The sequence below is a fragment of the Entelurus aequoreus genome, linkage group LG16 (genome assembly GCF_033978785.1).
Source record: "Entelurus aequoreus isolate RoL-2023_Sb linkage group LG16, RoL_Eaeq_v1.1, whole genome shotgun sequence".
Lineage (NCBI taxonomy): Eukaryota > Metazoa > Chordata > Actinopteri > Syngnathiformes > Syngnathidae > Entelurus > Entelurus aequoreus.
In genome coordinates, this window is record NC_084746.1 from 1042762 (window position 1) to 1114850 (window position 72089).

General features: G+C 38.9%; 2 protein-coding genes across 7 annotated transcripts; one reads left to right on the forward strand and one right to left on the reverse strand.

Annotated features, from left to right (window-relative positions):
* Positions 1-4127: 4127 nt before the first annotated feature.
* LOC133631484 (FYVE and coiled-coil domain-containing protein 1-like) lies at positions 4128-51853 on the reverse strand. Of its 6 annotated transcripts, XR_009821471.1 has the most exons (20): positions 51624-51641; positions 51155-51413; positions 50969-51075; positions 45272-45397; positions 43235-43341; positions 42551-42694; positions 42088-42181; positions 39641-42010; positions 39467-39559; positions 36117-36232; positions 35799-35960; positions 35593-35733; positions 27825-28036; positions 27617-27746; positions 26023-26118; positions 19306-19516; positions 19138-19247; positions 18924-19058; positions 12653-12741; positions 4128-4489 (listed from the first exon to the last, which is right to left on the reverse strand). XR_009821471.1 is itself a non-coding variant. In XM_062023716.1 (18 exons), the coding sequence occupies exons 2-18, from the start codon at positions 51213-51215 to the stop codon at positions 18980-18982; spliced, it is 4359 nt and encodes a 1452-aa protein (XP_061879700.1). In that variant the 5' UTR covers positions 51216-51413; positions 51624-51641; the 3' UTR covers positions 17778-18979. The 6 variants fall into 6 exon arrangements, 1 of the variants encoding a protein (XP_061879700.1); XR_009821472.1 differs by lacking the exon at positions 4128-4489 and having other exon boundaries at positions 12272-12741; positions 35799-35957; XR_009821470.1 differs by lacking the exons at positions 4128-4489; positions 51624-51641 and adding an exon at positions 51748-51853 and having other exon boundaries at positions 12277-12741.
* A 2821-nt stretch (positions 51854-54674) lies between these two features.
* Positions 54675-55754, forward strand: LOC133631433 (chemokine XC receptor 1-like). The gene has a single exon (XM_062023635.1). It carries the CDS (start codon positions 54675-54677, stop codon positions 55752-55754), a length of 1080 nt encoding a protein of 359 aa, XP_061879619.1.
* The last annotated feature ends 16335 nt before the right edge of the window (positions 55755-72089 follow it).

Sequence of the window (72089 nt, forward strand, 5' to 3'; positions counted from 1 at the left end):
GGTGCATGTCTTTGGAGGTGGGAGGGGCCTATCAACCAGGTGCATGTCTTTGGAGGTGGGAGTGGCCTATCAACCAGGTGCATGTCTTTGGAGGTGGGAGGGGCCTATCCCCCGGTGCATGTCTTTGGAGGTGGGAGGGGCCTATCAACCAGGTGCATGTCTTTGGAGGTGGGAGGGGCCTATCAACCAGGTGCATGTCTTTGGAGGTGGGAGGAAGCCGACATACCTATTCAACGTCTAATTGACTCATTAATTATTAGCTGCACAAAACATTTTCTCATTTTCGATTTGTCATGTTTTGGTATGTTTTATCCTCCTTAACTTTTAGTAAAAGCCTAACTAAGTCAACTTAACGTTAATATGCTGCACTTTTTTTTTGATTAAAGAAGAAAATAAAAACGCATACATAAGTTTAAGTCCTGAACCTCTTCAATGCTGCCAGCAGCAGAGGTCACGTTGTGATGGTGTAGTGTTGTGATGGTGTAGTGTTGTGATGGTGTAGTGTTGTGATAGTGTAGTGTTGTGATGGTGTAGTGTTGTGATGGTGTAGTGTCGTGTTGTGATGGTGTAGTGTTGTGATGGTGTAGTGTTGTGATGGTGTAGTGTTGTGATGGTGTAGTGTTGTGATGGTGTAGTGTTGTGTTGTGAAAGTGTAGTGTTGTGATGGTGTAGTGTTGTGATGGTGTAGTGTTGTGATGGTGTAGTGCCGTGATGGTGTAGTGTTGTGATGGTGTAGTGTTGTGATGGTGTAGTGTTGTGATGGTGTAGTGTCGTGATGGTGTAGTGTTGTGATGGTGTAGTGTTGTGATGGTGTAGTGTTGTGATGGTGTAGTGTTGTGTTGTGATGGTGTAGTGTTGTGATAGTGTAGTGTTGTGATGGTGTAGTGTTGTGATGGTGTAGTGTTGTGTTGTGATGGTGTAGTGTTGTGTTGTGAAAGTGTAGTGTTGTGATGGTGTAGTGTTGTGGTGGTGTAGTGTTGTGATGGTGTAGTGTTGTGATGGTGTAGTGTTGTGTTGTGATGGTCTAGTGTTGTGATGGTGTAGTGTTGTGATGGTGTAGTGTTGTGAAAGTGTAGTGTCGTGATGGTGTAGTGTTGTGAAGGTGTAGTGTCGTGATGGTGTAGTGTTGTGAAGGTGTAGTGTTGTGATGGTGTAGTGTTGTGATGGTGTAGTGTCGTGATGGTGTAGTGTCGTGATGGTGTAGTGTTGTGATGGTGTAGTGTCGGGATGGTGTAGTGTCGTGATGGTGTAGTGTTGTGATGGTGTAGTGTCGGGATGGTGTAGTGTCGTGATGGTGTAGTGTTGGGATGGTGTAGTGTCGTGATGGTGTAGTGTTGGGATGGTGTAGTGTTGTGATGGTGTAGTGTCGGGATGGTGTAGTGTCGTGATGGTGTAGTGTCGTGATGGTGTAGTGTCGGGATGGTGTAGTGTCGTGATGGTGTAGTGTTGTGATGGTGTAGTGTTGTGATGGTGTAGTGTTGTGATGGTGTAGTGTTGTGATGGTGTAGTGTTGTCTTAACCATCTGCTTGGCTGGGAAAACTGCTGCTGTCAGCACTTTGTGACCCACACTCTCCTCCTAATGCGCACACACACACACACACACACACACACACACACACACACACACACACACACACACACACACACACACACACACACACACACACACACACACACACACACACACACACACACACACACACACACACACACACACACAGTTTTTCAGTTGTCACCTGAGCTGGTGTGTGTATAGAAGATCAACGTTCATTTTGTCTCACCAGTTTTCATTTTCATATATTTACTTATTTCAGGCAATGACATAAAAAGTACAAAGTTGACAACACATAATAATATAAATGAATATAGTGCAAAAGGTAATGTACAGTATGTAATGCATGATTGTCCAGTTTTGCCTGAAAGGGAGTGGGAAGAAGATCATTTATTTAATCCCACCCTCAGTTCTCCATTCAGAGATTATTCACATGACTTTCACTCTTACTTTGTTTAAGGATTATAATACAGATGTTGTATCATAGTGGCATTACCACAGGTAACTATAATTATTACACTGTAACAATCATTTGTATCAACAATGTAGGAAAAATGAATATACCAACAATGGTAATAGACAACATAGCAATAATGGTAATAGACAACATAGCAATAATGGTAATAGACAACATAGCAATAATGGTAATAGACAACATAGGAATAATGGTAATAGACAACATAGCACTAATGGTAATAGACAACATAGGAATAATGGTAATAGACAACATAGCACTAATGGTAATAGACAACATAGCAATAATGGTAATAGACAACATAGCAATAATGGCAATAGACAACATAGCAATAATGGTAATAGACAACATAGGAATAATGGTAATAGACAACATAGCAATAATGGTAATAGACAACATATCAATAATGGTAATAGACAACATAGCACTAATGGTAATAGACAACATACCAATAATGGTAATAGACAACATAACAATAATGGTAATAGACAACATAGCAATAATGGTAATAGACAACATAGCAACAATGGTAATAGACAACATAGCAACAATGGTAATAGACAACATAGCAACAATGGTAATAGACAACATAGCAATAATGGTAATAGACAACATAGCAACAATGGTAATAGACAACATAGCAACAATGGTAATAGACAACATAGCAATAATGGTAATAGACAACATAGCAACAATGGTAATAGACAACATAGCAATAATGGTAATAGACAACATAACAATAATGGCAATAGACAACATAGCAACAATGGTAATAGACAACATAGCAACAATGGTAATAGACAACATAGCAACAATGGTAATAGACAACATAGCAATAATGGTAATGGACAACATAGCATTATTGGTAATAGACAACATAGCAATAATGGTAATAGACAACATAGCAATAATGGTAATAGACAACATAGCAACAATGGTAATAGAGAACATAGCAATAATGGTAATAGACAACATAGCAATAATGGTAATAGACAACATAGCAACAATGGTAATAGACAACATAGCAATAATGGTAATAGACAACATAGCAACAATGGTAATAGACAACATAGCAATAATGGTAATAGACAACATAGCAATAATGGTAATAGACAACATAGCAACAATGGTAATAGAGAACATAGCAATAATGGTAATAGACAACATAGCAATAATGGTAATAGACAACATAGCAACAATGGTAATAGACAACATAGCAATAATGGTAATAGACAACATAGCAACAATGGTAATAGACAACATAGCAATAATGGTAATAGACAACATAGCAATAATGGTAATAGACAACATAGCAATAATGGTAATAGACAACATAGCAACAATGGTAATAGACAACATAGAAATAATGGTAATAGACAACATAGCAATAATGGTAATAGACAACATATCAAGGCAACCGTCAAAGCGCAAAAGTGGTAACATTTTTGGAGTTGACTCAGTTTTCTGTAAAAATATCTGCCTCAGAAGTCATCCTCACATGTCTCTCAGTGAGCAGCTAAAACTCCTCAAGTGGTTTTTCTTTGGATTTGTTGTGACGCATCACCTATGACCCTAAGCAGAAGTGCAACTTATAGGAGAAAGTCACAGCTGCTAAGTACAAAATACCATAAAACAGCAATAGTTGACAGCATTGCAGTTTGACAGAATGGGTTGTGTTTTTTATTAATGAAAATAAAATCAATGAATATCAAATTAGAATTTAGATGGACTTTATAGGGCAGCGGGGTACTGTTTGTCTATGCAATGTACTGTAAAACATAACGACCCACAGTTTATTTCCGCATGTGCGATTATCTCTGATTAAATGTTCTGCTATCTCTTCATTTACTTGTGTCTAATAAAATGAAACATATCAAAAAAGTCCCTCGCTGGCCTTCTAACATTCTCAGTGCAGAAGACATTTAAATGTAATGGATTGCAATTAACTGACACAGTCAGTTTGCTGTCATCCAGAGCAGAGCGGGAGATGATATCATGTTGGAAAATCTCAATCAAGTCTGCACAATCCCAGTTGAAACAAACAAAAACAGCTGCTCCACTTTGAAAATATTTATATATATTTTTCAAAGTTGATCATTATTTATTATTTGAGAATGTGGTGTTATAATGTGTGATAGTGTAGTGGATTGTCCGAAGCTTAAACAGCAACAAAAGTGAGTTTAGTACAAAAAGTTCATTTACCCATAGTCAAAAGTGCAAAGTCGGATTGAGCTGCCCACGCAGACAAACAAACGTCCTCCGGAGGACACAAAAATCAAGCAATCTTCCTCCGCCCTTGTCACTCGGCCATTTTATTTGTTTCCTCATGCCCCAAGGTCCCGTTGTTTTCGACATGTTTGTTTTGCAACATCCTTGAATCCCTTAGTCATGTTTAGACAATCAAAACATTTTGTAGAACGGTCAGAGCGACTCCATATTCAACTTTGTCCTACATCTGGTCCTTCAATGGTAGAGAATAGAAGAGACATGAAACAAGCAGACATTCTTGATAGACACGAAATATAGCTCAAAGGTCAGAAATTCTACTACAATAGCTTTAAAAAGCATAGAATAACAGATAGCCTAAGGTAATGTAGCATAAAAGGCATGACATGACACAACAACATCAAATATAATAGCGTTGCATGAAACAATTACAGTATTTTACGGACTAATAAGGCGCACTTTAAACCTTTTTTTTTTCTCAAAACTCGATAGTGCGCCTTATAACGGAATTATTCTGGTTTTGCTTACCGACCTCAAAGCTTTTTTATTTGGTACATGGTGTAATGATAAGTGTGATGGATTCAACTAGGGACGATACAGTTGAACATAGTTCCAAAACATGGATTGAACTAGGGACGATACAGTTGAACATAGTTCCAAAACATGGACTGAACTAGGGACGATACAGTTGAACATAGTTCCAAAACATGGATTCAACTAGGGACGATACAGTTGAACATAGTTCCAAAACATGGATTGAACTAGGGACGATACAGTTGAACATAGTTCCAAAACATGGACTGAACTAGGGACGATACAGTTGAACATAGTTCCAAAACATGAATTCAACTAGGGACGATACAGTTGAACATAGTTCCAAAACATGGATTGAACTAGGGACGATACAGTTGAACATAGTTCCAAAACATGGACTGAACTAGGGATGATACAGTTGAACATGGTTCCAAAACATGGATTCAACTAGGGACGATACAGTTGAACATAGTTCCAAAACATGGATTGAACTAGGGACGATACAGTTGAACATAGTTCCAAAACATGGATTGAACTAGGGACGATACAGTTGAACATAGTTCCAAAACACGGACTGAACTAGGGACGATACAGTTGAACATAGTTTCAAAACATGGATTCAACTAGGGACGATACAGTTGAACATAGTTCCAAAACATGGATTCAACTAGGGACGATACAGTTGAACATAGTTCCAAAACATGGATTCAACTAGGGACGATACAGTTGAACATAGTTCCAAAACATGGATTCAACTAGGGACGATACAGTTGGACATACTTCCAAAACATGGATTCAACTAGGGACGATACAGTTGGACATACTTCCAAAATATGGATTCAACTAGGAAGGTTACAGTTGAACATAGTTCCAAAACATGGATTGAACTAGGAAGGTTACAGTTGAACATAGTTCCCAAACATGGATTCAACTAGGAACGATACAGTTGAACATAGTTCCAAAACATGGATTGAACTAGGAAGGTTACAGTTGAACATAGTTCCAAAACATGGATTCAACTAGGGACGATACAGTTGAACATAGTTCCAAAACATGGATTGAACTAGGGACGATACAGTTGAACATAGTTCCAAAACATGGATTGAACTAGGGACAATACAGTTGAACATAGTTCCAAAACATGAATTGAACTAGGGACGATACAGTTGAACATAGTTCCAAAACATGGATTCAACTAGGGACGCTACAGTTGAACATAGTTCCAAAACATGGATTCAACTAGGGACGATACAGTTGAACATAGTTCCAAAACATGGATTCAACTAGGGACGATACAGTTGAACATAGTTCCAAAACATGGATTGAACTAGGGACGATACAGTTGAACATAGTTCCAAAACATGGATTCAACTAGGGACGATACAGTTGAACATAGTTCCAAAACTTGGACTCAACTAGGGACTATACAGTTGAACATAGTTCCAAAACATGGATTCAACTAAGGACGCTACAGTTGAACATAGTTCCAAAACATGGATTCAACTAGGGACTATACAGTTGAACATAGTTCCAAAATATGGATTGAACTAGGGACGATACAGTTGAACATAGTTCCAAAACATGGATTGAACTAGGGACGATACAGTTGAACATAGTTCCAAAACATGAATTGAACTAGGGACGATACAGTTGAACATAGTTCTAAAACATGGATTCAACTAGGGACGCTACAGTTGAGCATAGTTCCAAAACATGGACTGAACTAGGGACGATACAGTTGAACATAGTTCCATAAACAATGAATGCAACTGATGTGCGGTACAGAGAGTACATAGCAAAGTGTCTTTCATCGTACTTCTTTTAGTGCAAAGACAAATAAAAGCATCTCATAATAGCCTGATATAACGTAAAATAGCACACAGCATATCATGACAGAGGCCAGCCAGTGGGTCGCCTCATGGCGGTACGACCCAGGTTCGGGTCCCAGGTGGACCTGAACCAGGCGGCTCTCAGAAGCTTCCAGCATAACATAATACAACATGGCATAGCGTAGCATAACAAATGAGTCGTCACACCAAATCCCAAGCAATGAAAACAGCAGCCAGCCCACCTGCTCTCTCCTCAGACGGGAGCAAACAAGTCAATGTGTGCTTTGGTGATTGCCATGGCCCCGTAAGATCCACCATGGCCCCGTAAGATCCACCATGGCCCCGTGAGATCCACCATGGCCCCGTAGGATCCACCATGCTGCATCCCATCGCTCGAAGCTTCCCTGTTGCAATTAGCGAGGTTAATATCCTGGGCAGCATCTCTAAATGAAACCTGTGACTGCATGATGAGTGATGCACCTGTTTGCTGTAATTAGCCGTGCAGCCAGGGTTAAATCGCTTTCATCTCGCCACTTTGCCTGTAAACGCTCGTGATCGGCAAACACAGAGGGGGAAGGGGCTGGGGAGGTCTGGGAAACTGGGGACGGAAACTCTTGGCTCGATGCTTTTAAGACACTTTGGCTCTTAAAAGTCACCGATAAACTTTGATGGCTGCGGCCAGCATGGACGACAACACGTGTGATGGTAACCATAGAACAGGAAATGCAACATGATGGGATGCAGGAATAGGCGGGAAGGTTGCATCGTGCAAGAGGTGGAAGACTTTGAAGTCTGCAGGGGTTATGAAATAAGCAAACCTGATTGTGTCCCGATGCAACTTTACTACTTGCACTGATAGTGGAGCCATAGGTAATCATCCATCCATCCATCCATTTTCTACCGCTTGTCCCTTTCGGGGTGGGGGGGGGGGTGCTGGAGCCTATCTCAGCTGCTTACGGGCATAAGGCGGGGTACACCCTGGATAAGTCACAGCCTCATCACAGACAACATTCACACACTAGGGACCATTTAGTGTTGCCAATCAACCTATCCCCAGGTGCATGTCTTTAGAGGTGGGAGGGGCCTATCCCCAGGTGCATGTCTTTGGAGGTGGTAGAGGCCTATCCCCAGGTGCATGTCTTTGGAGGTGGGAGGGGCCTAGCCCCAGGTGGGAGGAAGCCGGAGTAGAACCCACGCAATCTCGGGGAGAACATGCAAACTTCCACACAGAAAAATCCCGAGCGCAGGATCGAACCCAGGACCTTCGTATTGTGAGGCAGACGCACTAACCCCTCTTCCACCGTGCGGCCCATAGGTAAAAATAAATACTTTTGTTATTTTGTAGTGTGGAATTTAGGAATGAAATGAATGACCTTGTGGTCACAATAATCTCCCAGAACCCTCCACATTGATATACCGTATTTTCTGGACCATAGGGCGCACCGGATTATAAGGCGCACCGCCGATGAGCGGGTCTATTTTCATACAAAAGGCGCACCGGATTATAAGGCGCATTAGTGAAGTGAATTATATTTATATAGCGCTTTTCTCTAGTGACTCAAAGCGCTCTTACATAGTGAAACCCAATACCTGAGTTACAATTAAACCAGTGTGGGTGGCACTGGGAGCAGGTGGGTAAAGTGTCTTGCCCAAGGACACAACGGCAGAAGTGGGGATCGAACCTGGAACCCTCAAGTTGCTGGCACGGCCACTTTAAAGGGGTTATATTATATATTATTTTCTAAATGTAAAAGACTTCCTTGTGGTCTACATAACATGTAATGGTGCTTCTTTGCTCAAAATGTTGCATAGATGATGTTTTACAGTTCATCTTCAAGCCGCTTTCTGACGGTCTCTTCAGGATGCACCAATACGGCCAGGTTAACTTATAAAGTGACATTTAAAATTTCCCGGGAAATATCCGGCTGAAACGTCGCGGTATGATGACGTATGCGCGTGACGAAGTCAGAGTAACGGAAGTTATGGTACCCCGTAGAATCCTATACAAAAAGCTCTGTTTTCATTTCATAATTCCACAGTATTCTGGACATCTTTTGCAATTTGTTTAATGAACAATGAAGGCTGCAAAGAAGACAGTTGTAGGTGGGATCGGTGTATTAGCAGCGGACTACAGCAACACAACCAGGAGGACTTTGTTGGAGAGCAGACGCGCTAGCCGCCGACCTCACCTTGACTTCCTACGTCTCCGGGCCGCCAAACGCATCGGGTGAAGTCCTTCGTCCTTCTGCCGATCGCTGGAACGCAGGTGAGCACGGGTGTTGATGAGCAGATGAGGGCTGGCTGGCGTAGGTGGAGAGCTAATGTTTTTAGCGTAGCACTGTGCGGTACGGTTGCTAAGTTAGCTTCAATGGCGTCGTTAGCACAGCATTGTTAAGCTTCGCCAGCCTGGAAAGCATTAACCGTGTATTTACATGTCCACCGTTTAATAGTATTGTTGATTTTCTATCTATCCTTCCAGTCAGGGATTTATTTCTTTTGTTTCTATATGCAGTTAAAGCCCGATGCTATCACGTTAGCTCGTAGCTAAAGCATTTCGCCGATGTATTGTTGTGGAGATAAAAGGCACTGAATGTCCATTTCGCGTTCTCGACTCTCATTTTCAAGAGGATATAGTATCCCAGGTGGTTTAAAATACAAATCTGTGATCTACAATAGAAAAAGGAGAGAGTGTGGAATCCAATGAGCCAGCTTGTACCTAAGTTACGGTCAGAGCGAAAAAAGATACACCCTGCACTGCCTCTCAAGTCATTCACTGTAACGTTCCTCATCCACGAATCTTTCATCCTCGCTCAAATTAATGGGGTAATCATCACTTTCTCGGTCCGAATCTCTCTCGCTCCATTGTAAACAACGGGGAATTGTGAGGAATACTAGCTCCTGTGACGTCACGCTACTTCCGCTACAGGCAAGGCTTTTTATTATCAGCGAGCAAAAGTTGCAAACTTTATCGTCGATTTTCTCTACTAAATTCTTCCAGCAAAAATATGGCAATATCGCGAAATGATCAAGTATGACACATAGAATGGATCTGCTATTCCCGTTTAAATTTTAAAAAATCATTTCAGTAGGCCTTTAAGGGTGTTCAAGCATGTGTGTGTCTCCTCCTCTTCATCCTGGGCACAGAAGAGCTTTAAGGGTGTTCAAGCATGTGTGTGTCTCCTCCTCTTCATCCTGGGCACAGAAGAGCTTTAAGGGTGTTCAAGCATGTGTGTGTCTCCTCCTCTTCATCCTGGGCACAGAAGAGCTTTAAGGGTGTTCAAGCATGTGTGTGTCTCCTCCTCTTCATCCTGGGCACAGAAGAGCTTTAAGGGTGTTCAAGCATGTGTGTGTCTCCTCCTCTTCATCCTGGGCACAGAAGAGCTTTAAGGGTGTTCAAGCATGTGTGTGTCTCCTCCTCTTCATCCTGGGCACAGAAGAGCTTTAAGGGTGTTCAAGCATGTGTGTGTCTCCTCCTCTTCATCCTGGGCACAGAAGAGCTTTAAGGGTGTTCAAACATGTGTGTGTCTCCTCCTCTCCTCGAGCCTTTGAGGGCTACGTAAATACAGGATGTGCTTCTGCTGCAAATATAGCCTTCTGCGCTAATTGCAGTCAATGACACAAGCCGCAGGGGTGGGCGAGCGAAGAGGGTTGCCATGGAAACGCAAGCTGTAAAAAGGAGCCTGCGTTGGAATTCTCGCCGCGGAGCGAGGAGGGGCGGGGTTAAAAGGCTGCGGTGATGACCTCAACACCATCTTGGCGCCAATCAAGCCAAACAGGTGGATCATTTGTATCTTTTTAATAGCTACGGTTCTTCAAGCAGTTCTTATTTTTGAGAGGCTGCGGGAAGATGATGCTGTGGCAGCGTTGCCATGGAAACAGTGGCCATTAAAAGCAGCCTTTTCACTATTTACAGGCTGTCATGAACTGTGACCCCCCCCACCCCCCACCCCGCCTCCCTGCCATTGTGCATACATAGACTCTATGAGAGTATCTATGGCATAGATAAAGTGAGGGGTTTGGGAAAAGAAGTACTACTTGACTGCATGATCAAATATTGCTGTCATGGGGCACCTTTTTTCTTGGATGCTACTATCAACCATCAGCTGTGAGAAATATGTAAAGCAACGCTAATGAAAAATAATTGGCATGGTAAGAAAAGTAAAATGTTGTAGCTTAAAGGCCTACTGAAATGAATTTTTCTTATTTAAACGGGGATAGCAGATCCATTCTATGTGTCATACTTGATCATTTCGCGATATTGCCATATTTTTGCTGAAAGGATTTAGTAGAGAACATCAACGATAAAGTTCGCAACTTTTGGTCTCTGATATAAAAAAGCCTTGCCTGTACCGGAAGTAGCGTGACATCACAGGTTGAAAGGCTCCTCACATTTTCCTATTGTTTACACCAGCAGCGAGAGCGATTCGGACCGAGAAAGCAACGATTACCCCATTAATTTGAGCCAGGATGAAAGATTCGTGGATGAGGAACGTGAGAGTGAAGGACTAGAGTGCAGTGCAGGACGTATCTTTTTTTGCTCTGACCGTAGCTTAGGTACAAGCTGGCTCATTGGATTCCACACTTTCTCCTTTTTCTATTGTGGATGACAGATTTGCATTTTAAACCACCTGGGATACTATATCCTCTTGAAAATGAGAGTCGAGAACGCGAAATGGACATTCACAGTGACTTTTATCTCCACGACAATACATCGGCGAAGCACTTTAGCTACGGAGCTAACGTGATAGCATCGTGCTTAAATGCAGATAGAAACAAAAGAAATAAACCCCTGACTGGAAGGATAGACAGAAGATCAACAATACTATTAAACCATGGACATGTAACTACACGGTTAATGCTTTCCAGCTTGGCGAAGATTAACAATGCTGTTGCTAACGACGCCATTGAAGCTAACTTATCAACGGGACCTCACAGAGCTATGATAAAAACATTAGCCCTCCACCTACGCCAGCCAGCCCTCATCTGCTCATCAACACCCGTGCTCACCTGCGTTCCAGCGATCGACGGTGCGACGAAGGACTTCACCCGATCATAGATGCGGTCGGCGGCTAGCGTCGGATAGTGCGTCTGCTATCCAAGTCAAAGTCCTCCTGGTTGTGTTGCTGTAGTCCGCCGCTAATACACCGATCCCACCTACAACTTTCTTCTTTGCAGTCTTCATTGTTCATTAAAAAAATTGCAAAAGATTCACCAATTTTGAGATGAAAACAGAGCTTTTTGTATTGGATACAAGGGTGTCCGAATACTTCTGTTTCAACGATTGACGTCACGCGCATACGTCATCATACAAAGACGTTTTCAACCGGAAGTTTAGCGGGAAATTTAAAATGTCACTTTATAAGTTAACCCGGCCGTATTGGCATGTGTTGCAATGTTAAGATGTCATCATTGATATATAAACTATCAGACTGCGTGGTCGCTAGTAGTGGCTTTCAGTAGGCCTTTAAGTTCTAAGTTCATGATTATTTGCAAAAAAAATTAGGTTTCTCGGTTTGAACATGAAATATATTGTCTTTGCAGTCTATTCAATTGAATATAAGTTGACATGGATTTGCAAATCATTGTATTCTCTTTTTATTTACCATTTACACAACATGACAACTTCACTGCTTTTGTAATGAACACATGGTTTCATATCATTTGACAAGGTTGTAAACTGGAAGTAAGTTAGATATAATTATCAAATCAAGAGTAAGACTGACCAGACTGACAAGAACTCATTCAGTGTTAATATTTGAGTAGGCCCTGGAACCCACTGTAGTGGAAAAGTTGGGCCCCGAGGTCCAAAATGTTAAGAGCTTATTTTCACTATGGAGCAACAAGTTTTGACTTTTCCCAGATAACCAGCGGAAGTAACAGTTATGGTACATGCCACGCGATGGCTGAGTGGTTAGCATGTTAGCTTCACAGTCAGGAGATCAAGCGTTGGAATCTCCACTTGGAGATAGTGGACTTTGTGTAGGTCATTTGTGGAGACTGACAATATGATGTGAGTGAGACTTTGTATCACTTACCCAATATCAGCTAGGGTAAGCTCCAGCTCACTTGTGACCTTTAGTGAGGACAAGTGCTCTAGAACATAGATGGGTTGATTGCTATATTTCTGTAATGATAAAAACATGCATAGCACACAAACTTGTTTTTATTGCGTTCAGTCTACTATAAATATTTAGTATGTAAACATTTTCAGTGCAACATTGTTGACAAACAATTTACAAGTGATTCCTATGGCCAGTGTAAGTAAAGAACATTACCAAGGACAGGGAAAAAACACCACCTGTGAGTACAAAAAAACATCTTACATTGAGAACAAAGCCCTACAAGACAAACATTTCGATATAGATATATATGTAGTGCGGATACTCACTACAATCTGCCTAGCAAATAATCATTCAGACATTTGAACGGTTCCAAAGTGTTTTGGATGGCAGGCATAGCTGCTTGTTGTACAAGCAAAGTGAAGGTATTTCTAGTGTCCGTCACCATTTAAGGCTAAAGCATAGGAATGCTCAATTAGTGTGTCATTATTTTTATAATGGGTGTAACGGTAAATCATAATCACGGTTCAGTCAGTACACGGGTTCTAAGGTCAAAGTTGGGTTCACTTGACAGTAAGAGAACATAAAACTGATCATGTTTTGTGTAAAGAGGTTTGTTTTGTTTTAAAGTTAAACAAACAAAACTGCAAAATGCAGTTCAATCAAATCAAAATGAAATCATACATTAAGTACAACGATGCCGAGAAACAGTGGGAATTATTCCTCATAGGTTTAGGTGCAGTATTAACAGTTTGAGTTTGTCGCTCTACTCAACAATGGAGGCATCCTGCTCTCTGTACAATTTCACCTTGGGAGGCCAAGTCTTCCAAAACAGGAGACTTTAACGGTGGAAGAAGGTTTTCAATCCCTGGCCTTTCCTTGGCACTGTCGCTAGCCACGATACCCACGCTATACTAGACGTGTGACTATATCACTGTGTTTTCGGTAGTCAAGTTTATGACTACAAGTACCGTTACACTGCAAATTTGTACTATACTTGGTGTGTCGCCACCGTCAATGACAATGCTTAAGAAGAGTCTCATCTTTTTCCTGGAAACTGACCTATTAGCTGCTATCTTGCCCACCTCGGGTTGATCAACAAGCTATCCGTACACTTGGGTAAAACGGAATCCATCCTGTTTGGGTCCCACATCAACCTTAAGAAAGTCAATGACTTCACTATAAAAGTAGGTGATATTGTTATCACCAGGAAAGATGAGGTCACCTACCTAGGTTCCATTCTAGAGGCTAATCTTTCCTGTGATAAAATGGCAACCAAGGTAATCAAAAAGGTTAACCAACGAACGAGATTTCTCGACAGAATCTCCTCTCTGGTCAACAAAATGACCATGAGGATTCTGGCGGGAACTCTCGTTCAACCCTTTTTCCATTACGCATGCACCTCCTGGTACCCTAGCACCTCCAAAACCCTCAAATCTAAACTCCAAACATCCCAGAACAAGCTAGTCAGGTTACTTCTAGACCTCCACCCCAGATCACACCTCACTCCTACCCACTTCTCCAAAGTGGGCTGGCTCAAGGTGGATGACAGAGTTAAACAACTTGCACTGAGCCTAGTCTATAAAATCCGCTACACCTCCCTGATACCGAAGTACATGTCAAACTACTTCCTTAACGTAAATGACCGCCATAACCACAACACCAGGGGGAGCTCCACTAACCACGTTAAACCCAGATTCCGATCTAACAAAGGTCTTAACTCATTCTCTTTCTATGCCACATCAATGTGGAATGCGCTCCCAACAGGTATAAAAGAAAGGGCATCTCTATCCTCCTTCAAAACCGCAATAAAAGTTCACCTCCAGGCAGCTACAACCCTAAACTAACACCCTCCCAGGATTGCTAATAATCAAATGTAAACAATCAAATGCAGATACTTTTTCTTATGCCTTCTGATCTCTCTCTCTCTCTCTCTCTCTCTCTCTCTCTCTCTCTCTCTCTCTCTTGCTGTCCAGATCCTACCCCCCCCCCCTCCACACCCCTGATTGTAAATAATGTAAATAATTCAATGTGATTATCTTGTGTGATGACTGTATTATGATGATAGTATATATGATAGTATATATCTGTATCATGAATCAATTTAAGTGGACCCCGACTTAAACAAGTTCAAAAACTTATTGGGGTGTTACCATTTAGTGGTCAATTGTACGGAATATGTACTTCACTGTGCAACCAACTAATAAAAGTCTCAATCAATCAATCCACCTGCACCCTGCTCAATGAAGTCTTTGGACAAAGACCAAGCGAGAATGTCTAAAGATCATTGTGGGTCTTCCATGTCTGCATTGACACACAATGTGTCTATTTGAACTCGCCACAAAATCGATAAATGCAAAGAGTGATACGGACAATATTCCATCAAGTTAAATGCTGCCATGCTTGCAATCCAAAACAGTCTAGCACTTGTCATAGTAATATATTGGTCATTGTCAACATGTGACTTGTTTGACATATTTGGATTCCTTGGTGTAGATTGTCCCCAATGTTTTCACAATTCATGCACCTCACATTTCTGTATATTCTCATAAGGACTTGTTCTTCAAAAGAGTTTAGCACATATAATTAAAGCACATTTTGATAAACCCTTCTTTGACTTCATAGCGCATTCTTAACGCTAACAAGCATAGAAATGATAAACATACGAACAAGTAGTCTTTACCCAATTTGACCAGAATATAAGGCCTACTTTTTCCCTACAAAAAAGTCTGAAAAAGACGAGCTGTCATTTATGGGTCCCGGAATTTGTACACTTCAAACTAACAGGTGACACGAAACAACTTTTGCCCAAGCGAGTAACAGCTTTTCTTCATGTCACAGAGATGCAAACACCGGCTTGAAAAAGTGCTTCAAAGGTTGTTAGCAAGTTAACAAATAGTCATCATTGTAATTTTAAGATATGAGTGATCAATAAAATGGTGTCTAAGACATTTGTATTTCAATCTACAACTTCTTCTTACTTAGATTGTCTTTGATTGTGGTCCAAAACAGTCTTCAGCTAGAGCAGTGCTTCTAAAATGGTTTTCAATGTAAAACAATTTAACTTGCAAAACAAAAATGATTAAAACAATTAGCGCTGATTATTTATTTTTTTCATCAAAATGAGGAAGTCAGGATTACCGGTAATGAGCACGTTTAGTAGCGCACAGCTTTTTGAAACATGATACTGATAAAGGTTCTCCAGGGTCACACACATCGCCCCACTATTTGAGAATAACTGAACTAGAGGAATCCTAGCAAAGTAGGTCTTATATTGGGGTCAATGTAGGGTTTCCAAAGAGACAGTTAAGCACATGCATTGTGTTACAGCAGCTTTGCAGAAGAACTGCTTCTTCAACTTCAACTTTTCTTGAACGTAATTGCAACATAACAAACTCATTTCCTGCCAGATTTTCCACAGTATAAAAGGCAACCATTGAGAAATATATGTTCACTGTATATATAAAATAAGACATTTTTGAATACAATTAGTAAGAATTTCTCCAACAGTAAAGGCTTTTTTTTTGATGCATCAATGTGATGAAGAGCGTTGATTTGACAGAATATTAAGTCGCTGAATTGTTACATTATCAGATTAATGGAACAATTAATATGATAATACAGAAATATACAGTATATGAACAAATGAATATTATCGATAGAACATAACCAAATTGCATTTACTGTAATGAGAGGTATCAGGACTTCTACTATCTCCATTGTAACAGCAGTAGCAAAGCCACCAGTCAAAACTTGACCTAATATTACAGTCGATCTTCGTTTTTCAAGTACAACTAAATGATCCAACCCCAGTGAATGGCAAAAACCTAGGTGCACTGATAAAAAGACCTAAAAACTAGGCCTGGGCCGATAACAAACTTTACCGGACGATATATTGTCCCGCAAATTATTGCCGATAAACAATATTATTGTCAGCATGATTTGAGATTAAATTAAGCACAAATATAATCATAGTTTATAATAATAATGTAAGTGGCTGCATTATTACGCTATAAACTTTTATTTCTCAATAATATACCTTTCATTGTAATTGGAAGGTCAATACATTTTATTATCCCAAAAAAGTTCACTCAATCTATGTTCACAAAAATTGCACTTCAAAAAATATCTTGAAGTGACATCTTGCCAGACGAAGAAAACAAATACACACAAACAATCGGACATGGCAATTTATCAATGCTGGCAAAGTTATCGAGTTCATTTTCATTTTTTGTTCGATTGTTTTATTATTGGCCCAGGCCAACTAAACATGCCCATCTTTGTACACCTGCAGTTAAAATACATTTAAATGAAGTTGTACAGATCAAGAAACATTTACAGGCATACAGTCTTCAGTATTGAACAGTTTCGCAACACTACGTCTTCTAGAAACATCTTTCTGCTGGAAAATATTGAGTGAATGTTGGAATCATAGCTACAGCACTATTTTCCCCCTGCAGATAGTGCCATCACACCTTCATGAGATTGACAGTAACATACTTGCCAACCTTGAGACCTCCGATTCCGGGAGGTGGGGGGTGGGGTGGGGCGTGGTCGGGGGTGTGGTTGGGGGCGGGGGGCGGGGGGCGTGGCTGGGGAGCGTGGTTAAGAGGGGAGGAGTATATTTACAGCTAGAATTCACCAACTCGAGTATTTCATATATATTTCATATATATACATATATATACATATATATATATATATATATATACATACACATATATATATATATATCTGTATATATATATATATATGTATGAAATACTTGACTTTCAGTGAATTCTACCTATATATATATATATATATATATATATATATATATATTATACATATAAATAGAGATGTCCGATAATATCGGTCTGCCGATATTATCGGCCGATAAATGCGTTAAAATGTAATATCGGAAATTATCGGTATCGTTTTTTTTTATTATCAGTATCGTTTTTTTTGTTGTTGTTTTTTTTTTAAATTAAATCCACATAAAAAACACAAGATACACTTACAATTAGTGCACCAAGCCAAAAAACCTCCCTCCCCCATTTACACTCATTCACACAAAAGGGTTGTTTCTTTCTGTTATTAATATTCTGCTTCCTACATTATATATCAATATATATCAATACAGTCTGCAAGGGATACAGTCCGTAAGCACACATGATTGTGCGTTCTGCTGGTCCACTAATAGTACTAACCTTTAACAGTTAATTTTACAAATTTTCATTAATTACTAGTTTCTATGTAACTGTTTTTATATTGTTTTACTTTCTTCTTTATTCAAGAAAATGTTTTTAATTTATTTATCTTATTTTATTTTATTCATTTTTTTAAAAAGTACCTTATCTTCACCATACCTGGTTGTCCAAATTAGGCATAATAATGTGTTAATTCCACGACTGTATATATCGGTTGATATCGGTATTGGTTGATATCGGTATCGGTAATTAAAGAGTTGGACAATATCGGCATATCGGATATCGGCAAAAAGCCATTATCGGACATCCCTACATATAAATAAAAGAAATACTTGAATTTCAGTGTTCCGGAGGCTATCCAGTAGATGGCAGTATTGTCCTGTTTAAGAGTGTCACAACATTGCTGTTTGCGGCAGACGAACTGCTTTACGGTAGACGAAAACGTGACGTGTGTTGTTGTGTGTTGTTACCGCGCTGGGAGGACGTTAATGAAACTGCCTAACAATAAACCCACATAAGAAACCAAGAACTCGCCCTCCATCATTCTACAGTTATAACGGGATTGGGCAGGCACGCTGTTTATATTGTGGGAAAGCGGACGTGAGAACAGGCTGTCCCCACTCAGGTCCGCATTGAGCTGGAGGGGGCGTGGCCTCCAGCTCCGGCTGAATTCCGGGAGTTTATCGGGGAGAACATTTCTTCCGGGAGGTTATCGGGAGAGGCGCTGAATTCCGGGAGTCTCCCGGTAGAACCGGGACGGTTGGCAAGTATGATAGTAATGACATGGCTATTTATTTTGTTCCTGATGAATAAACAAACATCTCATTATTTGTACTTATTTCTTTTGTGATTAGGTGTAAATGTGCTGAGATTAAGCATTTTTCAATACAAAATACGTTAAATTAAAACAATAAAAATCCTGGAACAACATTGTTGTGTAGTGATGTAGTAAAATTGGTAGTTTTATTTTCGTAGATGATCGATATCATGTTTGTTTGTTCCTAAAGTGCCCTCACCTGAGGTTGCCATACGTCAAGTTGACCGAGCTTCAGTACCTTAACATGTTGACAGCACTAACTGCTGTATCAACACTTCTTTGACAAGCTTCCTCTCACGGGAGGTTGCCACCGTCACACCACGCCGCCGGCTTGTCTACCGCCAAATGATACATCACTCTCTTGGAGATGAACCTATATGACAGAAAACATGAATAGATGTTACTCCATCTAGTGAAACTTCCTCTTTAGCTCTAAGTTGGGATTCCGGCACCTGGAAAAGGAGTTATCAAAGATGAGCGTGTACTCTCCAGCCTTTCTGACTTTCATTTCCCCTTTTATTGTCTCCTTGTGGGAATTACAGCGAGTCAGTGGGATCAAAACCTGACAAAGGAAGAGACTTGTTTAAAAGTGTACGAGCGACCGCAGAGGTTTGCATCACCTTGGCCTGCTCCAGTGGCGTCTCCGCGCTCTCCCGGAATACCACGCTGAAGGAGATGCCCTTGGGTTCCGAGGTGAACGTCCAGCTGACGGTGGCGCCGGGGCGGCCCGTGCTGATGGGGACGGTGCTGTAGCAGCTGGACTTGATGGAAAGCTCCCGGGGAGATTCGCCGAATGTTGAGATGTGATCCACCGTGAAGACAGACGCCAACCTGAAGCAGTTTGCATTGACACAGTGCACCTTGTCAATCACTGCATGGCTAAAAGTCTACAGCACAGCTGTCAAACTCAGGGCCGGGGGGCCAGATCATTTTCAATCATTGGTACTTTAATCTAATCTTTATGTAGCCCGCAACACCCTGGAAATAATGTCCATCAACATCATGCATAATCTTTCTGCCTAAAAACACATGTATGTATACTGCATGCAATTGCATATATTTCAAACGTTATTACTATGAGCATGCAACAATAAAAACCCTGTTTCCATATGAGTTGGGAAATGGTGCTAGATGTAAATATAAACGGAATACAATGATTTGCAAATCCTTTTCAAGCCATATTCAATTGAATATGCTACAAAGACAACATATTTCATGTTCAAACTGATAAAACATTTTTTTTTGCAAATTATCATTAACTTTATAATTTGATGGCAGCAACACGTGCCAAAGAAGTTGGGAAAGGTGGCAATAAATACTGATAAAGTTGAGGAATACTCATCAAACACTTATTTGGAACATCCCACAGGTGAACAGGCTAATTGGGAACAGGTGGGTGCCATGATTGGGTATAAAAGTAGATTCCATGAAATGCTCAGTCATTCACAAACAAGGATGGGGCGAGGGTCACCACTTTGTCAACAAATGCATGAGCAAATTGTTGAACGGTTTAAGAACAACCTTTCTCAAGCAGCTATTGCAAGGAATTTAGGGATTTCACCATCTACGCTCCGTAATATCATCAAAGGGTTCAGAGAATGTGGAGAAATCACTGCACGTAAGCAGCTAAGCCCGTGACCTTCCATCCCTCAGGCTGTACTGCATCAACGAGCGACAACAGTGTGTAAAGGATATCACCACATGGGCTCAGGAACACTTCAGAAACCCACTTTCAGTAACTACAGTTGGTCGCTACATCTGTAAGTGCAAGTTAAAACTCTCCTATGCAAGGCGAAAACCGTTTATCAACAACACCCAGAAACGCCGTCGGCTTCGCTGGGCCTGAGCTCATCTAAGATGGACTGATACAAAGTGGAAAAGTGTTCTGTGGTCTGACGAGTCCACATTTCAAATTGTTTTTGGAAACTGTGGACGTCGTGTCCTCCGGACCAAAGAGGAAAAGAACCATCCGGATTGTTCTAGGCGCAAAGTGTAAAAGGCAGCATGTGTGATGGTATGGGGGTGTATTAGTGGCCAAGACATGGGTAACTTACACATCTGTGAAGGCACCATTCATGCTGAAAGGTACATACAGCTTTTGGAGCAACATATGTTGCCATCCAAGCAACGTTACCATGGACGCCCCTGCTTATTTCAGCAAGACAATGCCAAGCCACGTGTTACATCAACGTGGCTTCATAGTAAAAGAGTGCGGGTACTAGACTGGCCTGCCTGTAGTCCAGACCTGTCTCCCATTGAAAATGTTTGGCACCTAAAATAGCAGAAGGGAGACCCCCGGACTGTTGAACAACTTAAGCTGTACATCAAGCAAGAATGGGAAAGAATTCCACTTAAAAAATGTGTCTCCTCACTTCCCAAACCTTTACTGAGTGTTGTTAAAAGGAAAGGCCATGTAACACAGTGGTGAACATGCCCTTTCCCAACTACTTTGGCACGTGTTGCAGCCATGAAATTCTAAGTTAATGATTATTTGGAAAAAAAAAAAAAAGTTTATGAGTTTGAACATGAAATATGTTGTCTTTGTAGTGCATTCAATTGAATATGGCTTGAAAAGGATTTGCAAATCATTGTATTCCGTTTATATTTACGTCTAACACCATTTCCCAACTCATATGGAAACAGGGTTTATATGTATACTGCATGCAATTGCATATATTTCAAACGTTATTACTATCTGAGCATGCAACTATTATTATACTATCATATATTCCAAACATATACTTGCTAGGGATGTAACAGTGATGTAAATATTGCAGTATTTTGGTTTCAAAATGCTAGCAATAAAACCACGGTATGTGATGATATCAAACGAGCACTTGAAGTACTTCCGTCAATGTAGACTTTTTCTGGAGCTAATACAAAAATACATCTCCCATGATCCCTTACGCAGTGCGAGGAACACAGCAGAGAACTTTCTGCTAAGTTTGAATCAGAAGTATGAACACATTTTGGCTTTACGAAGAACACAAAAACGATAGGGAAAACATGTTGGAGCCTCTCGCCGGTCTGACGAATGAGCAGACAAGCAGTTATTTTTGGGGGCGTAAATCCTCATGTGGGAACGCAGACATGCAAAAAAAACACGGCACACCGCGACGTCTACAACGAAAGATACAAGTAAAGTTAAGTTAAAGCAGCAATGATTGTCACACACACACTAGGTGTGGCGAAATTTGTCCTCTGCATTTGACCCATCACCCTTGATCACCCCCTGGGAGGTGAGGGGAGCAGTGGGCAGCAGTGGGCAGCAGTGAGCAGCAGCGGTGGCCGCGCCCGGGAATCATTTTTGGTGACTTAACCCCCAATTCCAACCCTTGATGCTGAGTGCCAAGCAGGGAGGTAATGGCTCCCATTTTTATAGTCTTTGGTATGACTCGGCCGGGGGTTTGAACTCACAACCTACCCATCTCAGGACGGACACTCTAACCACTAGGCCACTGACAACGTAATAGGCCACTTATTGAACCGTCACCCGGATAATATCCTTGATGTGAAACAAAGAAAGCCAAACATCAATTTATGAGTTATTTAAATTAATAGTAGGGCTGCAACTAACGATTAATTTGATAATCAATTAATCTGTCGATTATTACTTCGATTAATCGATTAATAATCGGATAAAAGAGACAAACTACACTTCTATCCTTTCCAGTATTTTATTGAAAAAAAACAGCATACTGGCACCATACTTATTTTGATTATTGTTTCTCAGCTGTTTGTACATGTTGCAGTTTATAAATAAAGGTTTATAAAAAATAAAAAATAAAAATAAATTAAGTTGCCTCTGCGCATGCACATAGCATAGATCCAACGAATCGATGACTAAATTAATCTCCAACTATTTTAATAATTGATTTTAATCGATTAGTTGTTGCAGCCCTAATTAACAGCATAACAAATTGTCAGCTAACCTCCAGAGAATCAGCTGAATACAAAATGTCCACTGCAAAGACCGATGCAACTCAGGAAGTTAAAAGTTAAAAGACAATAAACTGAACCTTATTGTTTTACACTGGATATTCATATTGGCAGTTTTAAAGACACTCAACTAAATTTACTTGAAATATTTAATGTTCCTGCACTATTCTTTGCACTTCAAAATCTTCACAGTAATACTGCGACGGTATCTAACAAAAACTTGGTTTTAGGGGTGTAACGGTACGTGTATTTGTATTGAACCGTTTCGGTACGGGGGTTCCGGTTCGGTTCGGAGGTGTACTGAACGAGTTTCCACACGGACATATTAAGTAGCGTAACGCACATTGTGTAAACAATGCACACCGAGGCACAACACACGGCATGCTAGCAGCTAACGGGCTAGGATAGACTGACCATACGTCCTCTTTTCACCGGACATGTCCTCTTTTGCCGAGCTGTCAATGTTGTTATGAATTATTGACCTATCCAAGGTTCCCATTACTTCACATCAAATATTACACTAAGAAAAATATTTTTGGTCGAAGATTTTGCAAATTTGGTAAATAAATAACCCAAAAATTTATATTTTGTTGTTTTCTTACTGTACCGAAAATGAACCGAACCGTGACCTCGAAACCGAGGTACGTACCCAACCCACATTTTTGTGTACCGTTACACCCCTACTTGGTATGTATTTTTTTCTGGCACTTTAGCGTTGGCCGGGTCCGAACATAAACTACATCTCCCAAAATCCTCTGCGCAGCGCAGGACCGGCAAGGTGAGGGCGTGGAACGTCGCAAGCAGGAAGTGGAGTCTGTTCGTAGTAGGTGAGAAGAATTGTTGTTTTCGGACATTCCATCAAAATCTGTCCAGGGTCTAAGACTGTGTAAGAATTTTTGAAGACAATAAAGAATACAATTTAAGACTCCCTCTCACTAGGTGAGAGGCATTACTTTTTTCTCGCTCGTCACGGCTGGCAAGAAAGTACTGATAAGAAAGTCTGCGTTCTGCAAAGCGCACCACTTTCACCTCGAGCGACTCCAAGATGGCACAGCCAGCCCGTCACGTCGCAGAGAAATCTGTACATCGCAGGAAATACAAGTACAATGAAAAACTTTTTGATGAGTCCTCAATCCATCCAACCATTTCCCACCGCTTTTCTCTCTGGTTGTCACAGGAGGCTGGAGCCTATCAAGCTGTGGTCGGGCAGAAGGCAGGATACATCCTGGACAAGTTGCCACCTCATAAACCATCACCCAGAAAATATATTTGAAGCCAGCTGAGTCAAACATTATTTATATTAAAAGTAAAATTGTTTGTATTTTCCCAATGAAGCCTTAGCTTGACGCTCCTCTACTTTCTCCTGCTCCGCTTGCTGCAGCAACAACAAACTAAACTCCAGATGCTCCTCTTCCTTTTGTATCTTTTACTCATCAACTTAATCCTTCAAAAACTTAAAACAATAACGATATGGGAACAAATGAATGGCAAAATAAAGCTAGTTTGTTACTCTTACTTTTTCTAACTCTTTGTTACTGTAAGGTCAAAAAAGTGTGTGGCTCGATTCCACCATACCTGACTGCCATTACCCATAATACATTGTGTCCAAACCATATTACCACACAGATCCTTCCGCCATACATGCAATTAAACAGTTACGTAATCTTCACTGTATTAAAGCAGTATAAAATAGTACGTCATCAAATTATTCAGACAAATGTAATAATTACAAATAAAGTGTATCTTATAATTATTCTAAGCATGCAATATATACATTTTCGTATTATTTAAATAAAGTAAATAGTCCCTTTTTGGCTGAATAAACATAAAGCACCTTCCATAAAAAGTAAATGAACTTAAATAGCATTTAGGCTCCTACATTGTTAGTTAACTTTTCTGAGGAACATCATTTTGCAAACTGATATAAACATGTCTACTGTGGAGGACACTGCTTCTTAAAAAGTAAAAGTTGAAAGACACTAAAGTGAACATTATTGTTTTATACTTGATGTTTACATTGTCACTTTAAAGACACTCAAATGTACGTTTTTTTTTTAATATTTGCTTAAAATAGACGTTCCTGCAAAATTCTTTGCACTTGAAAATACATGTTTGTAGTACGATTAGAACATTTTATTTATTATGTTTGTGTTCAATTACAGTAACTGTGTTTACCCTAAACATTCCTCCCATTTCACTTTACACACTATAACATGTTTAAGTCTTTTTTTATTGACATATACCACAACAACATCGTACCGTGGCCTTAACACAGCGATATTGTCCCATGACATTTTAATTTCCGTTACATCCCTAATAAATATGATTAGAACATTTGAGCATTAGGTTTAGGTTTATTTACAATAAGAGTGTTTGTCCTTAACATTCTAGTTTTTATTTTTTTAATTTACAATACCACAATAATATCATATTGTGACCTTAATACTGTGACAATATCATACTGTAAGATTTTAATACAGTATCACTACATCTAGGGCTGCAACAACTAATCGATTAAATTGATTATAAAAAATAGTTAGCGATTAATTTAGTCATTGATTCGTTGGATCTATGCTATGCGCAGAGGCTACTTTTTTTCTTTTTTTTTTTTAAAAATAAACCTTTATTTATAAACTGCAACATTTACAAACAGCTGAGAAACAATAATCAAAATAAGAATGGTGCCAGTTTTTTTCAATAAAATACTGGAAAGGATAGAAATGTAGTTGTCTCTTTTATCTGATTATTAATAATCGACAGATTAATCGATGATCAAATGAGTTAGTTGCAGCCCTAATTACATCCCTTATATTTAAGGTTATAAGCGGCCCTCTAAGATGTGGCACTACAGTATTTATTTAGCATTCTTATTTTTTCTAAATAAATACAAATGAATAAATGTACTACATTGTTTTAACCCCTTTCTTTTTTTTAAATAAAATACAGAAACATATAAATTAAATATATCAATGTATGCTATTTATAGTCAGATGATAAAATAGAATGTATATAAATATTTTAAATAAAAAGTTGTCTCTAAATTTGCGTGATAGGTGATAGTTTATTTACAGTTATGTGCTGTGTTTGGTTATTTTTATTTTTTTCTTAATACATTTAATTGATTTTAAAAAGTGAATACAAATATATTGTTATATTTAGTAAAATAACAAAGGATTAGTGTGGTTTATCAAGGCATGTGATGCATTCAATGCATAAAACCCAAAAGTGCATATCACTATTTGGGCTTGGTTTCACTTCACTTCTGATGTCTCTATTAAAGTCGCACTTCCTATTTCGACATCAACTATCATCAAAAACTTCCTGTCCAAGTCCAACCATGTGACACAGACCATGTGAACGGGACGCTGCCATGTGAACAAGAAAAGTGTAATATTTACGTGAGTTCTCCAGACTTGAGCAGGCAGATCTCAGCATCCTGCACAGCACCACCTCTGTGGTTGTCTTCTGATGCGACCGTCCTTGTGCTGCTGCTTCTGTATGGGATGAGATGACAAATGATAATACTTGTGTCCATGTCGGGCATTTGTAAGGGCCTTTAAATTGCAATTGCAATGGCTTTAAAGGCCTACTGAAAGCCACTACTAGCGACCACGCAGTCTGATAGTTTATATATCAATGATGAAATCTTAACATTGCAACACATGCCAATACGGCCGGGTTAACTTATAAAGTGACATTTAAAACTTCCCGGGAAATATCCGGCTGAAACGTCGTGGTATGATGACGTATGCGCGTGACGAAGTCAGAGTAACGGAAGTTATGGTACCCTTAGAATCCTATACAAAAAGCTCTGTTTTCATTTCATAATTCCACAGTATTCTGGACATCTTTTGCAATTTGTTTAATGAACAATGAAGGCTGCAAAGAAGACAGTTGTAGGTGGGATCGGTGTATTAGCAGCGGACTACAGCAACACAACCAGGAGGACTTTGTTGGAGCGCTAGCCGCGCTAACCGCGCTAGCCGCCGACCTCACCTTGACTTCCTACGTCTCCGGGCCGCTAAACGCATCGGGTGAAGTCCTTCGTCCTTCTGCCGATCGCTGGAACGCAGGTGAGCACGGGTGTTGATGAGCAGATGAGGGCTGGCTGGCGTAGGTGGAGAGCTAATGTTTTTAGCATAGCTCTGTGAGGTCCCGTTGCTAAGTTGCTAAGCTAGCTTCAATGGCGTCGTTAGCACAGCATTGTTAACCTTCGCCAGCCTGGAAAGCATTAACCGTGTATATACATGTCCACGGTTTAATAGTATTGTTGATTTTCTATCTATCCTTCCAGTCAGAGGTTTATTTTTTTGTTTTTATATGCAGTTAAAGCCCGATGCTATCACGTTAGCTCGTAGCTAAAGCATTTCGCCGATGTATTGTCGTGGAGATAAAAGGCACTGAATGTCCATTTCGCGTTCTCGACTCTCATTTTCAAGAGGATATAGTATCCCAGGTGGTTTAAAATACAAATCTGTGATCTACAATAGAAAAAGGAGAGAGTGTGGAATCCAATGAGCCAGCTTGTACCTAAGTTACGGTCAGAGCGAAAAAAGATACGTCCATCGCTGCCTCTCAAGTCCTTCACTGTAACGTTCCTCATCTACGAATCTTTCATCCTCGCTCAAATTAATGGGGTAATCGTCACTTTCTCGCTCCGAATCTCTCTCGCTCCATTGTAAACAACGGGCAATTGTGAGGAATACTAGCTCCTGTGACGTCACGCTACTTCCGCTACAGGCAAGGCTTTTTTTTATCAGCGAGCAAAAGTTGCGAACTTTATCATCGATTTTCTCTACTAAATCCTTTCAGCAAAAATATGGCAATATCGCGAAATGATCAAGTATGACACATAGAATGGATCTGCTATTCCCGTTTAAATTTAAAAAAATCATTTCAGTAGGCCTTTAATGTTGTTTCAGGGACAAGTGTAAGGTTCTCAAGTTGGTATTTAGCAGAAATATTGGAAATCAATTGAAGTGGGATACTTACAGTTGTGCTGCCTCCAGCTGTCCATGCCCAGCAGTGCAGGCTCTAGCAAAACCACCACAATCATAGACTCCACTAACTTCCTCTTCTGTGATGATGTCAAACACACCATCCTCAAGATTGTCGTCCGCTCCTGGAGATTACACGCCGATCTCGTAATATGAATAACGATGTTCTCCTGTTTGCTGTTTCTATGGCAATGCAAACACACCTTCAGAACGGCTGGTCACAACTCTCAGGGGCTGCAACAGTCGGCTCAAGGCTGAGGCCGGCGTGCTAGTGATGATGTCCTCCTGTAGGGGGCGCTCAGCCTCCATGCTGTGCTGATTGCAGCAGTCCCTGCAGCAGCGTTCTGTGACGCCGCTCTGCTGGTGTCCCCCTGCACTGGCTAGGCAATAGTGGCAGAAGGGGCGGCCACATAATCTGGAAGTAGGAATTTATTGATTGCAATGTCAAGCATCAAACACATTTGTCAGCTAGTTTACCTTATTTTACTGTAGACAGGAAAGGCGTTGTATTTTGTCAGATGAATTCAGGAGGTAGCACTAAAAAATATGTGTAATGTTTTGACAGCACCCTACATCTGTGGTGATATATTAGAACATATATTATAAGAAATGTCTGCATATGTTATATTATTCTTTTATTTTTCCACATTTAACATATTGTGTTGAAGTTTGGGGAAATGTTTATAGAACAAACAGAGCCAATAATTCAACTTCAAAAAAGGGTCATTAGAATAATACACAAAGCGTGCTACTATGAACATACCAATCCATTATTTAGAAAGTTCTAATGTGTTAAAATGTTCAGATATTGTGTTTTTAAAAACAATGGAAATTATGTTTGGAGTAAAGAACAACAGCCTTCCAGCTTGTATTCTTAATCTATTTAAATTAAGAGGAGAAAACTATCATTTACGGGGATAAATGATTTTTGAAATAGGTAAAGTAAGAAGGAATATAAAATACAAATGTTTTTCAGTTTTAGGAGTTAAATGGTGGAACAAGCTCAGTGATGACTTGAAGACATGTAGTTCTTAAGGTTTAAGAAACCTTGAAAGGTGAAATAATTGAAAATTATAAAATATAGTAACAATTACTTTCAGCCCATTGTTGTTGTTTTTTAACGTTGATGTTCCAGGCAAGCTTATTTTCAGTAGAGGTATAGAATAGACTGACCATACGTCCTCTTTTCCCCGGACATGTCCTCTTTTGCGGGGCTGTCCGGGCGGGGTTTCTTAAATGCCTCAAATGTATTGCATTATGAGTCAGGGTTGCGTGTATTTTCAATGTACGTCCAGGGTTGAGAAGGGGTTAAAAACAAAACAAGGTGTGCGCACGCAGCAGCATTCGTGAGGGAGGGGCAGAGACAGAGAGAGCGAGGGGGTGGATTGATTGATTGACATACCTGTCAACCCTCGCGATTTTCCCAGGATACTCCCAAATTTCAGTGCCCTTACCGAAAATCTCCCGGGGCAACCATTCTCCCGAATTTTTCCCGATTTCCATCCAGACAACAATATTGGGGGCGTGCCTTAAAGGCATTGCGTTTGCGTGCCGGCCCAATCATATAATATATACGGCTTTTCACATACACAAGTGAATGCAAGCTATACTTCATCAACAGCCATACAGGTCACACTGAGGGTGACTGTATAAACAACCTTAACACTGTTACAAATATGCGCCACACTGTGAACCCACACCAAACAAGAATGACAAACACATTTCGGGAGAACATCCGCACCGTAACACAACATAAACACAACAGAACAAATACCCAGAACCCCTTGCAGCACTAACTCTTCCGGGACGCTACAATATACACCCTCAATGTCCCGGCCTTGGCGCGCTGCCCGCATATATGTGTCCTCTTTTTGGGATTTCAGAATATGGTCAGCCTAGTATAGAATAGGCAAATATAAGCTTTGGCTTCAGCCTATTCCTTTTTTGGTCATTCTTTTTATTTTATTTTATTTTTGTGTGTAAATGTGTATGATTGTTAAATATGTATAATCTGTACTGTTAAACTGCTCACACAAAATGGTTGATGGTTGATTATATGACCGAAATAAACTTATTTCATTCATTCATATACATTCAAAGTGGTTATTTAACTTAGTCTTAAGCTAAAAGAAAACATGCTTAAAAAAAACAGATATTTGCAATAATTGTTAGATAGGATATTTTGTATTTATGTGCTGTCACAATGTGCTCATTTGATATCTAGGTTTTTGAATCAACAAATAACTTCAATTTGAATGATTTTATTACCGTATTTTCCGAACTATAAGTGGCAGTTTTTTTCATAGTGCGACTTATACTCAGGAGCGACTTATGTGTGAAATGATGAACACATTAGCGTAAAATATTGTATAATATTATTGATGTCATTGACGTAAGAGACTAGACGTATAAGATTTCATGGGATTTAGCGATTAGGAGTGACAGATTGTTTGGTAAACGTATAGCATGTTCTATATGTTATAGTTATTTGAATGACTCTTACCATAATATGTTACGTTAACATAGCAGTTGGTTATTTATGCCTCATATAACGTACACTTATTCAGCCTGTTGTTCACTATTCTTGATTTATTTTAAATTGCCTTTCAAATGTCTATTCTTGCTGTTGGCTTTTATCAAATACATTTCCCCAAAAAATGCGACTTATACTCCAGTGCGACTTATATATGTTTTTTCCTTCTTTATTATGCATTTTCGGCTGGTGCGACTTATAGTCCGAAAAATACGGTATATATAGGGAATAAAAAAATATCTTGGAGGCCGGCAGACATTATGTTAAGGGGATATCGTTTGGATTGTCATTTCAAGAAAACTATGGCATCAGTATCATAGGTGGCGACTTGTCCAGGGTGTACACCGCCTTCCGCCCAAATGCAGCTGAGATAGGCTCCAGCATCCCCCATGACCCCAAAAGGGACAAGCGGTAGAAAATGGATGGATGGATATGGCATCAGTTGTAGGGATTGTACCTTTCACATTTGAAAAGATATGGTAACAATACCAGGTATCAAAACTGGTACTCAACAGTAGCATTTTCTGTGTTCATGAAGCAATAAATATTTGTTTGTTAAATAATACAATTAAACATGTTTATTGTAACATTTAACAGTAAGCTTAAAATGATAACTGTGCTGCCCAGCTGTTAGATTTTGTTTTCTTACCCCTTTGAGTAACTGCGGTAAAACTCCAAACTGTTAGTATTAGTATTATATAACATTATTTTTAAATAAAAACGTGACTAATTAATGCACTTTGATGAACTCACAGACCAGTAACACTGCTATTTACGAAGAAGCAAGCTCCTGCGCTAATGGCTGGCTAACTAGCTAAATGCTAAAATGAATACGAGAGGCATTAAGGTCTTTCTCCATTAAGAAACAACATACATCTACCGTAATTTCCGGACTATAAGCCGCACCTGACTATAAGCCGCACCAGCTAAATTTAGGGGAAAATACATATTGCTCCACATATAAGCCGCACCCGACTATAAGCAGCAGGGTTTTGATGTGTAATTAGCGTAGTATATAGGGGTTCCTGCTACCACGGAGGGGATTGTCGGGACAGAGATGACTGTTTGGGAACGCAAAGCGTCCCATTTATTAACAATAAATCTTTCAATCATATTTATAAAATAAAGAAAGATGAACATTTTTCAAGACTCAAAGAGAAAAATGACGGCTCTTAAGAATTAAGTTCAATATTTAATGCTCCTTTTGTGTATTGAGAGTGTATTGTGTCAATGTATCCTGTTAATTTTTTTAACTTGGTTGAACATTTATAGTAGGTGTATAAGTACTTTTTGAACATATTAAACAACACCATGATAATAATAGTAATCATTTTGCTCACTATAACCGTGATATGAAATTTTAATATGGTTACATCCCTACTATTGAGTATCAGGTATTCATTTCAGTTTGTCGTAGGTGTGTTGCCATAGTCAAGAAATAGTCTTTTCCATTAAGTTGGATGTGCCAGTCTTGTCTTTTGTTGAGTCCTAAAAAGTGTTTACAGTTTCGGTCAGTGCTTCTGAAATATTTTCTGAAGAAGAAAATATTTCGCCCCCCCCCACTCTCCACCATGACTAAAAATAGTATATTTTGTCGATAAATTTGTTATGACAATACCTCTGCATGACATTGTAAGCTTATCAAAAATAAAGGAAACAACACACACTTTCCTCGTCCCCCACCGTGGCTACAGTGAAGCCACGTTGGACATACGCTCATCATATTCTGCTACAGCAAAAAAAGCATGTTCCCCGAGGTTACGCGTCCCCCTACATTGCACCGTGACCCCCCAGGGGGGCCCGCTCCACTGTTTGAGAAAGACTGGTTTAGGTATTGTACTTATAACAAACCAGCTGTTTGATTCTAATGTGCGTTTTAGTTGTAGATTTCATTAACAAATAAAAAATCAACATGTAAAACTGCTGTTGCTATTCAGTAGCATGTACAGTATATGGCATATCCAATGTAAATTAGCATTGAACTAGAGAATTTTGAAAAGTGGAGGCTACTTTTGACTGCTTTTTTTTTTTTTTTACCATGAATTGATTAACGTGGACCCCGACTTAAACCAGTTGAAAAACGTATTGGGGTGTTACCATTTAGTTGTCCATTGTATGGAATATGTACTGTACTGTGCAATCTACTAATAAAAGTTTCAATCAAGTTTTAATTCTATCAGGCATGCTTGTAGTGGTGGCATGGAAAATAACAACATTACTTAAAGACAGCCTGCTACGAATATGCCTGTTTACCCGCCAAGTGCTGTCCCAAATTGATGACTGTCCTTGCGCTCTTACCGGAAATGACTATAGCAGTTTGCTTTCTCCTCTACTATCGTTTTTAATTGTGAATTGCAACTCTTGGAATAATGCTAAGGTCGGAGCTGGGAATTACGTCACTACAGAGTGGAGAGCGTTCCAGTTACAAAGTCTGAAATTAAGATGGCCACATTCAGGAAAGCTATTTTTGCGCTTGCCTTGTCTGAATATAATCAACTTATGGGAAAATATGCTCTGCAAACCTTCAAACACGGTGGATGAAGAGAAAACACAGACGCTATTGCTAGCGATGAGGAACATATATATAAATGTGGTGTGACATCACCATATATAAACATACAACTATACATTGTTTATGGCTGATTAACTGCGACAGAAACTAATCAGAAGTGCTAACAACGTAAATTATACAAACCCCGTTTCCATATGAGTTGGGAAAAGGTGTTAGATGTAAATATAAACGGAATACAATGATTTGCAAATCCTTTTCAAGCCATATTCAGTTGAATATGCTACAAAGACAACATATTTGATGTTCAAACTGATAAAACATTTTTTTTTTTTCAAATAATCCTTAACTTTAGAATTTCATGGCAGCAACACGTGACAAAGAAGTTGGGAACGGTGGCAATAAATACTGATAAAGTTGAGGAATGCTCATCAAACACTTATTTGGAACATCCCACAGGTGTGCAGGCTAATTGGGAACAGGTGGGTGCCATGATTGGGTATAAAAGTAGATTCCATGAAATGCTCAGTCATTCACAAACAAGGATGGGGCGAGGGTCACCACTTTGTCAACAAATGCCTGAGCAAATTGTTGAACAGTTTAAGAAAAAACTTTCTCAAGCAGCTATTGCAAGGAATTTAGGGATTTCACCATCTACGCTCCATAATATCATCAAAAGGTTCTGAGAATCTGGAGAAATCACTGCACGTAAGCAGCATGGCCGGAAACCAACATTGAATGAGCGTGACCTTCCATCCCTCAGACGGCACTGTATCAAAAAGCGACATCAATCTCTAAAGGATATCACCACATGGGCTCAGGAACACTTCAGAAAACCACTGTCAGTAACTACAGTTGGTCGCTACATCTGTAAGTGCAAGTTAAAGCTCTACTATGCAAAGCCAAAGCCATTTATCAACAACACCCAGAAACGCAGCCGGCTTCTCTGGGCCTGAAATCATCTAAGATGGACTCATGCAAAGTGGAAAATTGAGTCCACATTTCAAATTGTTTTTGGAAATATTCGACATCGTGTCATCCGGACCAAAGGGGAAGCGAACCATCCAGACTGTTATCGACGGAAAGTGTAAAAGCCAGCATGTGTGATGGTATGGGGGTGTATTAGTGGTCAAGACATGGGTAACTTACACATCTGTGAAGGCACCATTAATGCTGAAAGGTACATACAGCTTTTGGAACAACATATGCTGCCATCTAAGCGCGGTCTTTTTCATGGACGCCCCTGCTTATTTCAGCAAGACAATGCCAAGCCACATTCAGCACGTGTTACAACAGCGTGGCTTCGTAAAAAAAGAGTGCGGGTACTTTCCTGGCCCGCCTGCAGTCCAGACCTGTCTCCCATGGAAAATGTGTGGCGCATTATGAAGCGTAAAATACGACAGCGGAGACCTCGGACTGTTGAACGACTGAAGCTCTACATAAAACAAGAATGGGAAAGAATTCCACTTTCAAAGCTTCAACATTTAGTTTCCCAATCGTTTATTGAGTGTTTTTTTTAAAAAAAAGGCCATGTAACACAGTGGTGAACATGCCCTTTCCCAACTATTTTGGCACGTGTTGCAGCCATGAAATTCTAAGTTAATTATTATTTGCAAAAAAAAAAAAAATGTTTATGAGTTTGAACATCAAATATGTTGTCTTTGTAGTGCATTTATTGAATATGGCTTGAAAAGGATTTGCAAATCATTGTATTCCGTTTATATTTACATCTAACACAATTTCCCAACTCATATGGAAACGGGGTTTGTAGAAGCGGATATAACTGTTTACATCCAGACAGCTTTGAAAACGAACTCGAGGTTGGTGAGAATATTCCGACTTTCCAAGTCGTAAATCCAACCTCGTGGCGCATTCCAATTGAAATTTCGACTTGGAACTGGGTTCCTAGTACAAATGGAACGCACCATAGGTCTCTCCTCTTTTGCTGTGTAGCCAAGATAGCGATTATTGAGGGTCGATCGCTGTAAACCATACTTGCCAACCCTCCCGGTTTTACCGGGAGACTCCCGGAATTCAGCGCCTCTCCCGATAGCCTCCCGGAAGAAATGTTCTCCCGATAAACTCCCGGAATTCAGCCGGAGCTGGAGGCCACGCCCCCTCCAGCTCCATGCGGACCTGAGTGGGGACAGCGGCGACAGTCTGTTTTAACGTCCGCTTTCCCACGATATAAACAGCGTGCCTGCCCAATCACGTTATAACTGTAGAATGATGGAGGGCGAGTTCTTGGTTTCTTATGTGGGTTTACTGTTAGGCAGTTTCATTAACGTCCTCCCAGCGCGGTAACAACACACAACAACAGCAGTCACGTTTTCGTCTACCGTAAACAGCAATGTTGTGACACTCTTAAACAGGACATTACTGCCATCTACTGGATAGCCTCCGGGACACTGAAATTCAAGTATTTCTTTTATTTATATGTATAATAAAATAAATATATATATATATATATATATATATAGCTAGAATTCACTGAAAGTCAAGTATTTCATACATATATATATATATATATATATATATATATATATATATATATATACATATATGAAATATTTATGAAATACTTGAGTTGGTGAATTCTAGCTGTAAATATACTCCTCCCCTCTTAACCACGCCCCCAACCACGCCCCACGCTCCGCCCCGCCCCCGGCCACGCCCCACCCCACCTCCAGGAATCGGAGGTCTCAAGGTTGGCAAGTATGCTGTAAGCACACCATTGTTGAGTGCAACATCCGGGTAGTGACAGCACATTGCCTTTTGATGTATTTCTAAGTGTGGTCAAAATACAAAGTGTAGTCATGGAAGTGCATCAATTGAGACACAGCCAAGCACTTTTAACGACCGTGAAATGAGCCATTGAATGTCAGAAGTAATGTGGGGGAGTGGAACATGAATGTGGTGTCCGTCCGACCTGCAGTAGTATTTGCGGAGCCACCATCCGAAGGGAGTGTGACAGCTCAGGCAGTAGTTGAAGTCCCGCGCCGTCTCCTCGTCGCGCAGCTTTTTCTCAAACTCCAGGGCGTCCATCTTCTGCCACAGTTCGTCCTTCTCCCTACAAGTTAAGTTAAGTGTTAAGTTAAGTGCGATGTTAACGGTGAATTTACAGCATTTGTATACCTGATGAGCTTCACAATCCTCTCCTCCACCATTGTGCGGTACAGGTCGTCAACTCCGACGGCCGTCCTCAGGTCAAAGTTCTCTTTGTCCAATGTGAGCCTTTTCAAAGTGTCCCTGAGCTCCAGACAGTCCCGCCGAGCCCTCTCCAGGTCTTCCTCACTTCTGAACATAAACATAGGATGATTAGTGACAAGAAAAACAATCAAATGGTAGGAAAAAACTCCATGCTGGAATTAAACACGCCGATGAACATAAACAAGCATTTCCAAATGCTACACACGGTTTTAAAGCTTACGGATGATTATACAAACATCTCACCTTGATAAATTATTTTTCAGAAGGATTAACTCTTTTTGCTGCTGGGTGAGATTTTCCGACTGGGTCATCTGGATGTCTTTCTCCACTCGGTGTTGGCGGGAACTCTGCGCCTCAGCCTAACAACGGCACCGTCACAATGAGACATCGTTTGTATGCAAAGATCTACTGTATGACGACCACATTACAGTATGTAAACTTGTATCTAAAGAGATGATTTGTTTTAGTTGAACTGTCATCCACCCTAACAATTACACCAACGTGACTTTTTAATGACCGGTTTTGCAACACAGCCCAAACAAAGCTCAATAAATAACTTTAATTATCAAATGTAAAAATAATAATAATAATGTTCATCTAACAGTATTTCTTATGAGCAATATTCATTACATACCAGTAGTGATATCTCACATCTCCTTTAAAGTGTATTTAGTTCCCTTCTAACTATACAACTGCCTTCTTTCCATATGAGGATTATTTATGAGTTACGAAAGATGTGTAATAGTAACATCATTATCATCAGGAGCATCATATTAGTGCTCAGTGTTTCCCATAAACTGCCAAGATACCTGTGGCGGTGGGGGCGTGGCTATGGGCGTGGTCACCATGACATCATCGAGTAATTTGCATAATTTACTACAATGATATGATTTTCTCTAAAAATGCTAAAAAAAATGTATACTTACTAATTAATAATAACAGTTTTGTTTTAAACGTCCATCCATCCATTCATCCATCCATCCATTTTACAATATAATTACAACACTTTATGTACATATTTATATACAGATTTGAACAATAAGTTATTCACTGAAATATATTTATTAATTGTGGTTCTTACAAAAAATATATATCTTATAAAATATAAAAGCTAAAATGTCTCTTAAAGCTCTGCCCCTTTAATTAGTGCATACTAAATAATTTAACTTTAGCCTACTACTACAACCATATTATTTACCAGCAACATAAAGTGAAACAGAGGCAGAGGTGTCCTGCCACAGTCAGTAACAAATAAACAGAAAACAGTAGTGGTCAAATACAAATAAGGCAACAAGAGAAGTATCCTACACTTCTCTTTTGTAAAGTAAATCTGAACAGCCTATATGGGCATCTACATCAACTATATGATTTGCCTGAGAAGCTGGACAGGAATAAAAAATAAAAAATAAAAAAATAAAAAGGTTTATTTTTATTTTTATTTTTTTTATTTGTGGCGGACGTAATTCTTTCGTGGCGGGCTGCCACAAAGAAATGAATGTGTGGGAATCACTGATGCTGTATCAATCAATCAATCAATCAATGTTTATTTATATAGCCCTAAATCACAAGTGTCTCAAAGGGCTGTACAAGCCACAACGACATCCTCGGTACAGAGCCCACATACGGGCAAGGAAAAACTCACCCCAGTGGGACGTCGGTGAATGACTATGAGAAACCTTGGAGAGGACCGCATATGTGGGTAACCCCCCCCCCCCCCTCTAGGGGAGACCGAAAGCAATGGATGTCGATGTAATGTGGTGTTTAACATTCAACAGTGTATTTTCAAAGAAGTACGCCAAAGTAGAGAAAAACCTATCATCTCCCTCACGTGTTTGCTTCAATTCTTTGTTTTTGAAGTTGAAGAATGGACAACTCTGACCTCCTGTCCACAGCTTAATGAGCCCACCTTGTGTATATGCCGCCACGTCACGGACGACGGTTTTGGAAAAAACTATGCATCTCAAAATAAAGCCGGGGGCTCTGCCAACTGTCAGCTACAGACATGGGAGTTGTGAGACTACTTAGTTTGTTTTTTTTCTTGTTATAGGCTAACCTAGAAACCTATCATGGACCCCGACTTAAAGAAGTGTAAAAACTTATTGGGGTGTTACCATTGAGTGGTCAATTGTACGGAATATGTACTGAACTGTGCAATCTACTAATACAAGTTTCAATCAATCAATCAATCAATCATGTTAAAATGTGAGCATAATGTTTAGCATGCAGCTAACATATAGGGGTAATCAAATAACATGAATTCACATCTGAATCACGTGTGCATACGTCTGTAGACAAGAGGAACCTGTAACTTGCTTCGAAAGAACTTAGTAATATTTTTTATACCATATATTTTGAGAAAGGTGTTGAATTAAGAATCAATTCTAAATCAAATTGTCACTCAATGAATCAGAATTGAATCTGAGTTGTTGTAAGATTCACCTCCCTACAAACATAGCTACGCTAGTGTTGCTAATGTTTGTGTCCTCCTGTCCCACTTCTTAAAGTTGCATTTTCCATTGTTGGACAAGTGCAAAGTTACTAGGGGTGTGGGAAAAAATCTATTCGAATTCGAATCGCGATTCTCACGTTGTGCGATTAAGAATCGATTCTCATTTTTAAAAAAACTATTTTTTAAAATGTATTTGTATTTAATCAATTCAACAAAACAATACACAGCAATACCATAACAATGCAATCCAATTCCAAAAGCAAAGCCGAGCCAGCAACACTCAGAACTGCAATAAACAGAGCAATTGAGAGGAGACACAAACACCACACAGAACAAAACAAAAGTAGTGAAACAAAAATGAATATTATCAACAACAGTATCAATATTAGTTACAATTTCAACATAGCAGTGATTAAAAATCCCTCATTTACATTATCATTAGACATTTATAAAAAATTAAAAAAGAACAATAGTGTGACAGTGGCTTAAACTTGCATCGCATCTCATAAGCTTGACAACACACTGTGTCCAATATTTTCACAAAGATAAAACAAGTCATATTTTTGGTTCATTTAATAGTTAAAACAAATTTAACATTATTGCAATCAGTTGATAAAACATTGTCCTTTACAATTATAAAAGCTTTTTACAAAAATCTACTACTCTGCTTGCATGTCAGCAGACTGGGGTAGATCCTGCTGAAATCTATGTATTGAATCGTTTTGAATCGGGAAAAAAAATCGTTTTTGAATCGAGAATCGTGTCGAATTGAAAAAAAAAAATCGATTTTGAATCGAATCGTGACCCCAAGAATCGATATTGAATCGAATCGTGGGACACCCAAAGATTCACAGCCCTAACAGTTACAGTGTATTTGTCAAAAGTACACGATAGTGCTTCTTGGACACACTTTGTATTTCTTAGCATTAAAGCTACAGACACAGTTAATTAGCATTAAAGCAATAGACACACAAACTGGTGTGTTCCCAGTAGGGCTTACTAAAAGCCCCATTAAACTGTCCGCAATACAGCATGAAGGCCAGATTTAAGACAAAGCACTTCCAATGCACTATTGTTGCACCTCTGACACCTAGTTCCAATTGTTGACTAATACTATAACATGGGACTTTTAAGATATTCTCACCTCTAATCGCTTTAGTTTGTTCTCCATCTCGACTGCTTTCTCCTGCTCGGACATCAGTTGTAACCTCACATCCAACAACTCTTCATTCATACTCTAAATGACGACAACACAAATGATGATGTAGCTTGTCTGTAAGCTTTTTCACCCAAAACTATTTGAAGGTGTCTGTCTGACCTGCAGTTGGCCGCTGTGGCTGAAGGCCTGGTTGCTCAACTCCACACGGAAAGCCTCCACCTCCTCACGGCTTCTGTCCTGCAGCGTCTCTATGTCCTTCCGGGCCTTGTAAAGTTCTTCCTGCAGCTTCTGCGTCAGGCCCTTCTCTTGGTGGAGCTTGCTGAGGAGCTGCTGGTTTTCCAGGCGGAGCTGCTCAGTGCGAGCGTTCAACCTTGTGTCCTCCTTTGAGGCTTCATCTTCCAGCTCACGCAACCTCTTGGAGAGGCTGTCCCAGCGCAGGTCGGCCTCCTCCTTTTCGGCCGTGAGCATGCACACGCGAACTCCCAGCTCGGCGGTTTCAGTGTTGGCCCGGTGCAATGCCTCCCTGGAGTCACTGTTCTCCAGGCACATGGCGTCATAGCGCTGCTTGAGCTTGTGCAGCTCCTCTCCAGAAGCCGTTACCTCTGCAGCGAGGCCGGTCCGAGCCTGAGCCTCACCATCTCGCTCGCGGATCAGCACATCCTCACGCTCACGAGAACGCAGAATTTCATCTACGTGCCGCCTGTTAAGCTCCTCCACTTGAGCCTTGAGTTGTTCTGTCAAGACTCTAAGATCCTCCCTGGAGAACTCTGTCACTTCCTGAAGGGCCTGAGCTTTCATTCTCTCCTCGTTGCCGGACAGCAGCTGAGCCCTGAGCTCCACCACTTCCTCCCTGAGCCGGTGCACCTCCCTCAGGTTGAGCTCCAGCTGAGCTTCAGCGATCACCAGCCTGAAAGGACCTTCTTTGTTCTCAGATGTCAGATGTTCCTGGTGAACCTTTGGCATTTTCTCATTGCTTTCAGACGCCCCCTTTTCATCGTGCACCTCTGAGGCCCTGCTCTCAAGCTCCTCAGCTCGAGCCTGCAGAAGACCACATTGAGCCGTCTGCTCTTGGAGCTGTGCCTCCCGTTCCTGGATTTTTACCAGCAGCTCGGCGTGTTTTTTTTGGGACTCTGTGAGGTTTTCGTCCAAATTGGACACTTTGACGCTAAGCAAGTCTAGCTCCTCTTGAGCCTCGGCCAGTTGAATCTTCAACGAGGACTGAAACTCTCGGAGCTCTCCATTTTCCTGCTGTATGTTCTTCAGTTGAGTGTCAGATTGCTCCTTCTCGAGAAAAGCCTTCTCTACAAGCTCTTCCAAATGGCAGTTTTTATCTAGAAGCTTCTTCTCACGCTCTTTCAAGCACAGCTCTGCAGCCTCCAACCTTACCTTGAGATGCTTCTCAGAAGCCCTCAAAGCAGCGAGCTGGTCTAACAAGGCTTCACTGCTGCGAGTTAGCTCAACGACGCTCTCTTCGCTCTTTTTAAAGGCTTGCAGTATCGTGAAATTCAGCTCGCAGTGCTGGGCTTTGTAGTTCTCGAGGTTCCCAGTTTGTTCGAATGTGTCATCTTCAGCCGCTTTAGAAATCGGAGTCCCTGCCTCGACATTCAGCTTCTCCAAACGTTCTTCCAAGTGCTTGATCCTCTCTGAGCTGACAGTAAGCTCTCGCTCTCTGTTTTTAAGGCTTTTTTGCAGATCCAGCACTTGAACCGCCAGAGTTTCATTCTGGCTATCTCGGACGCTGCATCTCCGCTCAATCTCGTCACGCTCCTCCTGCAGCCTCCTCCGCAGGTCCTCCGCTTGTCGTTCTCTGCACTCTAGCGAGGCCTGCAGGTGCTGAAGTTGCGCTCTCAAGTTTCCGCTCTCTTTCTCTTTCAGCGACAAGGCTCCCTGAATGCGACTGACGGCACACTGGAGCTCCTCCAGACGCTTGAGGGTGTCCTCGCGCTCATCCTGGGCCATGGATTTGACATTGGCCAGCTTCTCTGTGCTGGTCCTAAACTCTTCTTCCTTTATTTTCAGCTCCTGAGACATACGCTCTAAATGCCTGGCTCTGTCATCTGCCTCCCTCTTGGCCTCCAACTTCTCTTCCTCCACCATCTTCAGTTTCTCCACAAGTTCCTGGATCTTCCAGGCAGAGTCGCAATAGCTTTTCTTTTCTTTAAGAGCCTCATCCAGCTTTGACCGAAGCTCCATGTTTTTGTTCTCAGTGGCTGTCAGTCTATTCTGAAGCTCATTGTTTTTACCTTCCCAACATGTCTGATAGTGATTACTGACATCCATTTTTGTAGTAGGCAGGGGGCCCGTGGTCTTCTGAGCTTCTACCAACTGACCCTGAAGGTTCTTCACGACATCTTTCAGCTGTGCCGCCTCTTTGTTAAGTTCCTCCACCCGTGCCAGATGCTTGTGCTGCCTTAGGTCGGATTGAGCGAGGTCAAAGGGGAGATTCTCTGCAATGCCGTAGGGTGAGGCTTCTCCCTGGCCTCCAAGATCAGTTAGGTGACTCAAGTCTGGGATTGGGACCTCCTTATCCTGGATGGCAGATGGAACATAGGACCTTTTGCATCTCATCTTCAAACAAAAACTTCATTTGTTTTTATATGTTATACCTGGATCTGGGAATAGCTGCTGACCAGACTGTTGACACTGGAGCAACGACTAGGAGGCCTCCACAGGAATGATGAGCCAGCCCCTAATGTCCGTCTTCCATATGAAGAAAAGCAAGAAATGAAGTTGATTCATGTCAGTCGAATAAATCTTCTAACTTTTACCAAAAAAAAAGGACAAGAGTAAAGAGACACATTTTATCCAGGAGGAAACTGTGGACCGCAAAAAAACAGGACGCTGCAGCAAAGTTGAGACTGCGGAGTATTAATAACACTGCAGCATCCACACTTAGAAGAACAGGGTAAGCTAATTCTAGTGTGTATATTTAGTTTGTAGTTTCTATTCATGCTTGGGACTCGGTTGACCATGTAGTAGAAATGGCTATCAGTCTCAGTCGAGGTTAGGCTTTTCAAAAACAATACAAGTCTTCATCAGCTGATGTCAACACAAGTCAGCGACAGTTACCTGGCAAAGGCCGGCCAGTCAACGTCGAGACCGTAATCTTGGGCTGCCAAATCAAATTGGATCTGGTTGAGCTCGTACAGGTGGTTTATGATGTCCGAGGTGATGCGGGGGTCCAGGAATGGACTCCGAGCATAATACCAGTTGCTGAGGAATATGGAGGTACACTTAGACTTGGACTTAGACTTCCTTATTATTGTCATTCAAATTTGAACTTTACAGTAAAGATAAGAACGAAATGTTGTTGCATTAGCTCATGGTAGTGCAGGATAAAAAATCAATAAAGTGCAGATATAAATAAATAGATTACTGTACAGATAAATATATTGCACTTTTGCATATGCATCCACGTTTACGGATGTATGATATATTGTCTTTATATTCCAGCGAATTAATCCATTTTGGGGGGATTTTACAAACTCTACAATAGTTGTTGTATGTCATTTACAATATGTTTACTATTGTGGATTACACATTGCATAGAAGCATAGTCTGTCTCCAATTAAGGTGGAGTTTTTGTTTTTGAGAAGTGAGTAGGTAGTGCGGAAGGAGAACTAAGACAAACAAATAAGGAAGAGGGAGTCACACTTCCTGGGAAAAAACACTGCAATACAGGCACGTTACATAAAACATGGCTGACAACAAATGTAGTTGTATTTGTATTTGTGTGTATGCTTTCTTACTGACCTTGTGACTTTCTGATTAATGAGACACTGCTGCAACGTGTCCGCAAGACGCTGGTGAACAAGCGAGTAGCGGATAAAGGCCCTTCCTTTACCTAGAGAGGTTTTTAACTGAGGACACACACACACAACAACAAAATTGATAACAGATCATGGACTGGATATTTAAATACTGTGTCTTTACAGTTGGTAAAATGGCGAATTGTCCATAATCCAAACAGACTAATAGTATGAGCAGTATTCTTAACTTTATGCTTTTGGAAAATAGATCCCTTCCGTTTATTAAAAAAAGAAAGGCCTCCTCAGCGTTGCACCAGTGTCCCTCTGCAAGTCTAACGTCTTAGCTACATTAGCAGATGGAGAGATTTGCGTAAGACAGCCTCCTTCCAGGACACCAGCTGGAGGGACCTTCATATTTGTGCCTGATGGAACACAACACAAGACTACTGAAAGAGAAATTAAAACCCTGTGATGTATGGTGTATATATAATGTCTGTAAGTGGGTTTTGGATGTATTTAGGCTGAGTTCAGAATCAAGTGTATACATGGCAAGGTAACTCTAATAGGCCAAATAAAGCTCAACTGATACAGTATATTTTTACTTGAATTACAAATCTATTATAATAATTAGAGATGTCCGATAATATCGGCCTGCCAATATTATCGGCCGATATATGCGTTAAAATGTAATATCGGAAATTATCGGTATCGTTTTTTTTATTATCGGTATCGTTTTTGTTTTTTTGGGGGGGTTTTTTTTGGGTTTTTTTATTAAATAAACATAAAAAACACAAGATACACTTACAATTAGTGCACCAACCCAAAAAACCTCCCTCCCCCATTTACACTCATTCACACAAAAGGGTTGTTTCTTTCTGTTATTAATATTCTGCTTCCTACATTATATATCAATATATATCAATACAGTCTGCAAGGGATACAGTCCGTAAGCACACATGATTGTGCGTGCTGCTGCTCCACTAATAGTACTAACCTTTAACAGTTAATTTGACTCATTTTCATTCATTACTAGTTTCTATGTAACTGTTTTTATATTGTTGTACTTTCTTTTTTATTCAAGAAAATGTTTTTAATTTATTTATCTTATTTTACAATTTTTAAAAAAAAGTACCTTATCTTCACCATACCTGGTTGTCCAAATTAGGCATAATAATGTGTTAATTCCACAACTGCATATATCGGTTGATATCGGTATCGGTTGATATCGGTATCGGTAATTAAAGAGTTGGACAATATCGGAATATCGGATATCGGCAAAAAGCCATTATCGGACATCCCTAATAATAATAGTTGTATATTTTTTACTTATGAACTACATTCATTACAATCATATTACAGTGTGACCTACTGTAACACAAATGAAAACAGAATGAAATTATTTGTTTTTTTTCATGAAAAATATGAGCATTAAATTGCATAAACTTGATCTGCATTTATTGAGCAAAACTAACATTAGCGATGTGAGTGAGTGCTATTTGGGAATTCATATAGATAGTTGTAAATTCTAAGTTTTAACCGCAGAAAATGAATGAATGTTTTTTTTCTTTTTTACTTTTTGAATCCCTATCATTTGTGAGGGTTTTGGTACCACTGTCATCCTCTGCGGGTCAATAGACGTGACAAGAACATACAGTAGCTGCTACCAATTCTTCACTGTTCAAGAACAAAAATAAATATAATTTTTAAAAAGTGAGTTAAGACTAAACTGTGCATTAACTCGGGAAGTTTGTTGTCAGAGGAAAAAGCTCACCACTTCAGATTCCTGTGAAAACGCAGAGGAAAGAAGAGTTGTCCCAGGTGGAAGAAGCCCAATGAATTGGTGTGTGAGTGGCGCCGAGCGACTGACCAAAGGATTATTTAGACGATTAAACGCTCAGTATATTTGTGTCCGTGCTTGTGTTGCACGGCAATGCCGCATCTCAGGTGTGTGTGTGTGTGTGTGTGTGTGTGTGTGTGTGTGTGTGTGTGTGCGTGTGTGTGTGTGTGCGCGCGTCAGTGGTGGTGTGCACGGTGGGATTACCTCGGGGATGGACTTTACAAAACGGATGCCATCATTAGCACCCTTGATCTTAATCAGGCAGTCGCAGAAGTAATCCCAGTAGTCTTTTCTCTGTCCGAGAAAGGTTGTCTTCTCCTTCAGGTCAAACTGGAAGACACGTGCATCCATTGTACAAACCCCGTTTCCATATGAGTTGGGAAATGGTGTTAGATGTAAATATAAACGGAATACAATGATTTGCAAATCCTTTTCAAGCCATATTCAGTTGAATATGCTACAAAGACAACATATTTCATGTCCAAACTGATAAACTTTTTTTTTTGTGCAAATAATCATTAACTTTATAATTTGATGGCAGCAACACGTGACAAAGAAGTTGGGAAAGGTGGCAATAAATACTGATAAAGTTGAGGAATGCTCATCAAACACTTATTTGGAACATCCCACAGGTGTGCAGGCTAATTGGGAACAGGTGGGTGCCATGATTGGGTATAAAAGTAGATTCCATGAAATGCTCAGTCATTCACAAACAAGGATGGGGCGAGGGTCACCACTTTGTCAACAAATGCCTGAGCAAATTGTTGAACAGTTTAAGAACAACCTTTCTCAAGCAGCTATTGCAAGGAATTTAGGGATTTCACCATCTACGCTCCGTAATATCATCAAAGGGTTCAGAGAATGTGGAGAAATCACTGCACGTAAGCAGCTAAGCCCGTGACCTTCCATCCCTCAGGCTGTACTGCATCAACAAGCGACATCAGTGTGTAAAGGATATCACCACATGGGCTCAGGAACACTTCAGAAAACCACTGTCAGTAACTACAGTTGGTCGCTACATCTGTAAGTGCAAGTTAAAACTCTCCCATGCAAGGCGAAAACCGTTCATCAACAACACCCAGAAACGCCGTCGGCTTCGCTGGGCCTGAGCTCATCTAAGATGGACTGATACAAAGTGGAAAAGTGTTCTGTGGTCTGACGAGTCCACATTTCAAATTGTTTTTGGAATCTGTGGACGTCGTGTCCTCCGGACCAAAGAGGAAAAGAACCATCCGGATTGTTCTAGGTGCAAAGTGTAAAAGGCAGCATGTGTGATGGTATGGGGGTGTATTAGTGGCCAAGACATGGGTAACTTACATATCTGTGAAGGCACCATTAATGCTGAAAGGTACATACAGCTTTTGGAGCAACATATGTTGCCATCCAAGCAACGTTACCATGGACGCCCCTGCTTATTCCAGCAAGACAATGCCAAGCCACGTGTTACATCAACGTGGCTTCATAGTAAAAGAGTGTGGGTACTAGACTGGCCTGCCTGTAGTCCAGACCTGTCTCCCATTGAAAATGTGTGGCACCTGCAATAGCAGAAGGGAGACCCCCGGACTGTTGAACAACTTAAGCTGTACATCAAGCAAGAATGGGAAAGAATTCCACTTCAAAAATGTGTCTCCTCACTTCCCAAACCTATTGTTCAATGTGACCCCAAGGCATTTTGAGAGTCTCTAAAAAGATGGTTGTCATTAGTTTTTCTTCCTAATATTTCATGACTTTTCCTAATCCATCAGGGAGACACAGAAAAATATAAAATCAACTGCATGATTGTTTCTCATTTCTCTGTACACATTTTGACCACGCCATCGTTCCTCAGGGGTCATATAGACCCCAGGATTGGAAAGCACTATAAGTCTTTGTGTGTTAGAGTGAGACACATGATCCAATTGACTTTTTTGTGCTCCCAAGTGATCTGAACACAGAGAATTCAATTGTGAGTTGATCTGACCATCATACACTGAATTATTGTTGGTTTAATATCGTTTGGCAGCCATTTTGACAGTTTTCCATAGATATTTCGGCACATTGCACCCCCCCCCCACCAAATACCCCCCAGTGGGAAATTACTTATGTGTGCTCCTAAGTCCCCTGAACACAAAGAAACAAATAGTGAGTCAATCCAACCATCATAGACCGAGTTATTGCAGTTTGAATACTGTTAGGCTTGGTCTTGAATGTGACCAAAAGTGATTTTCGTAATTTCTGAACGTACAAATACATATAAACTCAGTTTTCCATATAAGTGTCACACAAGAAATGAAATGGAACAATCACTGTGAGTTTATCTGACTATTACATGCTGAACTAGTGTGGTTTGAGTAGCGTTTGGTGGCCATTTTAGCGTTTTTCTACCTCGAACATCCCAGTAGGAAACCATTTATTTGTGCTCCTAAGTCCCCTGAACACAGAAAAAAGCAGTGAGTAGATCTTTATTAGTAATTGATGCAGAAACCACTGAGATAAATGGTCTTGAAAATAAATTTATAATTTATACTCTGTCGGAATGGCGGGATGTCGGAACAGTTCAAACATTCCGTTCCCGCGCCGTGTGAGAACAGGAGGAGGGGAGGGGGGAGGAGCAAACATATAAAAGCACTCGCATAGCAGCCTTCTAAACCATTTCTCTGCTGCTGTCTCTGCTGCTGTTTGTGATATACTCTCTCTCTCTCTCTCTTGTTTCGAGTTTGCCTTCTAAACCATTTCTCTGCTGCTGTTTGTGATATACTCTCTCTCTCTCTCTTGTTTCGAGTTTGCCTTCTAAACCATTTCTCTGCTGCTGTTTGTGATATACTCTCTCTCTCTCTCTCTCTTGTTTTGAGTTTGATGATGCCAAACCACAAGACGTTCTCTGTCCAGGAGGTTTTGGATCAGGTTTTTAGTGAAGAGGTAGACATAGAGGAAAATGTGTCTGAAATCGAAGACAATGTTGTGGAAGACCCTGATTATGGGGCATCGTCCTCTGATGAGGATGAGACCCTTGATGCTGAAGTTCCTGTCAACACTGGAACACCAGCAGACATTTTCCTGTCCAAAAATGGAAAGTTGTCGTGGTCCCCTGCCCCACGTCAACGGCAGGGTAGACTTAGCGCTGGTAATGTCATCAAAATGGTTCCAGGCCCAACCCGATATGCGATTAGCCGTGTCCAAGACATAAAATCTGCATTTGAGCTCCTCATGACACCATCAATTGAGAACCATGTACTCTTGATGACCAATTTAGAGGGGAGTCGTGTGTTTGGGGACAGTTGGAAGCCGATCGATGCAATTGACTTGCAGGCATACATCGGGTTGCTCATTTTGGGGGGCGTGTACAAGTCCAAAGGCGAGGCAGCAGAAAGCCTGTGGAATAAAGAGACTGGAAGGGCCATCTTCCCAGCCACCATGTCTCTGAAGAAATTCCATATTATGTCTCGTGTCCTACGGTTCGATGACAGAGAGAAAAGACAGGGCCGGAGAGAACATGACAAGCTGGCAGCTATCCGGGATGTATGGGACAAGTGGGTTCAGCAACTGCCATTGCTTTACAACCCAGGCCCCCATGTGACTGTGGATGAATGTCTGGTGGCGTTTCGTGGCCGCTGTCCATTTAGACAGTACATCCCGAGTAAACCAGCCAAATACGGCATTAAAATATGGGCAGCATGTGATGCCCAGTCGAGCTATGCCTGGAATATGCAGGTCTACACCGGCAAAGCCCCTGGGGAAGCACCTGAAAAAAATCAGGGCATGAGGGTTGTCCTGGACATGGCTGAGGGACTGGAGGGGCACAATATAACGTGCGACAACTTCTTCACCTCCTATGCCCTTGGTGAAGAACTCGCAAAGCGGAAAGTCACCATGCTGGGGACAGTCCGCAAGAACAAGCCAGAGCTTCCCTCTGAGCTTGTTGCAATCAAGAACAGACAGGCTACATCCTCAGTGTTTGCCTTCACTGAGAACGCCACAGCTGTTTCGTATTGCCCCAAGAAAGGGAAGAACGTTGTGCTCATGAGTACGATGCACAAGGATGCCCAGCTCAGCACCAGGGAGGACAAGAAGCCACAAATGGTGTTGGACTACAATGCCACAAAGGGTGGTGTTGACAACCTGGATAAAGTCACAGGCACGTACAGCTGCCGACGCATGACTGCACGATGGCCCCTTGTTGTATTCTTCAACATCATCGATGTGAGTGCCTACAACGCTTTTGTGCTTTGGAGGGAGATCAGTGAAGGCTGGAACAGCGAAAAGCTGTACCGGAGGAGGCTGTTCCTGGAACAGCTGGGGTACGCGCTGGTGCAACCCCAAATTGCACGAAGAGTTGTCCTACCAAGAGCCTCAGCGGCTGCTGTGGTGATAGTGGAGGATGTTCAGAGGGAGGCACACACCTCCAATCCTCCAGTGGCCAGAGGGCAAAAACGAGGCAGGTGCCAGATCTGTTCCACTAGGAACGATAACAAGACAACTAATACATGTGGGGGATGTGGCAAATACATCTGCAAGGAGCACATCCGTTGTGGATCATGTGCCCAGTAGTGCTTTACCCGTTCTTGGAGAGTGGGGGATGAATATTGCCATTTTTCATTTGTTTTACATTTCTTGAGAGAGGTAGACTCTAGGCTACTTTTTGCAGTCTGTGAAAAAATAGGAGTGGCAGACTTTTACAGTATTTTAGTTTTTTTGAAATAAGACAATATTTTTGGTAAATAGCCTACTGTCTTGTTATTTTTTTCTTCAAATATGGACACTCCAAATGGCCGGCCAATGGTCAGATATTTGTTGTTGTTGAAAAAAAACAAAACAAAACAAAAAAAAATACAAAATATAAAGAGTAATAAAAAAACTTCCCCCATTGAGGATTGCCACCTTATCCTGGTCAGAGGGTTTGTGCTTGACCCTTTCTTGGAGAGTGAGACGAATATTGTTATTTTCAAATGGACACTCCAAATGGCCAACGGTCAGATATTTGTTGTTGTTGAAAAAAAAAAAAAAGAAAAAAAAAAAGAAAAAAAAAAAAAGTTATAAAAAACTTCCCCCTGGAGGATTGCCACCTTATCGTGGTCAGGGGGTTTGCGTGCTTCCATGACCCTAAGAGCTATAGCTGGTCTTAGGGTAGAAGCCTGACTAAGTGCAATCTAAATGGCAAAAAACAACAACAACAACAACACCATACAATTAATACAATTCGGTCACATTCAATGATGGCCGCCTAACAGTATTCAAACTGCGATAACTCGGTCTAAGATGGTTGGATTGACTCACAATTTGTTTCTTTGTGTTCAGGGGACCTAGGAGCACAAATAAGTGGTTTACCACTGGGAGGTTATCCGGGGGGGGGGGGCGTAGTGTGCCAAAAAATCAATAAAAAATGGTCAAATTTGACACCAAACGGTATTCAAACAACAATAATTCAGTGTATGATGGTCAGATCGACTCAGAGTTGACTTCTCTGTGTTCAGAAGACTTGGGAGCACAAAAAAGTCAATTGGATCATGTGTCTTACTCCCACACACAACAACTTATAGAGCTTTACATCTCTGGGGTCTATGTGACCCCTGAGGAACGATGGTGTAGGCAAAAATCGAGGTCAATAGGAGGGTTAAAAGGAAAGGCCATGTAACACAGTGGTGAACATGCCCTTTCCCAACTACTTTGGCACGTGTTGCAGCCATGAAATTCTAAAGTTAATTATTATTTGCAAAAAAAAAAATGTTTATGAGTTTGAACATGAAATATGTTGTCTTTGTAGCATATTCAACTGAATATGGCTTGAAAATGATTTGCAAATCATTGTATTCCGTTTATATTTACATCTAACACAATTTCCCAACTCATATGGAAACGGGGTTTGTATTAAATGGAAAAATGTGGGAACTGATGTGCGTGGTCACTTCACCGCACTGAACCTACCTGCAGCAGGTACTCGAGCTTGCAGAAGAACTTGCGCAGGTTGGCGCTGTTGTCGGTTACAGGTTCCGAATACTCATCGTGTTCTTGACTCAACTGTAGCACGGCATCTAAGACACAAACGTAAGAAAACGTTAGAAACAGCTCACTCGCAGTGTGATGGAGTAAACCAGTGCGTCTTTTATTTACCATGTAAATCTCTGATGATCCTCTGCAGCTGACTCTGGCCAACTGATGTGCAGGAGGCCATCGTGGACAACTTCTGGATTCCAGAAAATAATTTCCAAAGGTTAGGAGGCCACAGGGAAGACCCAGGACACGTTGGGAAGACTATGTCTCCCGGATGGCCTGGGGACGCCTCGGGATCCCCCGGGAAGAGCTGGACGAAGTGGCCGGGGAGAGGGAAGTCTGGGCTTCTCTGCTTAGGCTGCTGCCCCCGCGACCCGACCTCGGATAAGCGGAAGAAGATGGATGGATGTTGTTTCAAATGAATGAGCCAACTTAAAGACACATCACAGCAGGTCACACTGAGGAATGTTGCTATAATTACAGACAACAGATGGCATATTTCACATTAGTAAATGCGTCATTGACAAACAATGTACATTTAATCCATGCAGTGACTCCCAGCTAACACACGTCACTATAGCACAGCCACCTGCTATTAGCCCCTACTTCCGGGTCCTGGAACGTTGTTTGAACACAAACATCGACTCGGGCTGATAGTAAAATAAGAGACAACCATGTATCAGCGCATAATAAATGCCAAAAATGACACTTACTTGGCGTATACTGCCTAGAATGACCAAAACAAATGCGTTCTTTGGTGGAAACCCGCGGCAGTGACTGGGGGTGGGGCTAAATCCATGATTGACAGGCGTGCTGACCAACCGGCTAGGCGCAGTTTGATTAAATTCAAGTTCGGTTGAGATACAGCGAGTAGATAAACAAGAGGAGCTATTTTTCATTTTTATTCATGAATTTTAAATTCTGCTGTTGGTGGGTAAATTATATTTTATACAATATAGAAGATACAAAATATATGTGCAATGTAACATTCTAACATAGACTGAGACAAACTTTGACAAAATGGTTCCACACAGTAGCAATCAGTTTCAAAGGATGGAAAGGATAATGCAGGTATTAAGTAGACTAAAAATGTATCATAGTAGCAATATAAAATATTACATATACATATATATATATATATATATATATATATATATATATATATATATATATATATATATATATATATATATATATATATATATATATATATATATATATATATATATATATATATATATATACATATACATATATCTACATAGGTGTATAGAGGCCCATTTCCAGCAACTATATCACTCCAGTGTTCTAATGGTACAATGTGTTTGCTCATTGGCTCAGAAGGCTAATTGATGATTAGAAAACCCTTGTGCAATCATGTTCACACATCTGAAAACACTTTAGCTCGTTACAGAAGCTACAAAACTGACCTTCCTTTGAGCAGATTGAGTTTCTGGAGCATCACATTTGTGGGGTCAATTAAACGCTCAAAATGGCCAGAAAAAGAGAACTTTCATCTGAAACTCCACAGTCTATTCTTGTTCTTAAAAATGAAGGCTATATATATATATATATATATATATATATATATATATATATATATATATATATATATATATATATATATATATATATATATATATATATATATATATATATATATATATATATATATATATATATATATATATATATATATATATATATATATATATATATATATATATATATTTTATATGGGGGTGCTGGAGCCTATCTCAGCTGCATTCGGGCGGAAGGCGATGTACACCTTGGACAAGTTGCTACCTCATAATATTATATTATATATATTATATAAACAGTATATAATATACTCATATATCATATTATTATATTGTATTATATTTGTACATACTATATACAATATATAACAAATCCCATTGACTTAGACTTAGACTTCCTTTTTATTGTCATTCAAATTTGAACTTTACAGCACAGATAAGAATGAAATTTCATTACATTAGCTCATGGTAGGGCAGGATAAAAAAAAGCAATAAGGTGCATATATAAATAAATAAATATATATAAATAATATGTATATAATATATATATATATAAAATAAATAAATATATATAAATATATATAAATAAATGAATAGATTATTGTACAGATAAATATATTGCACTTTTTCACATACGTCCACGTTTATGGATGTATGTTATATTGTCTTTTTTATTCCAGCGAGTTAATCCAACCAACCATGTACAATATTACAGTAGATGTAACGGCTGCAAAGGGAAAAAAAAGGGCAGCATGAAATAGCGAGTAGATCCAGCAGAAAATAGACATTATAAACAAAGAGAGGTAGCTAACATGTCAGGTGTCAGGTAATAGACATGCACCTCACATATATTTTTTCATGATATACCCTAAATAGGGATGTCCGATAATGGCTTTTTGCCGATATCCGATATGCCGATATTGTCCAACTCTTTAATTACCGATACCGATATCAACCGATACCGATATATACAGTCGTGGAATTAACACATTATTATGCCTAATTTGGACAACCAGGTATGGTGAAGATAAGGTACTTTTTAAAAAAATGAATCAAATAAAATAAGATAAATAAATTAAAAACATTTTCTTGAATAAAAAAGAAAGTAAAACAATATAAAAACAGTTACGTAGAAACTAGTAATTAATGAAAATGAGTAAAATGAAGTGTTAAAGGTTAGTACTATTAGTGGAGCAGCAGCACGCACAATCATGTGTGCTTACGGACTGTATCCCTTGCAGACTGTATTGATATATATTGATATATAATGTAGGAAGCAGAATATTAATAACAGAAAGAAACAACCCTTTTGTGTGAATGAGTGTGAATGGGGTGGGTTGGTGCACTAATTGTAAGTGTATCTTGTGTTTTTTATGTGAATAAAAAAATTTAAAAAAATTAAAAAATTAAAAAACCGATACTGATAATAAAAAAACGATACCGATAATTTCCGATATTACATTTTAACGCATTTATCGGCCGATAATATCGGCAGACCGATATTATCGGACATCTCTAACCCTAAATATATGTAAAAGCATGCATTGAATATGCAGGATATAACTGCTTTAGTTTTACTCCAGTGTTTGCTCAAAAATGCCAGAGGTGAAACTAGTGTGGGTGTGGAGCCTGAAAATGATGTTGACAGCTACAGCTCATAATAAAGGAACAGTGGCTTTCACTTATCTCTAACTGAAGGACTATCTGGTGTGTGTGGACTATAGCTTTTGTGCAGGTACAGTATTTTCTCTACATTATTCAGTCTTATAAATGAGGACCTTGACTGACAATATTTCATTATTGTCCTTTTAAAATACGCAAGTATTGCTGATAAGCTCATTTCTATTGATTGTCTAATTGATTGAGGAAAATGACAATTAGTATTGACATCTGTAAAAGCTCGGGCGTTGTGTTGTAGTTTTTGAACACGGTTTACAAAAGAAATAGCTTGAGAGTATTTACCTTGCTGAGCAGCTAAACCAACAACACAATGTACTCCACTAGCGGCTGCATGAAGATGCAAAGTGTGATGATAACCACAGAAGCAACTAAAATGAAGTGGTCTTTTTTTTCCATGTGTGTGTGATTTCTTCCTAGACATGCCTGCAACAGAGGAGTTGAGCAGCTTCCCAGCAACTACCTGGACATATGAGGATGATTACAAATATGACGATTATGAGTATGACAACTTCTACATGGATGAAAAGTGTAACGCCACAGGCCTGGTGCACTTTGGAGAGATCAGCAGTCCCATCTTCTTCTCGGCCACGCTGGTCCTGAGTCTGCTGGGCAACATCCTGGTCACGGTGATCCTGCTCAAGTACGAGAACATCAAAACCCTCACCAACGCCTTTATCTTCAACCTGGCCGTGTCGGACCTCCTCTTCGCCGCGGCGTTGCCCTTCTGGGCCTACTACCACGTGTTCGGCTGGACTTTAGGGGAGACGGCGTGCAAGGTGGTGAGCTTTGTGTTCGACGTGGGCTTCTACAGCAGCGGCCTGCTCCTCATCGCCATGACGGTCCAGCGTTACGCGGCCGTGTTGAACCCTCTCTCGGGATTGGTGTCTGCCGCAGGTGCCTGCAGTCTGCGAGCCTCCGCGCTCATTTGGATTCTTAGCATCCTGGTTGCCACCCCTGCCTTCATTTTCTCCAAAGTCGTAATCCAAGACGGACTGGGCGAATGCGTGTACGGGGATTCCTACGGCAGCCTGTGGAGAATCTACCAGCAAAACCTTCTTTTTCTCCTCATCTCGGCCGTGTTCATCTTTTGCTATTCTCAAATCTTGTGCCGACTGCTGCGTCCTTCCTCCCAAAGACGCAGAAGCAAAACCTTGAAGCTCATTTTCGCGCTCTTGCTGGTCTTCTTCGTAGGATGGGCTCCTTACAACGTCACGCTCTTCCTTAAATCTTTGCACTTTTGGCCAGAAACGGCCGTCAACTTCACCACTTTAGCGGAAAGATGCCCGGGACGCAATCTGCTGGGTTACGCCTTCCACGTCAGCAGACTTTTGGCCTTCTCGCACTGCTGCCTCAACCCCGTCTTCTACGTTTTGGTGGGCTCCAAGTACAAAAGCCACCTGAAGAGAATGATGGGGGGCCATCGCCACGGCAACGTAAGCAGTCGACAGAGCCGCTATACGATCACGTCGCTGTCGAGCGGGGAGGAGCTGGTTCTGTAAGACTTGGTGTGTCCAAAGTGCGTGACCGGCCCCAAACTCAGGGTTTTTTTTGCCAAATTTATTATAAAACTTTTTTTTATTTTTTTAAAAATTATTTTAAACAACATTAAAAAAAGACACAAGATACACTTACCATTAGTGCATCAACCCAAGAAAACCCTCCCTCCCCCATTCACACCCATCCACACTCATTTACACAAAATGGGCTGTCTCTTTCTGTTATTAAAAAAAACAAAACTTCTGTGGCCGTACTTATCAAACTTCTTAGAATTACTCCTAAGAAGTCTGCTAAGAGTTGACTTAAGAGTAAATAAATTCTTGGCTGAAAGCTGCACTTAAAAGTTAGTTATCAAGCGTCTTACTCACACTTTCAGCGAAGTGTAGGACTGAATCTTAAGTGTCACACTCAGAGCTGAATTACGACATTACTATGTGCCGTAAACGCAATTTTAGGTGACGTAATTTCTGTGTCCATAGAAATGACCAATCACGGAAGGGAATCCGTTGTCTAAGAATAAAGAAATATCTTGGAAATATTTAAGTGGACAATGGGAGTGTATATTTTGACAATAAACTACAAAATAATACAAAACAAACTAGTCCCCGCCGGCACTCACGCTACCGCTCCCTCTCTTCTCTCGCCCACACACTCACTGACGTCACTCACCTCACGGCCACACACATACGCTACTCTCATAACATTTTCTTTCCAATTCATTAATTAGGCAACTAATTTGAAACTGGTGTGGGTGGCTCTATATATACTAGCCCACTGCAGACACATGCAGAAATCAACAAGGAATCGAAAAGTATTAAATCTGTGACAAAAATAATATCCGCTCTGTCTAAACGATACCGTTTGATCAGCTGCTCGTCATCAAAAAAAACAAAAACATTGTTCCGTTCCCTGAACGTTCGCGCACGTCTCTCTCGCCTCAGTGCCATCCCCTGCTGGCCTCTCCTAACCACTTAAGACACCTCTGAAGGTCTCTTAAATATCGTGGAGAGTAGGAGTGATTCTTAGACTTAAGAACGTTGATAAAAAGCTTTTATTCTTAAGTTTGAGAGTAGGACTAAATTTCGCAAATTCTCAGGACTTAAGTGTAAAATGGCACTCTAAGAAGCTTGATAAGTACGGCCCCAGGTTCCTACAATATAGAATAATACAGTCCGCAAGGGATACAGTCTTTGGAGCACACATGATTGTGTGTGGTGCTGGTCCACTAACATTTTCAGTAATTACTATTTTTTATGTAATTGTTTTTAAATTGCTTTACTTTCAAACAAAACAAACAAAGGACCTTAACTTCACCAGACCGGGTTGTCAATGAAATCAGATTGTTCAAAAGGGTTCTTAAAACCAGGTCCAATTCAGATTACGTCCAGATCGGGCTCAGCAACACACACCTTCACCCATGTACACCAAAAACCAGGGAACACAACAGGTTGCATACAATCCACAAACAAAAATACATTTTCAAATGAAGCACCCATGTACAGTCCAGATCACATCCAAGTGGAACTCAGCAACACACACCTTCATTTATGTACACTTAAAATAGGGAATACAACAACAGATTGCATATCATATATAAACAAAATTACATTTTCAAAATAAGCCTTTGAGGACTTCCCATCTTTTTTTATGTTTTTTGGCATCATTATCGTTTTCAACCATATCATTTTCTAAAGTTAAAAAATACTGAATAAATGTTTTAAAGAAAGAAATACTAAGTGAATATCTGTTTTTTGCCTTAAAAATAAACCTTTTACCGAGTACTATAATTAAATTGACTAAATCATGATTGTCAATGAACTCTCCTAAAATAACAGAAACCACATTAAGCTTCATAAACAAACCAATCTTTAAACACATTTTTTCAACTTCCACCCAAAACAAAGACACAATATGACAATACCAAAACAAATGCAGGGTGGATTCAGGCTCCTGACAACAAAATCGGCAATCATCTGACTCTGTCATATTCCATATTTGTAACATTTTTCCCGTGGGTAGGAAGTTATAAATAATTCTAATTTGAAAATAACGATTTTGCACATCGATAGTGGTTTTGTAGATTCATTTGAATATTGCATCCAACGACAACGGGCAGTCAAAAAAGTCCTCCCATTTTCCATATGTGTTGTATGAGGCAGCCTTCAAAGATTTCTTTATTAAATAAAACTTATATATTTTTCTATTTATTTTACTTCCTTTTTGCCAACTAGAATTTATAAAACTTTGAAGTAGTGTTGTACCGGCACCGGTACCAAAATTATTTCGATACTTTTCTAAATAAAGGGGACCACAAAAAATGTCATTATTGGCTTTATTTTAACAAAAAAATCTTACAGTCCATTAAACATATGTTTATTATTGCAAGTTTGACCTTAGATAAAATAGTGAACATACTACACAACTTGTCTTTTAGTAGTAAGTAAGAAAACAAAGGCTCCTAATGTAACTGCTGACATAAGCAGTTCTATTATTTTGTCAAAATTATTCATGAATTATTAATCTACTTGTTCATTTACTTTTAATATGTGCTTAGTTTATCTCTCAGCATGTACTATCTACACTTCTGTTAAAATGTAAAAATCACTTATTCTTATCAATTTATTCACAATATACTCCATAAGTAATCACAATAAAAATAAATGAATAATAATGAGTGAAGTAAGTTATATTTCATATGGTGAGGTAAATAATATTATGTAGAAAATGAATGGATGGATGAAATAAATTGAGAATGTTTATCATGGTTCTTCTTCTTTGTACTTTATAAACACTTTAAAGGCCTACTGAAATGATTTTTTTTATTTAAACGGGAATAGCAGATCCATTCTATGTGTCATACTTGATCATTTCGCGATATTGCCATATTTTTGCTGAAAGGATTTAGTATAGAACAACGACGATAAAGTTCGCAACTTTTGGTCTCTGATTAAAAAAAAGCCTTGCCTGTAGCGGAAGTAGCGTGACGACACCGGAGGAAGAACTGCTCACATTTCCCCATTGTTTACACCAGCAGCAAGAGAGATTGGGACCGAGAAATCGAAGATTACCCCATTAATTTGAGCCAGGATGAAAGATTCGTGGATGAGGAACATGAGAGTGAAGGACTAGAGTGCAGTGCAGGACGTATCTTTTTTCGCTCTGACCGTAACTTAGGTACAAGCTGGTTCATTGGATTCCACACTCTCTCCTTTTTCTATTGTGGATCACGGATTTGTATTTTAAACCACCTCGGTACTATATCCTCTTGAAAATGAGAGTCGAGAACGCAAAATGGACATTCACAGTGACTTTTATCTCCAGGACAATACATCGGTGAAGCTCTTTAGCTACTGAGCTAACGTGATAGCATCGGGCTTTACTACATATAGAAACAAAACAAATAAGTCCCTGACTGGAAAGATAGACAGAAGATCAACAATACTACCAAACTCTGGACATGTAACTACACGGTTAATGCTTTCCAGTTTGGCGAAGCTTAGCAATGCTGTTGCTAACGATGCCATTGAAGCTAACTTAGCTACGGAACCTCGACAGAGCTATGCTAAAAACATTAGCTCTGCACCTACACCAGCTCTCATCTGCTCATCAACACCCGTGCTCACCTGCATTCCAGCGATCGACGGTACGACGAAGGACTCCACCCGATCACAGATGCGGTTGGCGGCCCGGAGACGGAGGAAGTCAAGGTGAGGTCCTTCGGCTAGCGCGTCTGCTATCCTCAAAGTCCTCCTGGTTGTGTTGCTGCAGCCAGCCGCTAATACACCGATCCCACCTACTGCTTTCTTCTTTGCTGTCTCCATTGTTCATTAAACAAATTGCAAAAGATTCACCAACACAGATGTCCAGAATACTGTGGAATTTTGCGATGAAAACAGAGCTTTTTTGTATTGGATTCAATGTGTCCGAATACTTCCGTATCAACCGTTGACGTCACGCGCATACGTCATCATACATAGACGTTTTATACCGGAAGTGTGGCGGGAAATTTATAATGTCACTTTATAAGTTAACCCGGCCGTATTGGCATGTGTTGCAATGTTAAGATTTCATCATTGATGTATAAACTATCAGACTGCGTGGTCGCTAGTATATAGTACATACATGTCGGTACAAACCTGTGTTATAGTACATACATGTCGGTACAAACCTGTGTTATAGTACATACATGTCTGTACAAACCTGTGCTATAGTACATACATGTCGGTACAAACCTGTGTTATAGTACATACATGTCGGTACAAACCTGTGTTATAGTACATACATGTCTGTACAAACCTGTGTTATAGTACATACATGTCTGTACAAACCTGTGTTATAGTACATACATGTCTGTACAAACCTGTGTTATACTACATACATGTCTGTACAAGCCTGTGTTATAGTACATACATGTCTGTACAAACCTGTGTTATAGTACATACATGTCTGTCCAAACCTGTGTTATAGTACATACATGTCTGTACAAACCTGTGTTATAGTACATACATGTCTGTACAAACCTGCGTTATAGTACATACATGTCGGTACAAACCTGTGTTATAGTACATACATGTCTGTACAAACCTGTGTTATAGTACATACATGTCTGTACAAGCCTGTGTTATAGTACATACATGTCTGTACAAACCTGTGTTATAGTACATACATGTCTGTACAAACCTGTGTTATAGTACATACATGTCTGTACAAACCTGTGTTATAGTACATACATGACTGTACAAACCTGTGTTATAGTACATACATGTCGGTACAAACCTGCGTTATAGTACATACATGTCTGTACAAACCTGTGTTATAGTACATACATGTCTGTACAAACCTGTGTATATAGTACATACATGTCGGTACAAACCTGTTTTATAGTACATACATGTCTGTACAAACCTGTGTTATAGTACATACATGTCGGTACAAACCTGTGTTATAGTACATACATGTCGGTACAAACCTGTGTTATAGTACATACATGTCTGTACAAACCTGTGTTATAGTACATACATGTCTGTACAAACCTGTGTTATAGTACACACATGTCTGTACAAACCTGTGTTATAGTACATACATGTCGGTACAAACCTGTGTTATAGTACATACATGTCTGTACAAACCTGTGTTATAGTACATACATGTCTGTACAAACCTGTGTTATAGTACATACATGTCTGTACAAGCCTGTGTTATAGTACATACATGTCTGTACAAGCCTGTGTTATAGTACATACATGTCTGTACAAACCTGTGTTATAGTACATACATGTCTGTACAAGCCTGTGTTATAGAACATACATGTCTGTACAAACCTGTGTTATAGTACATACATGTCCGTACAAACCTGTGTTATAGTACATACATGTCCGTACAAACCTGTGTTATAGTACATACATGTCTGTACAAACCTGTGTTATAGTACATACATGTCTGTACAAACCTGTGTTATAGTACATACATGTCCGTACAAACATGTGTTATAGTACATACATGTCTGTACAAGCCTGTGTTATAGTACATACATGTCTGTACAAACCTGTGTTATAGTACATACATGTCCGTACAAACCTGTGTTATAGTACATACATGACTGTACAAACCTGTGTTATAGTACATACATGTCGGTACAAACCTGCGTTATAGTACATACATGTCTGTACAAACCTGTGTTATAGTACATACATGTCTGTACAAACCTGTGTATATAGTACATACATGTCGGTACAAACCTGTTTTATAGTACATACATGTCTGTACAAACCTGTGTTATAGTACATACATGTCGGTACAAACCTGTGTTATAGTACATACATGTCGGTACAAACCTGTGTTATAGTACATACATGTCTGTACAAACCTGTGTTATAGTACATACATGTCTGTACAAACCTGTGTTATAGTACATACATGTCTGTACAAACCTGTGTTATAGTACATACATGCCTGTACAAGCCTGTGTTATAGTACATACATGTCTGTACAAACCTGTGTTATAGTACATACATGTCTGTACAAGCCTGTGTTATAGTACATACATGTCTGTACAAACCTGTGTTATAGTACATACATGTCTGTACAAACCTGTGTTATAGTACATACATGTCTGTACAAACCTGTGTTATAGTACATACATGTCCGTACAAACCTGTGTTATAGTACATACATGTCTGTACAAACCTGTGTTATAGTACATACATGTCTGTACAAGCCGGTGTTATAGTACATACATGTCCGTACAAACCTGTGTTATAGTACATACATGTCTGTACAAACCTGTGTTATAGTACATACATGTCTGTACAAACCTGTGTTATAGTACATACATGTCTGTACAAACCTGTGTTATAGTACATAAATGTGAGTTACAGTGATTGTACCTTTCACTAAATCCTAACACAAGAAAAAAAACCTGCAATCTGTTTTCTTCCCAATGAAATGTTTTTAAATTGAAGATGCCATTAAAGGATGTGATTCAGCTTGTTAGTTTGCTCTAATTTGCACATTGGAAGGTAACTTAATTAGCATGTGCTTGGATGACGACCCTTATTTTGATTTAAGGGGGAATATTAGGCCGTGATATCCATATGTTGCATTCTGCATCACACCTTCATTTTACTTCCATGCACTCACTTTCTTGGGGGAAAACATGATTTCATGCATACAAAAAGCAACATATGTATATGAGTGAAAGGTCCGCTGTTGTGCAACAGTGACATTTTAATGTTTTAATAACAATCATTTGTACCCCAAGAGTATGAGTTTATGAGCAGCAACATGAGAAAAGTCCATCATCCCCTTCACTTGTTTGCTTGTCTTTTGAGAGAGGAGGAAATCAAACGGTTTCAAATTTCTGGAAGGCTTTTCTACACATCTTAAAATAAAGCCTAGACCTCTGCCAGCTATCCATAAGTCAAGTAAGTGTCACCATTTTTAAATGGGCTTCATTGTTTGCTACATGCAACATGTTACGTTTGGTCTTCGTGTTTCCTAGCTCATGATTCCTGCTCTAAGTTTTTTCCTTAGCTTCCCTTTTGCTTGTTTTCTGTTTTTGGTACTACGCGTTATTTTTTGATGATTAAATCACGTTCCTACCTGCACGCCTTGTCCGGAGTGGTCCGTCTGCATCCCAGGAGAACGAACCCCGCAGTAAGCTGCGATCCCCCCCGTCGTGACAGAATGAAGCCAGCCCGACTGACCGGCAAAGGCAGGATTAAATAGTCCCTCTGATTAGTGCTCGGGAAACAGGTGAGCGTCCTGAGCACCAATCAGAGACAGGTGGAAACAATAAGCACCCATGGTAACTAAAAACAAACAAGGGTGCACAAAAACAGGAACTAAGGGAGTCCAAACTAACAGAATATAACAACACATGATCCGGGCCACGGATCATGACATTTTTACCACCGGGTACCATTAAAGAAACCTTGACCTTGACCTTGACCTTGACCTTTAAATAAGGCGGTCTGCACCACTTCTCAATTGCACACGCAGTGTTGTATGGATCGCACGCAACACGCCCACTCACAGTACACACTATTTCTTTTTTTACCCTTGCCGTCTAGCGCCTAGTATTTGGATCTTAGTAAATCAGGCCCTTACTGTGTACATTTGCAAGTTATATAGAAAGTTGCGTTGAACTTTGAGTGTATTTCACATTGTTTATTTCTTTTTTTGTCTTAATTTTTTTTGGGCTGCTTAATTGTATTTATATTATTTTATCATTATTTAGATGGGACATTTTGTCTGTCTATCTGTGTTCGCCCTGCGAAGAGGCGGTGACTTGTCTAGGGTGTACACCGCCTTCCGCTTGAATGCAGCTGAGGTAGGCTCCAGCACCCCCCGTGACCCCGAAAGGGACAAGCGGTAGAAAATGGATGGATGGATGCAGGCCTGGCCCTAACCAATCTGGCGCCCTAGGCAAGATTTTAGGTGGCGCCCCCCCACATCGACAGTGAAGTGTATATACTCACAAGAAACCGAATAGCTTTGTCTTTGACCTTTTTTTTTTACTTAAAGAAAGCAAATTAACATATTATATAAGAATGTTATGTCATGATTATCTTTAACCGAATCACAGCAGTGCTCAAATTAAAAAACAGCATTCCCTCTCATGTGATATTGCTTAATTAACATTAATGATGTGCACTTTAACAACTAGGCTTACAACTATACCTAATATATAAAGGGGTGGAAAAGTGACTATTACCTGCAGGGCAAACATTAGCTAACCAGAAGGCAATAACAATGTAAACAAAAAACACCTGCTTAAAAGATCTAATACAAATGTCCCTGAGGAATGTAAGGTGGGAGTACTGTAATTACCTAACGTTACATTATTATTTTCCATTACAATTTAGCCCCCTCCACAATATTAACCCGACGTTAAAACAGAACTAGCTATTTATTGATTAGCAATTGCCGAATCATGTAACATTAGCTTAATGCTAAAAAGCCAGGTTACTATCACATTCTGTAACAGACAAATAATTTAATGTAGGCTAACGTTACCTACCTGCTACCTCTGTCTTTTTCTCGTTTCTCCTCCTCTTCTTTTCTCTTTTTTCTTCCCTGGGCACCTGACAGTTTTGGCTGTTTTGACATCTTGTGTTGATTTTTTGATGTGATGACGTCCAAAAAGAGTCATGATACGGGAAGGGAGGGGGCGCACCGTGCGGGGGGAGGGGTGGGTGGGCGTAATATTGTAACAAATAATATTTCTATTAAATAGGCTTTACTTTGCATTTTAATTAACGTGGGATTATTTTTTGTATTTAGAAATAATAGTACCAACTTTTTTTTTTTTTTTTTCCTCCAACATTTGTGGCACTGGCGTGGCGCCCCCTGATGGACGGCGCCCTTAGCATTTGCCTATACGGCCTATGCCACGGGCCGGCCCTGGATGGATGGATGGATAGATGGGAAATTTTGCTTCGGTTTTCATGCATTTTGGTCTTCTTCTTAGCTTTAGGATGACAAAGAAAAAGTGAAGTACTACTGCATTGTGCAAAAACTCTCAACACTGTGAATGAATTATTGAGCAGTTTGCAGCATCAAGGGTTGGAATTGGGGGTTGAATCACCAAAAATGATTCCCGGGCGTGCCCACCGCTGCTGCTCACTGCTCCCCTCACCTCCCAGGGGGTGATCAAGGGTGATGGGTCAAATGCAGAGAACAATTTCGCCACACCTAGTGTGTGTGTGTGACTATCATTGCTACTTTAACTTGAACTTTATTACTTCTATACTTGTGTGACTTGTACAAGCATAAGCAAGCCAAGCGTCCACAAATGTATTCAGATTGGCCTAATTTATCTCTTTTTCTCCTTTTATAACGGCACATAATCCCCCCCATCCCCCAGCCCCCTCCTGGATTGACCTTGTGTGTTGTGACACAGAACAAACAAATGATCTGGCAGCAGCAGCAGGATCCATAAAAAATGTCATCTCTGCATGTTTGTCATTCAAAGCAGTGGAGTGCAACCTGCATGCTCACTGGACCTTTTCATCTATTTCTGCTTGTTTTCTTCAACATGTTTAAGACTTGTGTTTGCACTTTAGCAAATTGACCATTGGGCTCAGAGTGGTTGACCCACAACCAGAGGGTTGCGGGTTCCATACTCAGTCCCCCTGGGACCGTGTGGAAGTATCCTTGAGAAAGATTCTGAATCCACAGTTGCTTGGAGCACCTTGAAGGTACCATACACTATAATAATAATAATATACTTTATTTGTAAAAGCACTTTTCATTGAGCAAACAACCTCAAAGTGCTACAGTGCATTTAAAAACAAAACAAAACAACAACGCTAGAACCACAAACAGCTGCCCCCAACAAGTAAAATAAATAGTAAAAAAATAAAAATAAAATGAAATAAAATAAAATAAAAACTACAACAGCCTACTATACACTATAATAATAATAATATACTTTATTTGTAAAAGCACTTTTCATTGAGCAAACAACCTCAAAGTGCTACAGTGCATTTTAAAAAAACAAAAAACAACAACGCTAGAACCACAAACAGCTGCCCCCAACAAGTAAAATAAATAGTAAAAAAATAAAAATAAAAATAAAAATAAAAATAAAAATAAAAATAAAAATAAAAATAAAAATAAAAATAAAAATAAAAATAAAAATAAAAATAAAAATAAAAATAAAAATAAAATAAAAACTAGAACAGCCTACCATGCACTATAATAATAATAATAGATTGTATTTGTAAAAGCACTTTACATTGAGCAAACAACCTCAAAGTGCTACAGTGCATTTTAAAAAACAAAAAAACAAGGCTAGAACCTCAAACAGCTGCCCCCAACAAGTAAAATAAATATTAAAAAAAAATTAAAATAAAATAAAATAAAATAAAATAAAAAAAATAAAAAAATAAAATAAAAAAACAATTAAAAAAATACAAATAAAATAAAATTTAATTAAATTAAATAAAAACTAGAACAGCCTACCCTACACTATAATAATAATAATATACTTTATTTGTAAAAGCACTTTTCATTGAGCAAACAACCTCAAAGTGCTACAGTGCATTTAAAAATAAAAAAACAACAACGCTAGAACCACAAATGCTGCCCCAACAAGTAAAATTAATAGTAAAAAAATAAAAATAAAAAAATAAATAAAAATAAAAATAAAAATAAAATACAATAAAATAAGATAAAATAAAATAAAAACTAGAACAGCCTACCATACATTATAATAATAATTATAGATTTTATTTGTAAAAGCACTTTACATTGAGCAAACAACCTCAAAGTGCTACAGTGCATTTAAAAAAAACAAAAAAACAAAAAACAACAACAACGCTAGAACCCCAAATAGCTGCCCCCAAGAAGTAAAATAAATAGTAAAAAAAATAAATTAATAAATTAAAAAAAGAAAAAAAGAAAAAATGATAATAACATCGACGTCCCTTGTGTGGGCTCTGTGCCGAGGATGTCGTTGTGGCTTGTGCAGCCTTTTGAGACTTTTGTGATTTAGGGCTATATAAATAAACATTGATTGATTGATTGATTGATTGATTGATTGATTGATTGAATAATAATAACCAATACAAAAATTAATCTAAAAATAAAAATAAAAATAAAAATAAAAATAAAAATAAAAATAAAAATAAAAATAAAAATAAAAATAAAAATAAAAATAAAAATAAAAATAAAAATAAAAATAAAAATAAAAATAAAAATAAAAATAAAAATAAAAATAAAAATAAAAATAAAAATAAAATACAATAAAATAAAATAAAATAAAATAACATAACATAAAATAAAAAAAATAAAATAAAAATGAAATAAAAATAAAATAAAATAAAAACTAGAACAGCCTAATACCTAGAACTAGCACACATATATCTAAAAAAAGGTTGTTGTTGTTTTTTTTAAAAAAGAAGGGTTTTTAAGCCTTTTTTAAAAGCATCCACAGTCTGTGGTGCCCTCAGGTGGTCAGGGAGAGCGTTCCACAGACTGGGAGCGGCGGAGCAGGAAGCCCGGTTCTCCCATAGTTCGGATACACTACTCATGCAGTGTACTGTGTAGCACTCACTACTCACTACTGTGTAGCACTCATGAAAATAATGTTTACAATGTGTACTGCACATCACTCATTGTATATAGTGGATCTACACGCATACGGTATATTGCTCATTAAAAATAGTTTATACACTACAAACGTACTGTACTGTACATCACTCATTACACATAGTATATATGCATACTGTACTACCACTAGTTAAAAATGATATATACACACGTATTGAATATCACTCAATAAAAATAGTATATACACATTTACTGTATAACACTCATTAAAAATAGTACATGTACTGCACATCAGTGGTCCAGAGACCGGTCCACCGGTACTGGTCCGTGACAAATTTGCTACCAGGCCATTTTCTCTGACTTAACTTTCGCCTGTCCCTAGTGGTTCCCTGGAGCATTTTTTATCAATCAATCAATCAATCAATCAATGTTTATCTATATAGATTAGAAATGGAAAAAAATGGGGAAAAGTATTTTTTTTGTTTTAGTATGTTTTTGGTTTGAGGACAAACATGACACAAACCTTCCCAATTGTTAGAACTACCACCGTTGAATATGTTGGTGTGTATGCTTCACTGATGACACTATTTGGTGAACATCGTTTTGTCCTACTCATCTCGGTGGTTCTTGAACTCACCATAGCGTGGACTGTGACGCAACAGTTTGTTTACATGTAAAATTTTCCAATACTTCTTTGTCTCATTTTGTCCACCAAAAGCTTTATACTGTGCGTGAATGCACAAAGGTGAGCTTTGTTGATGTTATTGACTTGTTGGAGTGCTAATCAGGCATATTTGGTCAGTGCATGACTGCAAGCTAATCAATGCTAACATGCTATTTAGGCTAGCTGTATGTACATATTGCATCATTATTCTTTGTTTGTACCTATATTTGAGCTCATTTAATTTCCTTTACTTTTATCCTCTTTGTATATAATTTATATTTGCATGTCTCATGACACATTATCTCTATGTAATATTGGCTGCATTTCTGATAGTTGTTTATGTGCCATGTTGTTCCAGACCACAGCAAACATTACCTAGCTTGTCAAATATTGTAATAAATGTATTAGAAGAAGACAGCCTGCCGTTACCTTAAACTTGAACACACACATTTATACCTTTGGCCATTAAACGGCAGTCGTTTCCAGGAGTTATCTCACCTTCTGAGTAGCCTCTGCTTTACTAAAGGTTTCGAATGTTGTAAAAATGTGTAGAATAAATATTACATCGCAACATTTCTGTCAACGAAGATTTGCTTAAGCCTGCGACACATAGTCATTTTGATAGTAGGCTATTGCAATTAAAATGCAACACGGAACGACAAAGGTAGTCCTTCATTCCGACAGCCATCAGACTGTATAATGCATATGTTCCTTTTTGACTGTACTTAATTGTATAATAGATTGTATTTATATTATTCACATGTGAATAATGCTGTATAATAGATTGTATTTATATTATTCACATGTGAATGGCTCCAGCACCCCCCGCGACCTCAAAAGGGACAAGCAGTAGAAAATGAAAGTATGGACATGTGAATGATGCTGTATAATAGACTGTATTTATATTATTCACATGTGAATAATGTTGTATAATAGACTGTATTTATATTATTCACATGTGAATAATGCTGTATAATAGACTGTATTTATATTATTCACATGTGAATAATGTTGTATAATAGACTGTATTTATATTATTCACATGTGAATAATGCTGTATAATAGACTGTATTTATATTATTCACATGTGAATAATGCTGTATAATAGACTGTATTTATGTTATTCACATGTGAATAATGCTGTATAATAGACTGTATTTATATTATTCACATGTGAATAATGCTGTATAATAGACTGTATTTATATTATTCACATGTGAATAATGCTGTATAATAGACTGTATTTATATTATTCACATCTGAATAATGCTGTATAATAGACTGTATGTATATTATTTACATGTGAATAATGCTGTATAATAGACTGTATTTATATTATTCACATGTGAATAATTCTGTATAATAGACTGTATTTATATTATTCACATGTGAATAACACTGTATAATAGACTGTATTTATGTTATTCACATGTGAATAATGCTGTATAATAGACTGTATTTATATTATTCACATGTGAATAATGCTGTATAATAGACTGTATTTATATTATTCACATGTGAATAATGCTGTATAATAGACTGTATTTATATTATTCACATGTGAATAATGCTGTATATCAGACTGTATTTATGTTATTCACATGTGAATAATGCTGTATAATAGACTGTATTTATATTATTTACATGTTAATAATGCTGTATAATAGACTGTATTTATATTATTCACATGTGAATAATGCTGTATAATAGACTGTATTTATATTATTCACATGTGAATAATGTTGTATAATAGACTGTATTTATATTATTCACATGTGAATAATGCTGTATAATGGACTGTATTTATATTATTCACATGTGAATAATGCTGTATAATAGACTGTATTTATATTATTCACATGTGAATAATGCTGTATAATAGACTGTATTTATATTATTCACATGTGAATAATGCTGTATAATAGACTGTATTTATGTTATTCACATGTGAATAATGCTGTATAATAGACTGTATTTATATTATTCACATGTGAATAATGCTGTATAATAGACTGTATTTATATTATTTACATGTTAATAATGCTGTATAATAGACTGTATTTATATTATTCACATGTGACTAATACTGTATAATAGACTGTATTTATATTATTCACATCTGAATAATGCTGTATAATAGACTGTATGTATACTATTTACATGTGAATAATGCTGTATAATAGACTGTATTTATATTATTCACATGTGAATAATTCTGTATAATAGACTGTATTTATATTATTCACATGTGAATAACGCTGTATAATAGACTGTATTTATGTTATTCACATGTGAATAATGCTGTATAATAGACTGTATTTATATTATTCACATGTGAATAATGCTGTATAATAGACTGTATTTATATTATTCACATGTGAATAACACTGTATAATAGACTGTATTTATGTTATTCACATGTGAATAATGCTGTATAATAGACTGTATTTATATTATTCACATGTGAATAATGCTGTATAATAGACTGTATTTATATTATTCACATGTGAATAATGCTGTATAATAGACTGTATTTATATTATTCACATGTGAATAATGCTGTATATCAGACTGTATTTATGTTATTCACATGTGAATAATGCTGTATAATAGACTGTATTTAAATTATTTACATGTTAATAATGCTGTATAATAGACTGTATTTATATTATTCACATGTGAATAATGCTGTATAATAGACTGTATTTATATTATTCACATGTGAATAATGTTGTATAATAGACTGTATTTATATTATTCACATGTGAATAATGCTGTATAATGGACTGTATTTATATTATTCACATGTGAATAATGCTGTATAATAGACTGTATTTATATTATTCACATGTGAATAATGCTGTATAATAGACTGTATTTATATTATTCACATGTGAATAATGCTGTATAATAGACTGTATTTATGTTATTCACATGTGAATAATGCTGTATAATAGACTGTATTTATGTTATTCACATGTGAATAATGCTGTATAATAGACTGTATTTATATTATTTACATGTTAATAATGCTGTATAATAGACTGTATTTATATTATTCACATGTGACTAATACTGTATAATAGACTGTATTTATATTATTCACATCTGAATAATGCTGTATAATAGACTGTATGTATATTATTTACATGTGAATAATGCTGTATAATAGACTGTATTTATATTATTCACATGTGAATAATTCTGTATAATAGACTGTATTTATATTATTCACATGTGATTAACGCTGTATAATAGACTGTATTTATGTTATTCACATGTGAATAATGCTGTATAATAGACTGTATTTATATTATTCACATGTGAATAATGCTGTATAATAGACTGTATTTATATTATTCACATGTGAATAATGCTGTATAATAGACTGTATTTATATTATTCACATGTGAATAATGCTGTATAATAGACTGTATTTATATTATTCACATGTGAATAATGCTGTATAATAGACTGTATTTATATTATTCACATGTGAATAGTGCTGTATAATAGACTGTATTTATGTTTTTCACATGTGAATAATGCTGTATAATAGACTGTATTTATATTATTCACATGTGAATAATGCTGTATAATAGACTGTATTTATATTATTCACATGTGAATAATGCTGTATAATAGACTGTATTTATATTATTCACATGTGAATAATGCTGTATAATAGACTGTATTTATATTATTCACATGTGAATAATGCTGTATAATAGACTGTATTTATATTATTCACATGTGAATAATGCTGTATAATAGACTGTATTTATATTATTCACATGTGAATAGTGCTGTATAATAGACTGTATTTATGTTTTTCACATGTGAATAATGCTGTATAATAGACTGTATTTATATTATTCACATGTGAATAATGCTGTATAATAGACTGTATTTATATTATTCACATTTCCCCCAGGGATCAATAAAGTACTTTCTATTCTATTCTATTCTATTATAGCTAATATAGACACTTACATCATGTGTTGCCTTCATTATAACACTTATAAACAGCTTTTCATTTTTTGCGACTCCAAACAAATTAGTTTTTTGTACTTTTGGTCCAGTATGGCTCTTTCAACGTTTTGGGTTGCCGACGCCC

Excerpts from the sequence above, each read along its gene's own strand:
- LOC133631433 (XM_062023635.1), top strand. The coding sequence starts at position 54,675 with ATGCCTGCAACAGAGGAGTTGAGCAGCTTCCCAGCAACTACCTGGACA.
- LOC133631484 (XM_062023716.1), bottom strand. The coding sequence starts at position 51,215 with ATGGCCTCCTGCACATCAGTTGGCCAGAGTCAGCTGCAGAGGATCATC. Across the intron at positions 51,076-51,154 it reads GATCATCAGAGATTTACATG|ATGCCGTGCTACAGTTGAGT; the intron begins GTAAATAAAAGA and ends TTTGTGTCTTAG. Across the intron at positions 19,059-19,137 it reads TTTGATAACTCCTTTTCCAG|GTTCATCTCCAAGAGAGTGA; the intron begins GTGCCGGAATCC and ends TCTGTCATATAG.